Here is a 62,369-nt window from a genome sequence, read left to right on the forward strand (position 1 = left end):
TCTAGTGGGCCCCCACGTACTAAGTCAAAGGACTCAGAAAGTACGGTCGGTGAGGTGGCTGTGAGGGAGACGAGGCCCCCTAGTGATCACACTGCTTCGGATCTGCTAACTTCGGGGGTGACCGTGGCTGTGGTGGTGGATCCATCTGAGGAGGTAGCCGGGGCTTCCCAGGATACGGCCCTGGTTTTGCCTTCTTTGCCTGCGCCGACTTCTCCTTCTGCCTCTCTTGGTACCGGCGCTCCATGTTTGGATGATGATGTGTTGCATCAATTTGATGCTACTCATCGGTTGTTAGAGCTGACCGCTGCCTGGGGAAACTTGGCGACCTTTGCGACTTCTTTTGGGGAAAAGCTCTAAGTAAGTTTTTCTGAAGTTCTTTCTTTGGATGTTCATCTTTCTTCTATCCTTATGTCTTGTTTTTCTCTCTCTCTTTTTGCTCAGTCTTTTTCTTGTGATCATACCGGCTTCTTTTTCTCGTCTGAAACCGAGAAAAAGTTGTCTTCTGAGGTGAGTACCCTAAAGGCAGAGCTTGACCTCTGTCGGGCCAAGTTGGAGACCGAGCGTCAGATGCATCAGAAGGAGGAGAAGGCTCTCCATGCCTAGGTGGTTGAGGCAGAAAAGCAGAGGGATGTAGCTGCCCAGGAGGCCTTGAAAAATGTGGAGGCCATGAAGAAAGAGTGCACTGGTATTGCGAGTTCTTTTTCGTTTCCTTTTGTATTCAAATTTGCCTTTCTGCTGAATTGTTTTTTATTGCCTGGTCTAGCTCTCCGAGTTGAAAAGTAGAAGCTCTCGGAGGGTATCGAGGAGATGAAGACACTTGTTCGTGCTAACCACAATAGGGCTGAGGAGGTAATTACTCGAGCTGAAGAAGAACTCATGCTTGCTAAGTTGATTAGGCATGGAGCTGGCAGGGATCTTGTGTAGGCCCAAAAAACTATCGAAGTCTTGACTGGCAAGTTGGCGACGGCTACTGAGAACTGGAATGATTTGTGAAAATCCTTTCGGTCAGTAGCCGGTCTTCTTTGAACTTCAGCGGATGATGGTCCATCTTGGGCTCAGTTTATTCCCCAAGTGCCGACCCATTTCCAGGAGTTCGTGAAGAGGTGCGCCCAACTGTGTACCAAAAATGTTCTTGCCAAGGTCTGGGTTCTTTCTCCAGAGTTTGCTTTGTCCAAGGTTGCTGATGAAGCCGAGAGTCAAGAATATCTGGATGCTGTTGAGAAGGTGAAGCCTAAGGTCGAAGATTTAGCCAGGAGGATTGTTGATAATCTTAACATTGATATTTCTTCTCCTGATGATAATGCTTGATGTAATTGACCTTTGTACTCCAGCTTCTGTAATAGAACACTAAACTTCTTTTTGAATGAAGATTCTTTATTTTTTGTTGATGTCTTCTTTGTCTGTATTTCTTTGTCTTGTAAACAACCCAGTTTAGGTAGATCGTTGTCTTAACAAACTTTCTTGATCTGTCGAGTGCTTTTCTGGCTTTTATTTGTGCCGTGTAAACAACTCGGTATATGTAGATTGTTGTCTTGACAAACTTTCTTGATTTGACGAGTGCTTGTCTAGCTTTCGTCTGTGACTTGTAAGCAACTCGGTATAGATCATTGTCTTGACAAACTTTGTATTCTTGTTAGTACTAAAAAGACTTAGGACCAGCGATCTCAAGTATCTTCAGCTTCTTCTTTTCGGCTTAACTCGGGATGTGGTCAGCATCTTGTCCTTTCCCTGGTTGCAAAAACATCCTAGGATCGATAAGCCCCCGAGCACTTCATGGTTGAGTTCTGGAAGCCTCATCTTGTTCCTTCAGGTCCTGCCGAGTAGGTATAAGCGTCGTCTGAGTGCTTTCCTAAGCGAAACCATGTAGCGCTTCTTGGGATCTTCTGAGTGTAGCCCCCGAGCCTCTTGCTATTTGGAACAAGGAACTGGAGGGTCTTGTCTTGAAATTGCTCTGATTTATGCTCAGGGTTAGTTTCAGTCGTTTTGCTTTTTGGTTCGGGTGTTAGCTTATTAGCTACCCTCATCGGCGGGCTCAAGTATCTTTTCAGCTCTTTTGCTCTTGGCTGGTATGCTCAGGCATATTTTCAGCCATTTTGCTTTTTGGTTCGGGTGTTAGCTTATTAGCTACCCTCATCAGCGGGTTCAAGCATCTTTTTAGCTCTTTTGCTCTCTGCCGGTATGCTCAGGCGTATTTTCAGCCATTTTGCTTTTTGGTTCGGGTGTTAGCTTATTAGCTACCCTCATCGGCGGGCTCAATCATCTTTTTAGCTCTTTTGCTCTCGGCTGGTATGCTTAGGCGTATTTTTAGCCATTTTGCTTTTTGGTTCGGGTGTTAGCTTATTAGCTACCCTCATCGGTGGGCTCAAGCATCTTTTCAGCTCTTTTACTCTTGGCCGGTATGCTCAGGCATATTTTCAGCCATTTTGCTTTTTGGTTCGGGTGTTAGCTTATTAGCTACCCTCATCGGCGGGCTCAAGCATCTTTTTAGCTCTTTTGCTCTCGGCCATTATGCTCAGGCGTATTTTCAACCATTTTGCTTTTTGGTTCGAGTGTTAGCTTATTAGCTACCCTCATCGGCGGGCTCAAGCATCTTTTTAGGTCTTTTGCTCTCGGCCAGTATGCTCATTGGAAACAACTCGGGGAAAGCCATAATAAGACATATGTTGTCGAGAAAGAACCATCTTTATTGATCATGAACATTGATAAGTCATAACAGTACATATGTTGTCGAGGAGCACCATCTTTATTGATCATGAACATTGATCTCTTGTGGCTTGTATATATATTCTTCCTTGAGTTATTTTCATGCGTAGAATATTCTTAGCTGGCTGATGTGCCATGTATTGTTGACTTCTTTTCCGTCTTCAGTTATCAACTTGTATGTGCCTGGTCCAGTGACTTTTGTGATGATAAAAGGACCTTCCTATGGACTAAGTAGTTTATGGCGTCCGTCAGTTTTTGTATTCTTTTTAGTACTAGGTCTCTGACTTATAGTGATCGAGGCTGGGTATTCTTGTTGTAGTGGCGTCTTAATCCTTGGAGGTATCTTGCTGATTGAAGGGTAGCATTTACTCTGACTTCTTCTGCACTGTCGAGTTCTAATCTTTGGGTGTGTTCTGCTTCTCCTTCGTCATATTGTTCTATCCTTGGTGACGTCCAGATCAAGTCGGTAGGTAGTATGGCTTCTGATCCATAAACTAGGAAGAAAGGTGAGTATCCGGTGGCTCTGCTTATTTGAGTTCATAGCCCCCATACAACCTTGGGTAATTCTTCAATCCATTTTGATCCATAGTCCACTAGTTCTTTATACAATCTTGGTTTTCATCCAGCTAGTATGAGTCCATTAGCCCTTTCTATCTATCCATTGGCCTTTGGATGTGCGACTGATGCGTAATCTATGCTGAAACCGTAGTCCTATGCCCAACTTTGAAATTCTGTGGCTGTGAAGGGAGAACCCAAATCTGTGATGATTCGATTGGGCATGCCGAAGCGGTGCATAATATCTTAGATGAACTCGACTGCTTTAGTTGCGCTGTATTTTGCGAGTGGTTTGTATTCAATCCACTTGGTGAACTTGTCAATTGCTACGAAGATGTACTCGAAACCGCCTTTTGTTTTCTTGAGAGGTCCTACTTGATCCAGCCCCCAGCAGGAGAAGGGCCAAGCGGGTGGGATGTAGATGAGATTGTGTGCTGGCACATGAGCTTGTCTTGCAAACATTTGACAACCTTTGCATTTTCTGACAAGTTCTTCTATGTCTTTCAAAGCGGTTGGCCAGTAGAACCCGATGCAGAATGCCTTGCCAACCAGTGTTCTTGAGGCGGCATGATTTCCACAGCAACCTGAGTGTATTTCATCTAAGATCTCTTTGCCCTCTTCAAATGAGACACATTTTAGGAGTACTCCTGATGACGCGGCTCTTCTATAGAGCTTGTCCCCTACTAGGACGTAGTTCTTGCTTCTGCGAACAACTCAGGTAGCTTCCTCTTTATCTGCTCGCAACTTATTCTCTTTGATATAATCAATAAAAAACTTGGGTCCATCAGGTGGTGATTACCAAAATCTGGGTGCCTTTAGCTGAGATTATAGGGGTTATCTCACAGGGTTGTTTGATAGAGGGAGCTGATAACTTCTCTATGAATACACTGGGTGGGACCTTTGCCCTATCCGATCTGAGCTTGGCGAGGACGTCTGCCGCAATATTAGAATCATGTAGGACATGTTGAATTTCTAATCCTTGAAAATGTTTTTCAAGCTTTCGTATTTCTGCACAATAAGCGCCCATGTTTTCTTTGGTGCAGTCTCAATCTTTGTTAACTTGATTGATGACTACTATCGAATTGCCGTATACGAGTAAACACTTGATTCTGAGAGTAATTGCCACTCGTAGCCCATGGATGAGGGCTTCATATTCTGCTTTGTTGTTTGTAGCTTGCCATAATATTTGAAGGACGTACTTGAGTTGTTTTCTGTCTGGAGAAATGAGGAGAACGCCTGCACCAGCTCTGCCTAGCTTGAGTGATCCATCAAAGTACATCTTCCAATGATCAAGGATGGTATTTAACATAGATTGTTGAATTTCTGTCCACTCGGCAACAAAATCGGCCAGGGCTTGAGATTTAATTACCTTCTGTGGGGTGAAATCGATATTGAGAGCACCAAGTTTAACTGCCCACTTAGATATGTGCCCTGTTGCGTCTCTGTTGTGTAGGATGTCTCCAAGTGGGAAATCTATCACCACGGTAATCTTGTGGCTTTCAAAATAGTGGCGAAGCTTATGTGAAGTGATCAGGAGGGCGTAGAGTAGTTTTTGCACATGCGGGTACCGGATTTTTGTTTCTGACAGTACTTTGCTGATGTAGTATATGGGGCGTTGTACTTTATATACATGCCCTTCTTCTTCTCTTTCTATGACAATCATTGTGCTGATCACAGTAGAAGTTGCCACAATGTACAACATCATGTCTTCGTATTTCTTTGGAGGTGTGAGAACGGGCGAGGAGGTGAGGTATGCCTTGAGCTTCTTGAAAGCTTCATTGGCTTCTTCTATCCACTCGAACTTGTCTATCTTCTTTAGTAGTTTAAAGAAAGGTAACCCTTTTTCGCCCAGTCTTGATATGAAACGATTGAGGGCCGCCATGCATCCTGTTAGTTTTTGCACATCTTTGACACTTCGAGGAGGGCCCATCTCTGAGATGGCTTGAATTTGCTTGGCGCTGGCTTCGATTCCACGATGACTGACAAAGAATCCGAGTAGTTGCCCCAAAGAAACTCTGAATACACACTTGTTTGGGTTCAATTTCCACCTCCATCTTTTCAGGTTTTCGAAGGTTTGCTTTAAGTCTTCAATTAGTGTATCCGGGTTCTTTGTCTTTACTACTATGTCATCCACGTATGCCTCTACGTTTTTGTCGATCTAATCACCCAGGCACATTTGGATAGCTCTTTGGTATGTGGCACCTGCATTCTTGAGTCCAAATGACATGGTTTTGTAGCAGTAGGCACCGAATGGAGTGATGAAAGATGTGTTACTCTGGTCTTATTCCTTTAATGCGATCTAGTGATATCCTGAATAGCAATCAAGGAAGGATAATAGGGTAGATCCTGCTCTTGAATCAACTATCTGATCAATGCGTGGTAGCCCAAACGGATCTTTCGGGCAGTGTTTGTTGAGATCTGTGTAGTCAACACACATGCGCCACTCGTCCGTATTCTTTTTCTGTACTAGAACTGGGTTTGCTAGCCAATCTGGGTGGAGGATTTCTCTGATGAATCCAGCTGCCATTAGCTTTGTGATTTCTTTTTTAATTGTTGCCTTCTTGTCGGGTGAGAATCGTCGTAGTCGTTGCTTCACAGGCTTGGAGCCTTCATTGATATCAATTTTGTGCTCAGCCAACTCTCTTGGGACACCTGGCATGTTGGTCGGCTTCCAAGCGAAGATATCTTTGTTGTCCCGAAGAAAGTTGGTGAGCGTGAGTTCCTATTTTGCCGAGAGGTGGGCGCTGATGGTTGCCGCTTCGGAGGGATCACCGGTGCCCAAGTCGATTTGCTTGACATCAGCTTCTTTTGATGGTGCGAGGATGCTGGGTTTTTTAGCCGGTATCTCTAGCTCTTCTGGGCTCATTTCTGCTACGACAGTGGCTATTTCTTTTCTTCCATCGGCGGCTTGTGCTTTTGCTGCAATTTGGATTGCCTGAACATCACAGTCAAAAGCGCGCTTCAAATCACTTCGAAGAGAAAGGACACCATTAGGCCCTGGCATCTTAAGCAACAGGTACGGATAATGTGGTACTGCCATGAATTTTGCTAGTGCTGGGCGCCCGAGGATTGCGTAATATGATGAATCAAAGTCTGCAACTTCAAACTTAATGAACTCTATACGATAGTTTGAGGGAGTCCCAAAAGTAACTGGTACAGTGATTTGTCCAAGTGGCATTGCTGTCTTGCCGGGTACTATGCCATAAAAGATGTGCTTGTTGGTGTAATCATACCGGTGAGTTATAGTCCCATCTTCCTTAGAGTTTCTAAAAAATGATGTTAAGTCCGGCTCCCCCGTCGATTAGTACTTTTGTGATAGTCATACCGGCAATAGTTGGATCTAGAACCAGTGGGTAATGGCCTGCGTTTCCTATGCTAGTCCATTGGTCTTCTCTTGAAAATTGGATTAGATACTGTGACCAGTTGAGATATCTTCGAGTTGCCGGTTTTGCTGCCATGATGGTTCGTAGCGCTAGCTTTTCTTGATGTTTGCTTCTAGAATCTGGAACCCTGGCGAAGATCACTGCTACTATCCCCCTAGATTTTTGGAATCCCTTGTCTTCGAGGTTGTCTTCTTCTTTTTTCTAATTGTCTTCTTTGATGCTCCTATTACTATCTTTTCTTGTGTATCAATCTTTGAAGGTGTAGCAATCTCCGATGGTGTGATTTCCTTTAGGGTGCAAGATGCAACGCATATTTTCAATGTCGTCATACCTTCTGGGCTTGAAAAACTTCTTGATTTATCAGTCACCGCTATGGTGTTGTCTGGTTCACGTTTTCTTTCCTGATATCTGTTGTTTCGATGATTTTGCTTGTCCGGGTTTTCTCGGTTGTTTCTATTTAGGAACCTTTCTCGTGTCTTTTCCTCTACAGTAATCATATTTTCTACTATTCATCTGAATTCTTCATTGTTTCTTGGGTTTTCTTTGCAGAATTCTTGAAATTGCCACCTAGCCATGATTCCGTGAGAGAAAGCTTCGATTACTTCTCGTTCGGTGATGTCATGTACTTGAGCTCGTAGTTCACCAAATCATCGATAGTAATTTCTAAGACTTTCACCTCCTTTCTACTTGAGTCCTTTTAACTCTGCGTGGGTGATTGGGTGTGTAATGATACCCGTGAAATTTTCAGAGAAAGCTCTTTGCAAGTCCTCCCAATTTCTGATTGATCCTGGATTCAATTTATCAAACCATTGAAGGGGCATCGTTTCTAGGGCCATGGGAAAGAACAAGGTCTTGATATCATCGTCTCCTCCGGCCAATTCAATTGATTGTGAGTAAATCCTGAGCCACTGCCTTGGTTCTGTCTTGCCATCATACTTGGAGTGGTTGGATGGCTTGAACTTGTGAGGCAGTCGTATTGAAGCAAGTATGTTTGCAAAACAGGGGAATCTATCATGCGTTATGGCTTCTGTGTATTCTGATTTAGCACCCCCTTCTTGCCAACTGTTGTCTTGGTGAGAGTAATTTCATGTGGCTGTCCGAGTAGGTGCTTTGCTTCTGACCTTTCTTAGTTGTTCGACTCGGTCGTTTTGACTATGGTTTCTTCTACTTTCTCTGTTGTGACTTCCACTTGGTCCAAGTCTCTCAAAAGCGGATTTCCTTTGATTTTGATCTTCCTGCTCATGAGATGTTGACCTGGCAGGTAGTCTTGAGCGGGTCCTTCCGTTGTGCGTCCTTAGGACTGTTGATCGGAGAAAGTTCCGGAGCTATTCTTATTTTTCACTGGGATGTGAAGTCGCCCTGACTTCTTCTAGTGCTTCTCGGACCTTATCGTAGGGTGTATTCATCGCTCATCCTTCTTCAACCTCTCGCTCTAATTTTCTTCTATTGTACTCGGCTAGATCTGACTTAAATCTGATCCAAGCTTCCTTGTGCTGCCTAGCACGGCGTTGACATCCTTGTTTCAATTTGTTCTTTCTCTCTCTGGCTTGCCTCTGACTCTTGGTCTCACCATCGTGCCCCTGGGTAAAGGGTGATATGTTGGACTCAGATTCATCCGATGACCTAATGTCAGGCGTTTCTAGGGGGACCAATGGTGATCGAGGATGGCGAACCATGAATACTTCCCATGCGTAAATTGCTCCGCTATCGGCGTCGGTTTCCACACTGTCGGAGTAGTTGATAACTTTAGTAGAGGCTTCAAGGTCACAGATTGAGTCTCCTTCTTGGTAGGGTAGTATTGTTGTTGTCGTATTGTCGACTAGTTGGGTGCCGCTATCCTCAGGAACGAAACCTGGCCAGTGGACGATGCAGTCTTGAGATGTAATAGTTAACACGAGACCTTCCTGGGCTCCTTTCAGTGGCATTCTAAGCACCGGATCGAGGAATCCTTCGGGCCGTGTTTGATAAGACGTTGCCATGTTGTGGTGTCCGAACGAAAAAGGACCCGACTTCTTAAAAAGACTCTAAGTGTACTCCGAGTTGAATTCTTGATAGGCCAAGGCCGCGTTCTTAAGCCCCATCAGAAAAGAACTCGGTTTCTCGGAAGAACTCGGGTAAGACTCCATTTCAGATGCGGAACCTGAGTTTGAGTCAGATGCGTAAAGTCGCAAAATCTGAGTTGGATCGGACATCGCGAGCTGCGCGAATCTTCCAGCAAGTTGATCTGTCGTCGTCGCCGAAATAGAATGGTCTTCATGGTGATCCGAATTTTCGAGGAGACGGCTTTGGAGCTTGCCATTGTCACCTGCCTCGCAGATCCATGAACCGAAGATGAAGGTTGATCCCGTCGAGAAGATCATGTTGTCGAGGTCCGTCGAGCCCTCGGATGCAAAGTCGCTAAAATCCCCTACCTGGCGCGCCAGCTGTCGATGTTTCACCACCGATAGCCTGCCACAAGGGTACCCGGGGCAGTATGTTCGGGCTTCAGCGTATGCGGAACTCGACGGTTAACGCAAGAGACAATCGATTTATCCTAGTTCGGACCCTCGATCTTTGATCGAGTAATAGCCCTACGTCCAGTCGGCGTTAGCCTTTGCGTTGGATTGATTGTGAAGTGTTCTGTTGTAAAAGTCGTGTCTCTAGGAACCCTGCCCCCCCTTATATAGTCAGGGGGTCAGAATCCTAGTCGGTTTACAATGAGAGTTCCTAGTAGTATTATAGAATAATACTACTACTAAGATTACAAGGGAAGAATCCTAATTGGACTAGATCTTCTCTCTTCCTTACTGGGTATCCCATGGGTCCCGCACCGACAGATGGTAGTGTTTGCTTTACCATCAAACACTCACCTCAACTATACAAAATTTGTTCCTCACTGAGATATATAAGGACTGAACTGACTACAAGTTGTAAATTGAGATATAAAAGGATTGAAATGGCTACAAAGTTATATGTCCTAGCAGAATATATTTTTTTTACTAATTTGCTTCCCTACTTCTTCATTTTGCATACCTCTCACTATCTAACTACTCCCCGAAAGTGACCGTCCCATGGGTGACATGATATGTCTAGCTTGTTGATTCCAAAGAGATTAGGATAGAAGGTATAGAGACCCTCGGTTAGCTAGACAATCTAAGCCACAAAGAACATTTTACAGAATAAGAAAATGCATAATGTTTAAGTTGTAATTTTTTTCATGATACTTTCAAGGATGAATGCACTATTCAAATATACACACTAGCTTGGAGGGGGCGCGATAATCATGATCAATTGAGTTGAACTTTCAGATATCACCCTTGCATAAATGATAGTTATCCTTTAGCAACGCATGAGCATAGATTACCATGTTGATTTCCATCAAATAGTAGTAGAGAATCCGATTCTGTTAATGTTGTTTAGTCCGAAAATTTTCTTTAACAACAAGTTTCTTCTACAACAGACTTCTAATTACACGCAAACAAGAACTCAGCGTCTCGATTTTGGCTTAACAACAATATTCGTCCAAAACCAAATAATATCTAGTGAAAATTATATTTCGCTAACGTTACTATGCACAGGCACTCACCTAAGCTAGTAGATATAGAAGATAAACGGATATAGAGAAATCGACCATGGGCTCGCTCCTTCCTAAATAAAAAGCACAATGCAATCAGCCGGTACACCCTACCGGTAACGGCATAGTGTCCCAATCTGTCTCAGTTTAGCATGAAACGATGGTCCATGAATGACCACAGAATCGAGTACATACGTACGGTGCTTGACCGCTAGCAGCAGCAGCTAGCTACTAGTTTCGATTCTTGATGGTGGGGCGAACGTTGATCGTCACCTTGGCAGCTGTGCGCGGCACGATTACGACGTCGACGGTGCTATCGTCCTCAGCGTCGAGGTCGTACAGCACGTCGGTGATGCAGAGGGAGACCTTCCCCTTCCGCGTCCCGCCGGCGCCGGAGCCCGGCACGACGGCGAAGCTCCCGGCGTACTCCTTGTACTGCGGTCCCACCTGCAACGCCTTGTCCGCGGGGACGTTGATGGCCACGTCGAACTTGTTGTTCGCCTGCGGGTCGAACTCGACGCCGTCGATCACCAGCAGCTGCTCCTTCCCCGCCTCCCTGACCGGCACAGCCACGGCCGGCACCTCCACGACCTGGCCCTTGGTCAGGGCGAGCGGGAACACCGGCGCCGCCGCCGACGACCTCGCCGGCGCGCCGCTGTCCTTGCCGTGGGGCACCAGCGTCGTGATCTTGGGCCGCAGCCACGGCAGGTCCCTGTCGGCCTCGACGTCGTACGCGTAGCCGAGGTCGCGCGTGTCCAGGACGTCGCGGAACTTGATGCGCACCTTCCGCGGCCTCTTGACGCCGTCGTAGAAGACGAAGCTGGCGTCGAGCCAGTCCGTGTCCGTGATGCCCTGCCCGCCGCCGAGTCTGGTGGACCAGAGGTGCCACATGCGGTCCACGTTGGCGTGGTGCGAGTAGAAGAGCGGGTCCCGCCCCGCCGACCCCAGGAACCCCATGTCGTTGTTGCAGCTGTACGCGCCCGGCTTGCTGTGGTTCTGGACGCCGCCGGAAGCTTCGCTACAAGTCGCCGTCGCCGGCGTCGGGCCCGCCTTGCCGACCCAGACGTGCACGGCGGTGTGCGCCATCCGCTCCAGCGAGCCCATGCTGCTCGTGCTTGACCCGAGGTCGGTGCAGTACTTCTCGCCCAGGAACGACTCCGCGCCCTTACGTACTTGCTGCCAGCAGTTCCGTCAAAATGAAGCCAAAGGTGGTCAATTTGCTCACGTGCTGTACACGGCGGAGTATGTATATATGTATGTATATATGTATATATATATATACACACCTGGTTGTATACGGTGCTCAGGTTCTTGTTAACAAGTTTCTTGTATTTTTCGTCCTTTGGGCCCTTGAAAGGGATGGGCTCCGCATCCCGGTCGTTGAGGTAGTCTAGGTCGATCAGCGCGTCGAGGTTCGCCGGGTTCCGGTTGGCGTCGTACAGCGGGTTGCTGGCTGTGGAGCCCTCGCTGAAGAGAGGCGGCACCACCATGCCGGCGGGGGCGTCCCAGTTCCAGAACGGCAGCGCGAAGGTATCGTCGCCGATGAGCTGCCCGAGTGCGCGCTCGTAGAAGTAGATGTACATGCGGTGCCACGGCGCGAAGATCCACGAGAAGTGCACGTCGAACGTCGGGTCGTCCTTCGCCGCCGCCGCCGAGCGGGACGACGACCGGTGGTAGCTGTAGTAGCTGTCGCAGTAGGCCTGGTGGATGGCCGCCTGCGCCGCGAAGCTCAGCGGGTTCGACTCCGGCAGCGCCTTCATCTTCTCGACGGCCTCCTTGTACTTCTCCTGGTATTCCCGGCTCAGGAGATGCACCGGCTGCCGGACGCGCGTCACCTTCGCCTCCGGCGTGAAGTCCACCACGGGGGCCGTCGCCGACACCAGGGGGCACGGCAACACCCCTTCCGTGTCCGTGCACTGGACGGTGTTCTCGTTCACCTTGTCGGCCCTGGTGCACTCGGCATCCGCGAGGCCCGGGTACCAGGCGAGCCCGGCGGCGACACCGGACAGGCCGTTGAGCATCACGTCACGCCGGGGCAGCCAGAGGAGGCCATCATTGTCGCCCCGGCCGCCGCCGGTGGCCCTGCACGACACCGTGTGGCGTCGGAACCTGGCGGCGGCGGTCTTCTTCTTGGACGGGCATGCAGAGGGCGCCGAGACGAGGGTGCTGGAGGTGGTGCAGGCGCTCGCCATGGAGCCGTTCATGTCTACGCGAGACTACGAGATAGCAGTGGTCTGGATTTGGACGTTGCCGCACACATCCATCCATGCCCAAGGCCAGTATATATAGTGCAAGTCACTACCGGAGACGGCTTCTTTGCCGAGTGTCCCAGACTTTACCAAGTGCTTTTTATCGAGCGCTCGGCAAAGAGGCTATTTGTCGAGTGTCAGAGAGAAAGCACTCGGCAAACAACTGGCACTCGGCAAAGAGGTAGTTTGCCGAGTGCCGAGCACTCGGTAAACAATAACACTCGGTAAACAATAACACTCGGCAACGATCAGGTTTGCGAGTGTCGGGCACTCGGCAAATCAGAACACTCGGCAAAGGGCCGGGTAAACAATAACACTCGGCAACGATCAGGTTTGCGAGTGTCGGGCACTCGGCAAATCAGAACACTCGGCAAAGGGCCGCCACCGTTAATGGCTGGCAGCCGCCGTTAACCCTTTACCGAGTGTCTTCTCCTGACACTCGGCAAAGCGCTGATTTGCCGAGTGTCATTTTTTTGACACTCGGCAAACCATTTTTCTCACTTTTGACCTCCAAACTTTTTCTGCAGTCCTCATACAATACCTGGTACTCCATGTTCCAATGTGGCATATTTCTCGGACTTTTTCTATATTTTTTTAATTTATTTCATTTCATTGAATTTTCTTGAATAATTCAAATTATAATAGCTAGTCATTCGAATAATGAAAAAAATGAATAAAAAAATAATATTCATGTTATTTAGTATAATGTGAGGCCATATCTAGGAATAGACCACCAATTTCTAACATCTTGTTCACGAAATATGACCACGAACTTGCGGTCAAGTTGTTTTTAAATTCTATAAAAAGCAAACGAACACCGAAAATCTTGAAACTTGTCGAGATGTCATGATATCATATGTGGAGGTTGTGATAAAAATTGAGAAGGTTTCACGCAAGTTGTCACGTACGATGCTTGCAAACCGAAGAATCATAAAGTTGGGACCGCCAGTCCGGGTGGCACTCGACAAAGAATTTTAAAAAGACTTATGTGGGTTTGTGAGGGCAGTCTATGTCCTAGAAAAGCTAACAGATGTAAGCGGGTCCGGCCTCATAGAGGCGGGACGTTACAGAATGGTATCAGAGCCGACTCTCGCGGTTTCATAGACGCGTGTGTCGTAGTTGCGCAAGCATGGTGCGCATGACTAGAGTGGTCACACAGCATGGCACATGCGCTGGCACTGGACACACGGATGTGGCCAAGAGGGGACGTTCCTGGCTTGGGATTGACCGACGAGGACGTCGGTCTCTTAAGGGGGTGATGATGTAACATCCCGGCCCAAGGCTTAACAGGATTAATATGATACTCATACCAACAAGTTGCAACTTCTTTTCCGGAGGCCCATCTCTAAAGAACTCTGAGGTTAAGCATGCTTAGCCTAGAGCAATTTCAAGATGGGTGACCGATCGGGAAATCTTTCCCGGGTGCACACGAGTGAGGACAAAGTACGCAGAAAAGACTTGTGTGGGTCTATGAGGGCAGTCTATGTCCTAGAAAAGTTGTTAGATGTAAGCGGGCCCGATCTCATAGAGGCAGGGACGTTACAAGGAGCACTTCCCTGGCCTGGTTTAGTACACCGGAGTGACAGGGCCGGCCTACTCGTTTGACCACTACGCCGCCGCCCCTGATGCTGTAGATCAGGACCAGCAGGGTATTCAACAACAAGGTGGAGTGGGTGAAGCAAGAGCTGCTGTGGGTAAGTCTTCCTCGTACTACATTGCTCAATACATCGTATTCATTGGACATTCTTAAAATAATAAATGGATACATCGTGTTTGTATGCAGGAGTTCTTTAGATGCCAGAACAGACATGAGGCCAGGGCAGATGTGGTGGCTACCAAATGCTGCAAAAAACTGGCCGTGGACATGCATTATGAGGCGCGCATCTAGACCGTCATAACTTACCATAGGACCGTCCTTGGAACAAAGGTCATCAAAAGGGACGCAAGAACCTTGACGCTAACACGGGACCAGTACCTACAGGTAAACACAGAACATTAATACTGATTCCTTTTGAGATTAAGTAGGATTAATTTCATCTTCTGATATGTCATGTACTTGATGGCCTGTAGATGATTCCTTATTGGTGCGCCGCGCATCCCCAGTGCTGGGTACAGATGGTGGACAAGTGGTGCTCACGCGAGTGGGAGGAGACGCACAACTTGTGTCGGGAGCGGTGTTTGATGATGCCAGGTGTAGTACACCATCAAGGCAGCTGCAGCCTCAGTGGATACGCAGAAACATGCGTACGCGAATTCATTTATTTATTCTAACGCTCAATTCTACATGATTTCTAATCATCTTGCTGTTTTTCTTGCAGTCGGCGTCACATGGTGGCCAGCCTTGCTCCATCTTGAAGGCATTTGCTATGGCCCACAAGGGCAAGGTGACGTCCGACGTCGACTGCAACCCGGAGGATGGGCCCGAGGCGTACAGCAATGCGACCGTCCACAACCGCCTCAGTGAGTACACATCGATGGCAAGGGAGGTCCATGGGCCAGAGTATGATCCGAGCACTGAGGACCTTGATGGAGAAGCCGTCATGAGGGTGGGAGGAGGCAAGAAGCATGGGCGGTACTGGATTGGCGACGGTGCAATCGACTCGGCCGCTACTCCCAGTCTCTCCGAGATTCGAGCAAGAAGCACGAGCACGAGCCCGGCCATACGACCTCGGTAGGACACTTCACACCACCAGGTGGAGGCACTCGAGGTTATTCCTGGTTTATTCGTCGTTCATTAGGTTTTTTCATACCTTTCTTTTGTATTATTGTAACATTGAGGTGAATATATTGTAGTCCCAGCTGGAACAAGAGAGGAGGATACTGAGAGCAGATGCAGGCGAAGATGGAGAGGGTGGAGGCTGAGTGGGAGGCCGAGCAGTGGAGGATGGTGGACATTCTTCAGTACATGCAAAGTCTTAGCGCCGCTACGGGTGTAGTTCCACCACCTTCGCTATTCGCTCCACCTACACCTCCACCTCCTCACTATTCTACTCCTGTGAGTATAAATGTTTTAGTTTGTATGTTCATGCTTACGGTCAAACCTAGTGGAGTATGAAAGTTTTATTCATGTATGGTATATATTTATCTTGTCTCACACATGCAATCTCTTCACCTTTGTGCAGAATCAATCGGCGGCATCGAACGATCCTCATGCTTCAGCGAATCCTTCACCAAATCAGTCTCATTGGCCATCTTGGTGATGATACTTGTGGTTGTTAATGATACTTCTATTTGCAATTGTGGTTGTAGATGATGGAGCACTTGGATTACTTGTGAACTTATTTGTGATATATTGTGAGATATGTGACGTTTGTGATATATATGTGACGTTTGTGATATATATGTGGTGTTGATGATATATATGTGTTGTTGATGATATATATGTGATGTTGGTGATGTTTGTTAATATATCTTCTGTTTGTTTGGATGGGATATAAAAAACAAATAAAAAGGCTGTTTTCAGTCACTTTGCCGAGTGCAATGGCCATGACACTCGGCAAACATCACTACCTGAGAACATGCTTTGCCGAGTGCAAAGGCCATTGCACTCGGCAAACATCACAGATTAGCCGAGTGCCACGGGCAAGGCACTCGGCAAAGGTCGCCTGTTTGCCGAGTGTCTTGCCGATGGCACTCGGCACAGTGCCACCTTTGCCGAGTGTTTGATTCAACGACGCTCGAAAAAGCGGCGACCTTTGCCGAGTGCTTGACCTTGACACTCAGCAAAGCCGCCGTCACGGTGATGCTCGCCGTCACGGCGACTTTTCTTTGCCGAGTGTCAAATTAGCACTCGGCAAAGGCTTTACCGAGTGCCCGATAAAGTGCACTCGGCAAAGAGGTCTTTGCTGATAAACTGTTTACCGAGCGCCCTTTGCCGAGTGCCTGAGGCACTCGGCAAAGAAGCTAAATCCGGTAGTGAGTGTGGACTACGTGGGCATGCATACCCCTGCATCTCCACCATCTCGGTTCTTTACACTGGTTATCTAGCAATTTGCATCTGCGGGTGCAACCCTAATGATGTCATGGATTGATATAGATATGCACAAAATCATGCTTCACAAGCCAAACTAGTTGTGTGGATGCATTACATCCTCACCCACATATTACCCAATGGTAAAAGGTAAAACGCTTAGTATGTCCATGGTGAATGTCATGAAAAAACCCTGTTGGGCCTCCTCTCCTGCAAGCATATCCTCCAAGGTTCAGTGTAACAAAGTTTAGTTCTTGACAACCCCTTGGGCTAAATGGGTCATAGTAGCTTGGAAAATTGGCCTAACAAGATTTTGAGACCTGTTGAGGCTCTCTTCTATGTACAATCTATTTTGTGCTCTTACAACATCTCTAGCAACCCTCAAATCAGGGTCCCTACTTTTGTCTAAGGGCTCCCCTACTTTTGATGGCCCTAATTTTTTACATCTGCACATCAGTAGAAGCCTTCAAATCCATTCCAATAGACACTGACATTTAGGACCCAATCGCCATTACTTGTTCTTCTACTTTCATGTTCATCCCTTTGCTCTTATCGACTGAGCTAGACATGGACCGAGAGGAGGACGAGGATCCACTGAGGGAAGCTCGGGCGGGAGTTGTCCCGCAACGAGGACGAGGATCCACCGAGGGTAGCTTGGACGGGAGTTGTCTCGCGATAGAGGATAGCCTGATGTCCCCGCGCCGAGAAGGACGAGGATGAGTCCAGCTCATAAGGGCCCGAACAGGGGAGGAGGATGAGTATTTGCCATGCCTTGTCGGGGAAGGGGAGGGTAGCCCAAATGGTGAAGAGGAGGTCGTGGATCCACGTCGGGGAGGGGATATAGGAGGCTGCCGGACAGAGAACTCGCGCCGGTGAGCCGTGCAGAGCAGAGCAGCGACCCAACTATAGTAGAGGGAGGGGATGGCGGTGAGGGGCTTGATCCATGGGGAAAGAAGTCAAAGGCTATGCAAATCGACTGCGGAGGAGGCGGGGGAGGTCTGTTGGGGCGTCTTTGGGGGGGGGGAAGGGCGGCGCCAAACTTGGAGATGGACGAACAACAGCAGCGGCGCGCGGCATATTTCAGGCACCGGAACGGAGAAAAAGTGCGCACGTGGGGTGGAAACGTGTCAACTACCACATGGGGGCCGGGGGAGACGCCCACAGGATTGAGGGTCGTGGAGGCAGATTTGAGGGCCTGCTCATTTTGATGACTCAAATAGGAGCCCTGTTGGACATGTGTTTTTAACATGAACCCTTAAACTTTAGTCTAGGAGCATGTTTGATGGTCCTGCTGGAGTTGCTCTTAGCCATCAAGCAGACCTTACGAAAGATAACTATTTTGTGTCATATTTCTAATAATTAATTAATATACATAGAACACAAGACACATATATACTCGGCATCCTGGTTAATGTAAGATACTGAGTGGAGCATAAGGTGTGTGAATATGATCAATCTTGCCATTAAAACATATAGCAAATTCACATGCGCCTAACGAGTGGCAATATAGTTGAGCGTTGAAAATTTTGCCATGAGTCCAGATCTCCACGCACCTCCATGCATCAAGCTAGCTAGAGCCCCTTTGTGAAGCACCACACGTGGTGGCACCGATCTTAATTAAAATAAAACATTCATGCATCGTAAGCAGCAGTAGCAGGGGGTTGTACTTGTACGTGTGCAGCCAATCAGTACCCATCAACGTTGCGAATGCATGTGGATACTGCTTCCATTACTCCCTTCGAAAGAGGTTTGTTGCGGTGCAGGAGGTACCAGCTAATAACTACTCCTACGTACAGGAAAATTTGAGTTACTCTCCTTGGTTCAGTGGTAAAATTAGCATATATTGCCTCCACAGGTTGCCAGGAGGCAACTTTGTTTACGTGTATGTGGTATGGTAGAACTGTAAAATCTAGCTTTGCAACAGCCCAAGCAAAGGACGAAACATTATCCAATCCATGCTCACGCAGGCTGGACAAATCGTCGAGCGATCCGTCTTGTATGGGGAATCCTATCTTTTTTGTCGATGTCGGTTGCTCTTCCTTGCCTCACTTGCACTGTCATTTACCGTATTTCTCTTGCAGTCGAGTGTAAAAATTAACGAGTCCTTTTTTATGTAGCACAAATCGATATTGGAAATTGTGAGATTCCTAGCTGGTGATGTCAAAATGGAGGACGCGCTGAGGTGAACCGCGCGACTGTATGTATGTATTCCTGAATCCTGACTACTACTTCGTGACTCACGCGTTGCAGACTGAATCAACGATTGAACAGGTAGAAGCATGTGGCGAAACAACGACATGCCAGGAGAGGAAGAAATAGCAGACATCGCTGTTGTCTGTCTGAGACCGAAAAGTCCTTAACTTCTCGTAGCGAAAAGTAGCGAAATCAAAGGAGGAAATCAAACTGCTTCATTGTCAACCGCTCCTTCACATTTCAAGGAAGCTTTATTTCTAGACTAGAGTCAATTTATATTAATGCCAACTGTTTTTTTTCCTTACCTTCTCGGTCAAGATTCCTAGCATATTCTAGTAACCGTAGCGGCGTAACGGTCTTTACAACAACCAAAAGTTGAAAGCCAAATCGCATTCCTAATCAAACCATGCTTCCGTGCTATGCTATGCATCTTCGTTTTTGCTCCTCCCTTTCCCGAGCGAAAGCAGAAGTGTGGACTCGACCGACGCACGAGGGGGCGCAAGCACCACTGTAAAACAGCCTCAGCAAGACACAACTGCCGGGGCTTATTCGTCCGCTACTATTACTACTGCTTGCTTCCAGTTATGCATCTAGGGTCTGATTGGTTTGGCGGAGCTAGGATAGGTTTGTTGTGTGCAATATCAGTTTGTTTGATTGATCGGTAGTGCTAGCGCCCGGAGGTCTGCACGGATGCCCGCGTGCTGCACTCCGTTTTGCGTTCAACGTGGGGCCCGCGCCGTCCGAGTGACAAGAGGGGAAGTGCGCGCGGCGTCGTATGGATGCACTACCGGCGCCGGGAGAGACGATGCAGCAAAAGGTGGGGAAAAGAGATGCAACACCCGATTTACTTTTGAAACATCCAAATACAACAATTGCAACATACGTCTGAAGACAGTTGAAACACTTGAAACATGCTTCTGAAACACTTGAAAAAAACACCTGAAAACACTTAGAAAATCATTGAAACCATATGCATACAACATCTAAATAAAACTCATGCAATGTTTGTGTGAAATATATGCAACATCCAGATAAACACACTTGCAACGTACGTCTGGAAAACACAGATGAAAAATACCTCAGAAACATCTGAAACACTCGAAACATATGCTTGCAACATGTCTCTGAAACAATTGCAACATCCCCCGATCTACTTTTGCAACGTCTATATGAAACACTTGAAACATATATATGCAACATTGGGGAGCGGAAGGCTAGGCCGGTCGATTCCGGGCGCCTAGGTGGGAGGGAGCTCGGTCGCCAGGGTGAGAGAGGGCGCCTCCTGGGATGGGGAGGGCGCAGCGCAAGGGTGGAGCAGAGTCGCCCACTCCTTGCAACATCGCCGCACCACCGCCATGGATCTCACCAGGGTAGGGGAGAGGGCTACCGGATCCACGGCGCACGAGCATGGAAGGGAGGAGGAAATGAGGGACTAGCTGCGAGAGTGAGCAGAACGAGCTGTCCGTCCGTTCGGGATGTCTTAATCGGAGCATTATTACCTGTATAAGTACATGTACGGGAACATCTGTTATTTGCTTGTCTCTGCTTTCTGGCTTGTAGCTGCATCTGTTTAACTGTTCCTCGCGGCCTGGCTCGACAGGCCTTGCTGCATGCGAGTATGCAATAGGCCCGGCTCTGGCGCGTGTGCAGCGAACCAATCTCACAGGCCTGTGATGGTTGGAATAGGCCAACCAATTACGCCTGCAGGCTTGTTTGCTTTGCTGAAATTTAACTTATGTTGTTGTTTATCCTGAAATATTATGAGAAACAAATATTGTTCATTTGTTGAAAATACTATTGAAGTCTCTTGCAACTAAAAAACAAAGTGTTACACTTTTTGTGCGACAAAATTTCGCCTCACCTTCGTCTTGCCGGCCTGTGCGATCCCACGCCACCCCCGCTCCCCGACCCTTTCCTTGGAAATCCGCCTCCAATCACGCTCGACATACCGTGGCCTCCAATCACGCTCTCGGTCCCTCTCTCGCCCACGTTGTCGTCTCCTCTCCGTGCGCCATCGACCTCGCCGTTCCCCTCTTGTCGTTTGTCGGATTGAGGTTGCCGCGACAAACTCTGCCTCCTCTTCCTCCCTGTCGTGCCGTCACCGCCGCCGACGGAGCTCGACCTCGCTATTCGCGCTCTCCATCGCCGCCGCCTCCCATTCACCACCACTGCCCGCTTCTTCCCCAACGGCGACTCATCACGCTCGTCGTCTCACTGTCGCGTCACGCTTCGCCGTCGTCTCGCTACTCCTTAGCACAGCAGCAGCCGGAGTGTCGGATCCGGTGCCGCGTCGCGCGAGCCGACCGGAAGCCTGTTCCCCGTCGCACCGGAGCTTGGATCCGGCGAATCGAGCGGCGTGGCCAGGCGCGCGCATTCGGTCGCTGGGGCCTCGCTGCGCCGTCGCCTCGCCGTCGTCACCGGCCGCTCGAGCTTCCCGCGCTTCCGCCCCCTAGCGGTTCCCCAAGTCACTACCTGCTCGCGTTTCCCCAAGCCAGCGGTCAAAGGTCGCAGCAGTCGATTCACCGCCCTCACCGGATCTCGTCCATGACGCCAGTGAAGCCCTCCGACAGCCTGCCTGCCCCTTCACCGCGCCACCCCTGCTGCCGCACGAAGGGGACGGAGCCACGCCGCCACGTTGGGTGCCGCCGTGCGCCCTCCGTCTTCACCGTCGCTGCCCTTGTCGACCTGGGAGACGACGCTGGTGGAGGTTCCTATGCTGTTAACTTCCGACCAGAATCAGATCGGCGGCACCATGTCCATGGATCCACCCTCATCTCCGTCTCTCGGACAGCTGGAGGCCGCGGTCGGTGCGGGGGATGACCGGATGAGGAGGACGACATGGTGACAGTGTTCTCCGTGTCCGGGATGACCTGCGCAGCGTGTGCGCAGTTGGTGGACAAGACCGTGAAGCGGCTCCCGGCCATCCACGCGGCCGCCGTCGACGTCCTCTAGGGCCGCGCGCAGGAATGGTTTAAAGTTCCATGTTTTTTTGTTTCTAATTTAGTTCCAATCAACTACTTTGTAGCGTTGCAGCACTTAAATACCTTTTTCTTTGTACAGGAAATTCTTCCTGGCTCTCCATGGTTCACTCAAGATTGGGATTGCAGGGGTTTATCGCGAGCTGCATCCAGTCCACGGAATCAGATATTGGGCTCGCAGGGATTTGTTGGGCTTACCTCTGTTTAAATGATTCAGCTGTGGATGGTTCAGGTATAGTCTGCAGTTCTCATATTCTAGATTCTTCAAAACTTTCTTCATCCAATTTAGTTAATTGACTTCATTGAATTAGTTCCTGCCATTTTCTAACGAGGTCGATCAAAGGAATATGATTCATGTGTACAAGCTGCTGCCACAAGGACCAAAAAAAAGATCTTTGGTAGTATAAAGTGAGACTTTTTTGCCATTGTTTTCTTCATCTGCTCCATAATATTGGTTTTCACTTTGATGCAGGCAAAACATGTTTCAGTGAATATGTTGCTTTAAAGTTAAAGATGCACATGTATCTCAGTTACATTGCTCATCTTCATTAACTATTGGCAAGATCATTGGTACCATGTAACCTGAATTTTATCCATTCTTAAACAAAGTAAATTTATCATAGTGCTAAGGCTTTTCCTTTCTTTTCATAGGTATCCTTATTGAGGTTTTGATTTGGACCTACGGCAAAATGTCATCAACCAGCTACGTCGCAACATGCCAAGCTGTTGTTCAGTTCACGTTATTACTGTTGGGGTTCTTCAGTGTATCCTAGATAATTCTGTTGGTGCTCCTCATGGTCTTGTGTTTACCAAAAAAAGGACGCGTACTGATATCATCTAGCATGCCTTTTTAGCTTGTGCCAACCAAATACTGGCAGTAGCAGTAAAAATATAAGCCAGTGTCCATATGGCTAAGAAATGCAGTACCAAAAGTACTTATACGGGTTGTCTTAGATTGTGTTGACAATTATGAGAAGCTCTTCCTTTTTTATGATACTGACACTTTTCTTTTGGTTTTCAGCTTATAGTTGGTAACAATCATATATACTTTTCTGCGTGTTATAATCTTTTTCTTTATGTGCTCCTAGGCCTAGCTGGTTTACATTAGAAGCTAGGTCCTGTAAGCTATTTGTGAAATTGTAAGTAGCATTATGTGCAAAATGTGCGTGCCTCACCATCTGTCTTTGTTGATTTTGCAGGAATTATTCGGAAGACAAGGACAGTCATGGAGTGTTTGCACTGGTTTGTAGGGACTGCATAGATAAATCAATGCGTCTTGTGCCAGTGCTATGAAAACAACTTTGACAAAACACAATTAGCTAAGTACTTCAAATTTGATAGAATTAACTTTGGACTTAATGTGGCTCGTAGCGTTAGCACGGGCAAATATACTAGGGAATTATTTAGCTGCAAGCCTTTTGGTAACTTCCTAGCTTCTACAGGATCTTATGTCTCTTTTAGTAAATTATTTTCGTAGTAAGGTTTCTTTTGATATATTTAATTATTTCTAAGCCATGTACCAGAGTGACAATCTTTGTTTTAATCCACATGTTAGAATATTTACTTGATTCCTGGACGCAATATCATATTTGCCTTACACCAATAAATTTTGCTTAAGCTTACTTACAAGCTGATTTAACTATTCTAGTAGGAATTGTTTTTATTAACTTACAAGCGTGATTTTCTGAAACTGTCGCAAGCGTTGCTCGGAAGAATTTCCCCATGCTTTAATTTCACTGCCTGCACAAATTTTCTTGACAGTGAAACTTTTTCAGCTCACAATTATTCTCCCAGTTACATTACCATCTTAGGTGGCCAGCTAATTCCTGCTCGTCTTGCTTCAAGAGTACGTGTACAACAGGCTTCAGTTCATGTGACCTTGTTACTGCACTACAATGCATGCATGCCCCCATCCGTACCACCTGCAAGAAGTGCAAGTGATCACTTGCTGCTACGCGTTTCTGAATTGTTTCACCGTGTGCCTGCAGCTCAGCTGGTACTTCACGTTTGTGCAGGGGGCTCGTGAAGCAGATGGTGAACCCGGCTCTCAGCCATGCTCATGGGCTCCAATGGCCACCAAGGCCTCACTCACCTTCCTCAATTGCCCTGCGCAAATTATGTTCAAGTCAACTAAGGTAAATTTGGCCCCCATCTTTTTTCACTGTTCCCCATACGCTGGAAAATATAATACTCTAAAAAATGTTGGAAGAACAATACCCAATGATTTCTTTTTCATCTGTACCTTCTATGCAGGGTCTTTTTGTTTTTGTTTTAGCAGAAATACAGTTCCTTTTTGCGAGGAAAAAGAAAAAGAAATATAGTTCTTGTGATATTACAATGAAGTCTGAAAGATTGAAACATTGAACACAGTTAGCCTAAGTAGTAGGAAAAGAATCAAATACGCCTTGCTCTTTTATTATTATATATCCTTCAAGGAATCCCTCTTTGCAATTCTTTATAGAGAAACAATCTCAAGTTCTGAACACTGCATTCCTCATCCTGATGACCAAGGATCAGATCCACTCAAAAAGTGTTGCTACTTGGTAGCTACGTAGCTTGAGTTACTGAAAAAGGAGCTGGGATACATAAAGTTGATTTGAATACAAATATTTTGGTTTATATGCATTTTGACTTGCCTTGGTGCCTCCCCTTAAACTTCGATATAAATACTTTGTCGAGTCACTATCTGTGGTGTTACTTTTTATCTGCTTGCAATTTGATAATATGCCAAATATGAAATGATTTACTACCTCTGGAATTATATCTTGAGATAATACACTCCTTTTTCATCCTCGATGTGATGTTGATTTTGGGTCCAACTCCTTGTCATCATTAGTCTGACCATTGTCAAAATTGTGGTAAATTTCCTTTTTGTTCATCTACTGCAGCCCAAAACCGACTCCTTTTAAACATGCAAAGCTAGATACTGCCAAAATTGCATATAAAAGCCTGTAGGATAACTCGTATTGGGCTAAGGTGCTTTACTCTTTGTTGACCATGTAAGCACATGCCGGGTGATTTTAGCACATGCCGGCAGTGGAGGGAATCAGAACTATTTTATTACAAAATAGTGGTATGTAAATTATTGTAATATCCATCAATGTTCAAGACATGGTCCTTTTGTATCGGTCACTGGTTGATGCTTACAAAATTTACAGGTTGATCAATTTTCTTTTGATGTATTTTGGATAGTTTGGTTGAAATAACCATATTTATTCTTCAAATTAGAGATAAAATTATCTTTCGCTCAATGTTATGCTATAACGGTATAATTGTAGAATCTTATATATTTTACTGTGAAAAATATTTGGTTATACAATATATAAGACGTGAATCTTAATGAATTTTAGCAATGCGATTGCAGTGCTGATTAGAACTTAGGCATTTCACTTTTGTTGTTTTTAATTTGATGGAGTTTTAAACCTACCTATAGTACCTGCATATTGTTGTAGTTGCTTCTTTGCACATTATAGTTTTGAAAGTAAAGCCAGAACATATACTCTGGATTTGATTCGATGCCTGTGGTTCGCTAGCCGTTGGGATCTAGGTTGATGACTTTATGTTATCTCCATTTACTCTGCGCAAAAAACCATGGAAGAACATGTCCCCACGGGACAAAGTAACGATAGGGATGGGCCACCTGGTGAGGAGGCCAACTATGACATGGAGATGTTGTTAGGACTAGAGGGTTCCGCAGATGGTGATATAGGTACAACCAATATGGAGCACAAAGAGTGCGGTGACCGGGACAATCAGGCACACTATGAGAAGAAGCTCGTGCTGGACAGGTAAAACAGGGATTTTTTTAGCTCCTTGCATTTGGAGGTTACGGTCATAAAGAATTGTATTACACAATATTGTTATCTTATTGTGCGATCCATGTGTTTTTAGTACAAAAGCTTAGCTGTTCCATAGCAACGCACGGGCACGCTACCTAGCAGTTAGTTAATTAAGAACGGGGCTGAACTCCTAATTGTGTGGCTGCGTCGGTGGGGCAAGAAGCAGTGGAGACTGCGGTGGGCCGGGCCTGAGGGTCCTGTCGAAGGCGGCAGGAGGCGGGCGGCAGCCGTGTTTGGCGAGGTCACGCGTGGCGCCAGGCTGGACCAAGGCGCTGTCGGCATCTCCCTCGTCGCCGCCGCCACTGTCGCGAGGAACGGCCGGCGGCGAGGTCCCATCGCCCACGGCAGGGCGAATGAAGCGACGCAGGAGCAGGCAAGCAGCGCCTGCCGCCTGGAAGCCCAGCGCCTATAAGCCTAGTGCTAAAGGCCTATTATAAGCCCAGCGCCTAGAAGCCCATTGCTAAAAGCCGAGAAGCCCAGCACCTAGAAGCCCGGAGGGAGGAGAATCCCTGTAATGCTCCTTTTGGTGTGTACCAAGCTAGCCCTCTTTAGTCAGTTATTAGTGGCATTATTTATTAAGAATAAAAAAGGGCTTAGAAAGAAGTGATTGCCATCTATCCAGATTGCAATATACAGTATAAGTTTTGAAAAAAAAAAGAGAGAGGAAGGCTGTATGCATTACCATTCTGAAACTAAATTTACTTTAGCTATTAAATAATGGAGAAAACAATTGTTGCTTAACCATGTCTCCTGCATGTTGTTCTTGACTTCAATTTTTTTAAAATATTTTTCAAAAAATGGGCAGCTTCACATATTGTTAATGAGCGTCTCAGACAATGTCATATATAAAAAGAGCCAAACCTACAATATGTACAACCAACGATACTTTATATGTCAGTCAATTGGTGATCGATGTTCCTCATATGTACCTACATACTGCCTAGAGATTTGCAACTGCTGAGCGCAGGAATATATGGCACAGGCATGACTCGTTGGTGACTTTGTGCAGTTCGTCGCGAGGCGTTGGCAAGTGTGCAGGGACGCGTTGGATGAGCTTGTGCATTGCATGGTGTAGGATCTTGCCTATGGCTGCAGCCTGGTGGACAAGATGTAATTATGTATATTAGGAAGTAAAACCTACTATTTTTTCCCTACATATGTAATGGCAGATTTAATGTTTTAGTGGAGATGACATTCTCTGGATCTCAGGTTGAGGATTAATTGGGACAAGGTACAGTCTGAGCTGGGAAAGCACATACAGTATTTTTCTCACCGCGCGCATGTCTATGGTACATGCATGAAAGAACCTTTGCGAACTTCTTGTCAATGGTAGAGCTTCGACTTAACAACTTAGCACTTTATTTTGGAAGCATTTTAGGTTGGCCTGCAAATATACTGTTGTGATATTTACGAGTTAAATAAGATTTTAGCTGTGTGATAGAAGTTAAAAGGTTACTGAATGAAGTGGAAAATATAAATTACAGTGGTGGTACCTGCATATCCTAAATGGTCACTCCATGGAGTGGGAAATATGTTTTCCCCTAACACAGTACTCTAATTTTGGCATGCTAGGAGCAAACCACAGATTTGACAGTTTTTTCGTGTAATCATACTCTTTTATGGAAGTTTTATTAACCAGAATATGCTTACAATGCATGATTGTCTTCTTTGCACTACATATCATGCAGGATATGTACAATGATCATCATGGTGACATACATCTCAAGGGATCTAGTTTTCTGTTTTGGAGGCCCCTTTGTACTGGGACCAAAATGGACTTAAGAGACCCTTTTGGTTTGTATTATATCATTGTCCAACATAGTAATAGTAATGGCAATGAGTAATTTTGTCAGTTTAGCTTGTAATAGTAGTCGAACGGATAATTGTTCAGATTGTATCATGGTCACTTACAAGAACTTTTGGTAAAAATGGACATGATAACCGGTTTGTCTTTGTAAAAACAGGATCAAGGGCGAAGCTACACTGTTGAAAGGGGGTGCATATGCCCCCCCCCCCCCCCCCCCCCCCCCCCACCCCAATGTAAAAATAGTTAGTTTGGTTAAAATTTTCACCATATATGCACAACACATTCTATGCACCCACAAGACACTTGCACCCCTGTTTAATTGCTCTAGCTTCACCATCGAACAGGATGGTAGTGTTTGCTTTACCATCAACACTCACCTCAACTCTGTCGAGCAATGAATAATTGCGCTCACTGAGATATACATGCCCGAACTGACTACAGAATTTATTCCTCACTGAGATATATAAGGACTGAACTGACTACAAGTTGTAAATTGAGATATAAAAGGATTGAAATGGCTACAGAGTTATATGTCCTAGCAGAATATATTTTTTTACTAATTTGCTTCCCTACTTCTTCATTTTGCATACCTCTCACTATCTAACTACTCCCCGAAAGTGACCGTCCCATGGGTGACATGATATGTCTAGCTTGTTGATTCCAATGAGATTAGGATAGAAGGTATAGAGACCCTCGGTTAGCTAGACAATCTAAGCCACATAACATTTTACAGAATAAGAAAATGCATAATGTTTAAGTTGTAATTTTTTTCATGATACTTTCAAGGATGAATGCACTATTCAAATATACACACTAGCTTGGAGGGGGCGCGATAATCTTGAACAATTGAGTTGAACTTTCAGATATCACCCTTGCATAAATGACCATTATCCTGTAGGAACGCATGAGCATAGATTACCATGTTGATTTCCATCAAATAGTAGTAGAGAATCTGATTCTGTTAATGTTGTTTAGTCCGAAAAATTTCTTTAACAACTTTCTTCTACAACAGACTTCTAATTACACGCAAACAAGAACTCAGCGTCTCGATTTTGGCTTAACAACAATATTCGTCCAAAACCAAATAATATCTAGTGAAAATTATATTTCGCTAACGTTACTATGCACAGGCACTCACCTAAGCTAGTAGATATAGAAGATAAACGGATATAGATCGAGAAATCGACCATGGGCTCGCTCCTTCCTAAATAAAAAGCACAATGCAATCAGCCGGTACACCCTACCGGCAACGGCATAGTGTCCCAATCTGTCTCAGTTTAGCATGAAACGATGGTCCATGAATGACCACAGAATCGAGTACATACGTACGGTGCTTGACCGCTAGCAGCAGCAGCTAGCTACTAGTTTCGATTCTTGATGGTGGGGCGAACGTTGATCGTCACCTTGGCAGCTGTGCGCGGCACGATTACGACGTCGACGGTGCTATCGTCCTCAGCGTCGAGGTCGTACAGCACGTCGGTGATGCAGAGGGAGACCTTCCCCTTCCGCGTCCCGCCGGCGCCGGAGCCCGGCACGACGGCGAAGCTCCCGGCGTACTCCTTGTACTGCGGTCCCACCTGCAACGCCTTGTCCGCGGGGACGTTGATGGCCACGTCGAACTTGTTGTTCGCCTGCGGGTCGAACTCGACGCCGTCGATCACCAGCAGCTGCTCCTTCCCCGCCTCCCTGGCCGGCACAGCCACGGCCGGCACCTCCACGACCTGGCCCTTGGTCAGGGCGAGCGGGAACACCGGCGCCGCCGCCGACGACCTCGCCGGCGCGCCGCTGTCCTTGCCGTGGGGCACCAGCGTCGTGATCTTGGGCCGCAGCCACGGCAGGTCCCTGTCGACCTCGACGTCGTACGTGTAGCCGAGGTCGCGCGTGTCCAGGACGTCGCGGAACTTGATGCGCACCTTCCGCGGGCTCTTGACGTCGTCGTAGAAGACGAAGCTGGCGTCGAGCCAGTCCGTGTCCGTGATGCCCTGCCCGCCGCCGAGCCTGGTGGACCAGAGGTGCCACATGCGGTCCACGTTGGCGTGGTGCGAGTAGAAGAGCGGGTCCCGCCCCGCCGACCCCAGGAACCCCATGTCGTTGTTGCAGCTGTACGCGCCCGGCTTGCTGTGGTTCGGGACGCCGCCGGAAGCTTCGCTACAAGTCGCCGTCGCCGGCGTCGGGCCCGCCTTGCCGACCCAGACGTGCACGGCGGTGTGCGCCATCCGCTCCAGCGAGCCCATGCTGCTCGTGCTTGACCCGAGGTCGGTGCAGTACTTCTCGCCCAGGAACGACTCCGCGCCCTTACGTACTTGCTGCCAGCAGTTCCGTCAAAATGAAACCAAAGGTGGTCAATTAGCTCACATGCTGTACACGGCGGAGTATGTATGTATGTATATATGTATATATATATACACACACCTGGTTGTATACGGTGCTCAGGTTCTTGTTAACAAGTTTCTTGTATTTTTCGTCGTTTGGGCCCTTGAAAGGGATGGGCTCCGCATCCTGGTCGTTGAGGTAGTCTAGGTCGATCAGCGCGTCGAGGTTCGCCGGGTTCCGGTTGGCGTCGTACAGCGGGTTGCTGGCCGTGGAGCCCTCGCTGAAGAGAGGCGGCACCACCATGCCGGCGGGGGCGTCCCAGTTCCAGAACGGCAGCGCGAAGGTATCGTCGCCGATGAGCTGCCCGAGGGCGCGCTCGTAGAAGTAGATGTACATGCGGTGCCACGGCGCGAAGATCCACGAGAAGTGCACGTCGAACGTCGGGTCGTCCTTCGCCGCCGCCGCCGAGCGGGACGACGACCGGTGGTAGCTGTAGTAGCTGTCGCAGTAGGCCTGGTGGATGGCCGCCTGCGCCGCGAAGCTCAGCGGGTTCGACTCCGGCAGCGCCTTCATCTTCTCGACGGCCTCCTTGTACTTCTCCTGGTATTCCCGGCTCAGGAGATGCACCGGCTGCCGGACGCGCGTCACCTTCGCCTCCGGCATGAAGTCCACCACGGGGGCCGTCGCCGACACCAGAGGGCACGGCAACACCCCTTCCGTGTCCGTGCACTGGACGGTGTTCTCGTTCACCTTGTCGGCCCTGGTGCACTCGGCATCCGCGAGGCCCGGGTACCAGGCGAGCCCGGCGGCGACACCGGACAGGCCGTTGAGCATCACGTCACGCCGGGGCAGCCAGAGGAGGCCGTCAATGGCGCCCCGGCCGCCGCCGCCGGTGGCCCTGCACGACACCGTGTGGCATCGGAACCTGGCGGCGGCGGTCTTCTTCTTGGACGGGCATGCAGAGGGCGCCGAGACGAGGGTGCTGGAGGTGGCGGAGGCGCTCGCCATGGAGCCGTTCATGTCTACGCGAGACTACGAGATAGCAGTGGTCTGGATTTGGACGTTGCCACACACATCCATCCATGCCCAAGGCCAGTATATATAGTGCAAGTCACTACCGGAGACGACTTCTTTATCGAGTGTCCTAAACTTTGCCGAGTGTTTTTATCGAACGTTTGGTAAAGAGGCTATTTGTCGAGTGCCAGAGAGAAAGCACTCGGTAAACAACTGGCATTCGGCAAATAGGTAGTTTGCCGAGTGCCGAGCACTCGGTAAACAATAACACACGGCAAAGACCAGGATTGCCGAGTGTCGGGCACTCGGTAAACCAGAACACTTGACAAAGGGCCGCCACCGTTAACGGCTGGCAGCCGCCGTTAACCCTTTGCCCAGTGTCTTCTCCTGACACTTGGCAAAGCGCTGATTTGCCGAGTGTCATTTTTTGACACTCGGCAAACCATTTTTTTCTCACTTTTGACCTCCAAACTTTTTCTACAGTCCTCATACAATACCTGGTACTCCATGTTCCAATGTGGCACATTTCTCGGACTTTTTCTATATTTCTTTAATTTATTTTATTTAATTGAATTTTCTTGAATAATTCAAATTACAACTGCTAGTCATTCGAATAATGAAAAAAAATGAATGGAAAAATAATATTCATGTTATTTAGTATAATGTGAGGCCATATCCAGGAACAGGCCACCAATTTCGAACATCTTGTTCACGAAATATGACCACGAACTTGCGGTCAAGATATTTTTAAATTCTATAAAAAGCAAACGAACACCGAAAATCTTGAAACTTGTCGAGATGTCATGATATCATATGTGGAGGTTGTGATAAAAAGTTGAGAAGGTTTCGCGCAAGTTGTCACGTACGATGCTTGCAAACCGAAGAATCATGAAGTTGGGACCGCCAGTCCGGGTGGCACTCGGCAAAGAATTTTAAAAAGACTTATGTGGGTCTGTGAGGGCAGTCTATGTCCTAGAAAAGCTAACAGATGTAAGCGGGTCTGGCCTCATAGAGGCGGGACGTTACAGAATGGTATCAGAGCCGGCTCTCGCGGTTTCATAGGCGCGTGTGTCGTAGTTGCGCAAGTATGGTGCGCATGGCTGGAGTGGTCCTAGAGTGGTCACACAGCATGGCACATGCGCTGGCACTGGACACATGGATGTGGCTAAGAGGGGATGTTCCTGGCTTAGGATTGACCGACGAGGACGTCGGTCTCTTAAGGGGGTGAGGATGTAACATCCCGGCCCAAGGCTTAACAGGATTAATATGATACTCATACCAACAAGTTGTAACTTCTTTTCCGGAGGCCCATCTCTAAAGAACTCTGAGGTTAAGCATACTTAGCCTAGAGCAATTTCAAGATGGGTGACCGATCGGGAAATCTTTCCCGGGTGCACACGAGTGAGGATAAAGTACGCAGAAAAGACTTGTGTGGGTCTATGAGGGCAGTCTATGTCCTAGAAAAGTTGTTAGATGTAAGCGGGCCCGATCTCATAGAGGCAGGACGTTACAAGGAGCACTTCCCTGGCCTGGTTTAGTACACCGGAGTGACAGGGCCGGCCTACTCGTTTGACCACTACGCCGCCGCCCCTGATGCTGTAGATCAGGACCGCAGGGTATTCAACAACAAGGTGGAGTGGGTGAAGCAAGAGCTGCTGTGGGTAAGTCTTCCTCGTACTACATTGCTCAATACATCGTATTCATTGGACATTCTTAAAATAATAAATGGATACATCGTGTTTGTATGCAGGAGTTCTTTAGATGCCAGAACAGACATGAGGCCAGGGCAGATGTGGTGGCTACCAAATGCTGCAAAAAACTGGTCGTGGACATGCATTATGAGGCACGCATCTAGACCGTCATAACTTACCACAGGACCGTCCTTGGAACGAAGGTCACCAAAAGGGACGCAAGCACCATGACGCTGACACGGGACCAGTACCTACAGGTAAACACAGAACATTAATACTGATTCCTTTTGAGATTAAGTAGGATTAATTTTATCTTCTGATATGTCATGTACTTGATGGCCTGTAGATGATTCTTTATTGGTGCACCGCGCATCCCCAGTGCTGGGTACAGATGGTGGACAAGTGGTGCTCACGCAAGTGGGAGGAGACGCACAACTTGTGTCGGGAGCGGCGTTTGATGATGCCAGGTGTAGCACACCATCAAGGCAGCCGCAGCCTCAGTGGATACGCAGAAATATGGGTACGCGAATTCATTTATTTATTCTAACGCTCAATTCTACATGATTTCTAATCATCTTGCTGTTTTTCTTGCAGTTGGCGTCACATGGTGGCCAGCCTTGCTCCATCTTCAAGGCATTTGCTATGGCCCACAAGGGCAAGGTGACATCCGACGTCGACTGCAACCCAGAGGATGGGCCCGAGGCGTACAGCAGTGCGACCGTCCACAACCGCCTCAGTGAGTACACATCGATGGCAAGGGAGGTCCATGGGCCAGAGTATGATCCGAGCACTGAGGACCTTGATGGAGAAGTCGTCATGAGGGTGGGAGGAGGCAAGAAGCATGGGCGGTACTGGATTGGCGACGGTGCAATTGACTCGGCCGCTACTCCCAGTCTCTCCGAGATTTGAGCAAGAAGCACGAGCATGAGCCCGGCCATACGACCTCGGCAGGACACTTCATACCACCAGGTGGAGGCACTCGAGGTTATTCCTGGTTTATTCGTTTTATTAGTTTTTTCATACCTTTCTTTTGTATTATTGTAACATTGAGGTGAATATATTGTAGTCCCAGCTGGAACAAGAGAGGAGGATATGAGAGCAGATGCAGGCGAAGATAGAGAGGGTGGAGGCTGAGTGGGAGGCCGAGCAGTGGAGGATGGCGGACATTCTTCAGTACATGCAAAGTCTTAGCGCCGCTACGGGTGTAGTTCCACCACCTTCGCTATTCGCTCCACCTACACCTCCACCTCCTCACTATTCTACTCCTGTGAGTATAAATGTTTTAGTTTATATGTTCATGCTTTCGGTCAAACCTAGTGAAGTATGAAAGTTTTATTCATGTATGGTATATATTTATCTTGTCTCACACATGCAATCTCTTCACCTTTGTGCAGAATCAATCGGCGGCATCGAACGATCCTCATGCTTCAGCGAATCCTTCACCAAATCAGTCTCATTGGCCATCTTGGTGATGATACTTGTGGTTGTTAATGATACTTCTATTTGCAATTGTGGTTGTAGATGATGGAGCACTTGGATTACTTGTGAACTTATTTGTGATATATTGTGAGATATGTGACGTTTGTGATATATATGTGACGTTTGTGATATATATGTGGTGTTGATGATATATATGTGTTGTTGATGATATATATGTGATGTTGGTGATGTTTGTTATATATATCTTCTGTTTGTTTGGATGGGATATAGAAAACAAATAAAAAGGCAGTTTTCAGTCACTTTGCCGAGTGCAATGGCCATGACACTCGGCAAACATCACTACCTGAGAACATGCTTTGCCAAGTGCAAAGGCCATTGCACTCGGCAAACATCACAGATTAGCCGAGTGCCACGGGCAAGGCACTTGGCAAAGGTCGCCTGTTTGCCGAGTGTCTTGCCGGTGGCACTCGACACAGTGCCACCTTTGCCGAGTGTCTGAGTCAACGACGCTCGAAAAAGCGGCGACCTTTGCCGAGTGCTTGACCTTGACACTCGACAAAGCCGCCGTCATGGTGACGCTCGCCGTCACGGCGACTTTTCTTTGCCGAGTGTCAAATTAGCACTCGGCAAAGGCTTTGCCAAGTGCCCGATAAAGTGCACTCGGCAAAGAGGTCTTTGCTGATAAACTGTTTACCGAGCGCCCTTTGCCGAGTGTATATCGGCCTTTGCCAAGTGCCTGAGGCACTCGGCAAAGAAGCTAAATCCGGTAGTGAGTGTGGACTACGTGGGCATGCATACCCCTGCATCTCCACCATCTCGGTTCTTTACACTGGTTATCTAGCAATTTGCATCTGCGGGTGCAACCCTAATGATGTCATGGATTGATATAGATATGCACAAAATCATGCTTCACAAGCCAAACTAGTTGTGTGGATGCATTACATCCTCACCCACATATTACCCACTGGTAAAAGGTAAAACGCTTAGTATGTCCATGGTGAATGTCATGAAAAAAACCCTGTTGGGCCTCCTCTCCTGCAAGCATATCCTCCAAGGTTCAATGTAACAAAGTTTAGTTCTTGACAACCCCTTGGGCTAAATGGGTCATAGTAGCTTGGAAAATTGGCCTAACAAGATTTTGAGACCTGTTGAGGCTCTCTTCTATGTACAATCTATTTTGTGCTCTTACGACATCTCTAGCAACCCTCAAATCAGGGTCCCTACTTTTGTCTAAGGGCTCCCCTACTTTTGATGGCCCTAATTTTTTACATCTGCACATCAGTAGAAGCCTTCAAATCCATTCCAATAGACACTAACATTTAGGACCCAATCGCCATTACTTGTTCTTCTACTCTCATGTTCATCCCTTTGCTCTTATCGACTGAGCTAGACATGGACCGAGAGGAGGACGAGGATCCACTGAGGGAAGCTCGGGCGGGAGTTGTCCCGCAACGAGGACGAGGATCCACCGAGGGTAGCTTGGACGGGAGTTGTCTCGCGATAGAGGATAGCCTGATGTCCCCGCGCCGAGAAGGACGAGGATGAGTCCAGCTCATAAGGGCCCGAACAGGGGAGGAGGATGAGTATTTGCCATGCCTTGTCGGGGAAGGGGAGGGTAGCCCAAATGGTGAAGAGGAGGTCGTGGATCCACGTCGGGGAGGGGATATAGGAGGCTGCCGGACAGAGAACTCGCGCCAGTGAGCCGTGCAGAGCAGAGCAACGACCCAACTATAGTAGAGGGAGGGGATGGCGGTGAGGGGCTTGATCCATGGGGAAAGAAGTCAAAGGCTATGCAAATCGACTGCGGATGAGGCGGGGGAGGTCTGTTGGGGCGTCTTTGGGGGTGGGGAAGGGCGGCGCCAAACTTGGAGATGGACGAACAACAGCAGCGGCGCGCGGCATAGTTCTGGCACCGGAACGGAGAAAAAGTGCGCACGTGGGGTGGAAACATGTCAACTACCACATGGGGGCCAGGGGAGACGCCCACAGGAATGAGGGTCGTGGAGGCAGATTTGAGGGCCTGCTCATTTTGAGGACTCAAATAGGAGCCCTGCTGGACATGTGTTTTTAACATGAACCCTTAAACTTTAGTCTAGGAGCATGTTTGATGGTCCTGCTGGAGTTGCTCTTAGCCATCAAGCAGACCTTACGAAAGATAACTATTTTATGTCATATTTCTAATAATTAATTAATATACATAGAACACAAGACACATATATACTCGGCATCGTGGTTAATGTAAGATACTGAGTGGAGCATAAGGTGTGTGAATATGATCAATCTTGCCATTAAAACATATAGCAAATTCACATGCGCCTAACGAGTGGCAATATAGTTGAGCGTTGAAAATTTTGCCATGAGTCCAGATCTCCACGCACCTCCATGCATCAAGCTAGCTAGAGCCCCTTTGTGAAGCACCACACGTGGTGGCACCGATCTTAATTAAAATAAAGCATTCATGCATCGTAAGCAGCAGTAGCAGGGGGTTGTACTTGTACGTGTGCGGCCAATCAGTACCCATCAACGTTGCGAATGCATGTGGATACTGCTTCCATTACTCCCTTCGAAAGAGGTTTGTTGCGGTGCAGGAGGTACCAGCTAATAACTACTCCTACGTACAGGAAAATTTGAGTTACTCTCCTTGGTTCAGTGGTAAAATTAGCATATATTGCCTCCACAGGTTGCCAGGAGGCAACTTTGTTGACGTGTATGGTATGGTAGAACTGTAAAATCTAGCTATGCAACAGCCCAAGCAAAGGACGAAACATTATCCAATCCATGCTCACGCAGGCTGGACAAATCGTCGAGCGATCTGTCTTGTATGGGGAATCCTATCTTTTTTGTCAATGTCGGTTGCTCTTCCTTGCCTCACTTGCACTGCCATTTACCGTATTTCTCTTGCAGTCGAGTGTAAAAATTAACGAGTCCTTTTTTATGTAGCACAAATCGATATTGGAAATTGTGAGATTCCTAGCTGGTGATGTCAAAATGGAGGACGCGATGAGGTGAACCGCGCGACTGTATGTATGTATTCCTGAATCCTGACTACTTCGTGACTCACGCGTTGCAGACTGAATCAACGATTGAACAGGTAGAAGCATGTGGCGAAACAACGACATGCCAGGAGAGGAAGAAATAGCAGACATCGCTGTTGTCTGTCTGAGACCGAAAAGTCCTTAACTTCTCGTAGCGAAAAGTAGCGAAATCAAAGGAGGAAATCAAACTGCTTCATTGTCAACCGCTCCTTCATATTTCAAGGAAGCTTTATTTCTAGACTAGAGTCAATTTATATTAATGCTAACTGTTTTTTTTCCTTACCTTCTCGGTCAAGATTCCTAGCATATTCTAGTAACCGTAGCGGCGTAACGGTCTTTACAACAACCAAAAGTTGAAAGCCAAATCGCATTCCTAATCAAACCATGCTTCCGTGCTATGCTATGCATCTTCGTTTTTGCTCCTCCCTTTCCCGAGCGAAAGCTGAAGTGTGGACTCGACCGACGCACGAGGGAGCGCAAGCACAACTGTAAAACAGCCTCAGCAAGACACAACTGCCGGGGCTTATTCGTCCGCTACTATTACTACTGCTTGCTTCCAGTTATGCATCTAGGGTCTGATTGGTTTGGCTGAGCTAGGATAGGTTTGTTGTGTGCAATATCAGTTTGTTTGATTGATCAGTAGTGCTAGCGCCCGGAGGTCTGCACGGACGCCCGCGCGCTGCACTCCGTTTCGCGTTCAACATGGGGCCCGCGCCGTCCGAGCGACAAGAGAGGAAGTGCGCGCGACGTCGTATGGACGCACTACCGGCGCCGGGAGAGACGATGCAGCAGAAGGTGGGGAAGAGAGATGCAATACCCGATTTACTTTTGAAACATCCAAATACAATAATTGCAACATACGTCTGAAGGCAGTTGAAACACTTGAAACATGCTTCTGAAACACTTGAAAAAACACCTGAAAACACTTAGAAAACGATTGAAACCATACGCATACAACATCTAAATAAAACGCATGCAACGTTTGTGTGAAACATATGCAACATCCGGATAAACACACTTGCAACGTACGTCTGGAAAACACAGATGAAAAATACCTCAGAAACATCTGAAACACTCGAAACATATGCTTGCAACATGCCTCTGAAACAATTGCAACATCCCCCATCTACTTTTGCAACATCTATATGAAACAGATGCAACATACATATTAAACACTTGAAACATACATATGCAACATTGGAGAGCGGAAGGCCTGGCTCGACGGGCCTGGCTGCATGCGAGTATGCAATAGGCCTGGCTCTGGCGCGTGTGCAGCGAACCAATCTCACAGGCCTGTGACGGTTGGAATAGGCCAACCAATTACGCCTGCAGGCCTATTTGCTTTGCTGAAATTTGACTTATACTGCTACTTATGCTGAAATATTGTAAGAAAAAATACTGTTCATTTACTGAAAGTACTGCTGAAGTAGTTAGTTAACATTTGACTTATACTCCTAGTTGTGCAATCTGGATTCTCTGACTTTCTTTAGAAAAGTCACAAGTGACTTTCTCTATGCCTGATGTCGTCCATTTGCGATCCAACGGTGGCTGCGCATCTCAGCCTCCCACTCCCAGCCTTCCCAGCCCAAACGTTCACACCAGCCCATATAAGGCCCATTTCGTGGCCGAGGAAGGTCATGCAGTTTACAGACCAGTGTAAACGTAGGCAGTTTAGTGCATAACGAAAATATTTTTAATGGTTCCATTCTAATAAATAAATTCCATCAATGGTGACCACTACAGCATATAAATGTTTGCCTTCAGCCAGAGAACTATCGAGGCTAAATACCAAAATAATATCCATTAAAGCAATCCATTAGCACACAGGTGCTCAACTGTCATCCCAAAAGAACAAAATGTCTGATATACGAGAGCAGCAACTAAATTAAACACCTAAAAGAAGTTCTTGATCGGCATGTCATCAATTTCACTAGGACCCTGCAAAGGCAAATGATAAATTAGAAAAGCAAAGAGAAATAATAACACTAGCTCTACAAAATTTAAGAGGAGCAATAGAAGTACCGTCATCAAATCTGTGAAGCTAGTGAATGCAAAGGAATTCTGGGCTTCATGACTACTGTCCAATAACACTTGAGTTTGTGCATCACCATCATTCTGGGCTTCATGAGTATTGTCCAACAACACTTGAGTTTGTACATCGCCACCATTCGCTTCATGCTGCATAAAACGTACGTCTTGTTTTTTTAGCAAGAAGTAATAAACTACGACACTATATTGCAAGTTTTCAGCAACATACATTAGAATTATCTGGCACTTTCTTTTTGTACTTTCGTGTCTTGTCAAGCTAACTTCTATGCCGCTTTGAACTTCTTGGTTGAACCTCCTTTTTCTTAAAGCGGGCAGCACTAAGCAATTCTTCAGCTTGTTCAACGTTAGGCTAGACATTATATGTATCACACGAGATACCTGTAGATGCACTGAATTTGTCCTGTAGTTGTTTACCAAGGCAATCAAGTGCATTGTCAACCAAAATGCAACATTCTGGATCGCTTGCAGCTGGATATGCCAAATTCAGGAACTTTTTAGAAAGAAATTTGTAGCGAAGCATAGCATCTAATTTCAGATCTTCAATTATGCTCCTTCCTATGTTGTCTTGGATAGGTCCATACTTTGCTTCCCTTGTCCAACGCTTCAGCACATAATGGTCAGGCAAGAACTTGATGTTCATCAAGTCAAGAACTTTCAAAGCATGGCTGCACAATACACCGGTCCTTGCAAACTGCCCACAATTACAAGAAGCCGTTTGCTCTGAGGGATCACCAACAACTACACGTTCTATTTCAGAACTTAAATCACCATCAGACCTCACAATTGCTACAGCATATGTGTTATTTTCTTTCAATTTTCTAGCACACGCAGCCATGGATCTTTCATATTCAGCCTGGAATGCTTCAAATATTGGGGGAGTGTAAAGTTTGCTAGCTTGCACTAACATAGGTGTCCTCATTCTTAATCTAGGTAGTTTTTTTCTGGCTTCAAAATCTTCTTCTAATTCCTTATTTCTTTTTCCTTGCACTGCCCTCTCAAAATGCTTTAGGAATCGAATGATGTCAAAATCTGATTTCAGATGGTCTTTTAAATCACTGTTGAAACTCTCACTTAATTGTGTGCTTCTCATTCCCAATGTGAAAACCTCCCTCATGTGACATTCGGCCCATTTTTCCTTTAACTTGTAGATGTTATCGAGCCAAGATGCCTTCTTCTTCTCCACCTTATTTCTCATAATGTTAAATGCTTCTTCGAAGGCCGACTTGTCCTCAATGTTATACATGCAAAAACTAAAATCTGAAAGAATATGAGATTCTTCGTCCTCTTCCTTTTTTTATTACACAAGTGCTTGACAGCATTTTGCATTATGTGATAGGTGCACAATCCATGCCATGCTTCTGTGAATACGACTTGGATAGCATTTCCCGTTGCTGTATCTTGGTCAGTAAATGTAGTTCTAGGTTGTTTTCATTGTGTGCGGTTAGAAATGCCTTAAATAGCCATGTAAAAGAGGCACATGTTTCATCAAATAGAAGGGCAGCTCCAAAAATGACAGTCTCCCTAAATTGATTGAAGCCAACAAATACACCAAAAGGCCTGTATTCTTTGTTTGTGCCAAAAGTAGTGTCGAATGTCACCACATCACCAAAATGAGCATAATCAACTAACATCTTAGCATCTGCCCAAAATATATTGGTTATGTGTTCTTCCACGTCCAATTGCATAGCATAGTGGAAAGAAGGGTTCTCAGGCATCTTGTCTTGGAAATACTTTAACATGCTTCCTGCCTGACCATATGCCAACTCCCTTTGGCGCCTACCCTACAAGTAATTTTTGTGATCACGACAAGTATAGCTAAGATTCATTCGTCCTCCAACTTGGCGACTAGCCAACTCATGTGCAGCTTTTGGCCAAATTCTAGAATCATCAGCTGTCTCAATTTCAAAAGCTTGCACTTCTGAAATTTTTCTCTGCGATGTCATCAAATGGAAGGTTTGAGGCAAGTGGAGCACATGATTGTGTTCAAGAATCAGATCAAACACTTCATAATTCCCTGTCACTCGATCCAATGTAATACCCATACGAACTGGACAACATGTTCTTGTTTCAGCTCGAGGATTTTTTGTGACATGATCTCTCCTATCTCGTGCTCGACAACCTTCCTTGGCACACACATATCTACACGAAGTTACCCTTTTATCACATTTGCTTTCATTTGCGTACCGTTTTCTGACCTCAAAACCTGCATGACCCCCATAATCTACCCAAAATGACCAAGCATCATCCAAGTTTCTGAAAATTTGACCAATACGAGGTACCCAAATTGGAGTTGCATTCTCTCTGTGTGAAACAAATACATGGTCATTGCTACAATCTAGAAGTAAACAGAGGGGGGAAAATCGAATGTAAGCATAACTTACTCGATGGGTCGCGCCATTAGTATCACAGGAAGGATGAGCAAAATGAGACGCCGATCATCACCCAGTTCACAACTTGCCGGCAAGCGCGTCAACCACCACTCCGCCAATCACGACTACACGTTCAGTCACAGCATGAGTCTTGCTTGCCGCCCTCACATCGTAGCTCCAGACGAGGATGTCTCGCTCCACGGCGCGACGACTGCGGTGGGCGTGACGAGTGGAGCAAATGCAAGGGCGAGCGCGACCTGGCGGCGGCGGCAACGCAGACGCGGCAAAAACCTTTGCTCGGTGATTTTTTGTAACAGAACCGACCAATTTATAAGAGCACAAGTACAAAAACAATCACCGGAGTGATCAAACCATCATACTTGAACCCATATAAACCCTGTAGTCAACTGAAACCACGAAGGATTTCAAACCAACTTGTATACAACCAAGATCACAGTAATTCAACATAACAAGCCACATGTTACATCCATTTCACAAGTAGTTCATAAGTACCACATACATCAGAGTACACATAGTTATTACAAAACGAGTTCACAAATAGCGAAAGCAAAGTAGTTTAACACCATCACACACACTTAGTTCAAATACAAGCCAGTACCATAGTTATATCCAGCAAAAGCAGTAAGATAAGATAACATAGATGATCATGCCCATGATCTAGACTTCATCCCCCGCAGGGTGGAGACAATACTTGCAGAAGCCATTATAGAGCACGTCATCTGCAACAAGGGGGAAATAAACCCTGAGTACGAGAAGGTACTCAGCTAGACTTACCTGTCGAAAACCAGAAATAAATGACACCAAGGATTATGCAAGGCTTTATCGGTGGATCTAGCTTAATAAAGATTATGCATAAAAGCTTTAGTGATACGAGAACATAAATTGATTTATGAGTAAGCAGCAATTTAACAATATTAACCTATCAACTAGATTAGCACCTGTACTAGAGCAAGCAATTGATTAACTCCAAACATTAGTAACCATATCCGGTATAATGTTGTATCATCATCATCATTGATTTAACCATCAAGTTCAATTAAGTGCATCTACGTTGCCGCTGCTCAGTCAAGTTCTCACTATCTGGGAGAGACAGCGATTCGAATCGATTCCTATCCAGCTGGAGGGGTATTACTAACACAAACCCAGGCATACCTCGCGAAGGCAGCCTTAGGTCACCTTTGGTACATCTCAGGAATCGCGGCTCCGAGCAGCGCCGCACCCTCAGGGAGTCCACTCTGCCAGGTGGTCAATCTCACCTCGGACTTACGCCAATAGCTCCCCGCACATCCTTACTACCGCCAGTGTGCGCACTTTCACTTCTCGGTCTTCCGGCCTGAGTTGAGCTACTCGGCTTCGTGGTCGGAATGAGTTATCCGACCAACTAAGTGATAGGCATGTGTTCAACATGACATGAGGACGTACAGTGAATCAGTCTTTAACCGACACAGACGGGGATAGATCCACAACCAAGACCTCCTTGCCTTGTTGCTTCTCTATCGACCTCCTGCCCGGTCACAATTCATTATTAACACATGGTTATTCTCCACGATAGCAATTATAGCCAACCGTGACCAGACATTTTTCTAATATGCAGGTGATAGGAAATCACCTGACTTTTACCGGTCTAAGCATGGCTAAGCTTTGATTCGCTCCTGGACCTAAATAGGATTCAGGGTACGTATACTGGCCAAGGAATAGATATATATGCAACAAGTGTTCGCATCCAATTCTTATCACTTAATGCATCAATAAATAAAGATACTCAAAGTAACCATTTTGAAAACATAGGAGTCTTACAATGCTCCGGGGCTTGCTGCTGCTCCTTCGGAAGTACTGGCTCGAATTCCAGAAGCGTAACTCCCTCCGGAACACCTATTGCATGCCGATGCACAAGATAAATATCATGGATGCATAAGGAATGACATGATACTCATGATGAATGAATCACAGTAAGTGTTTAACAAAACATCACTGGACACTCGTTTACCGATTAAGAATAGCTCTATTCAAATCACTTTAAAACATGTATCTAATCTTAACTTGAAGAACAAGATCAACTTACCTAACTTGCATAACCTAAGGTAAAGTTGCTCATCTTCAGTTAAAGGCCTAACACCTAAGAATATTACCATAAACTTAGAAATAGTAACGGTATACATAATTTAACATTTAAAGCTTCGTATGCATACAAGTAGTCCCTTAATTCAATCACAACCAGAGTTCTACAATTTCAAATGACTTGTATGAGGACATTCTGGAAAGTTATGAAATTCTCTACAAAACAATTGTAAACATCACAGCATGATACTTACGTTAACTAACTCAAAATTCCGTAAACCTAGAATTTGTCCAGAATGGCAGGGTTACTAACTTATTTATTTAACGATGATGCAAAAGCCTAATTTGACCAAACCAAGCTTACCAACTTGTTGCGCATACCAGAGGAACACTAGAAGTATAGTGCTAATTCTAAATAAATTATTTAATATCCTTTTCCAATTTATTTAGTTAATTAGGTGATTAAAGCAATATATAGGAAAACTGTTCATAAAAATCTACAAAAATTACAGTAGCTATCTCATGCTTCACATAGACTACCATAAAAATTTCAAAGCCATTGAGCAAGCAGAACTTGCTGTATCCAAAATAACAAGTGGTATGTCCATTTTTAGCATAATTAGGAAACCCTAATGAAAAGTGTTAAGCAATAGATTTCTCATTTTTCCTAGCATCATTCTAGCATAAGAACCTTACTCACCAAATTTTACCTACACTGGATCTATAGAAAAATTATAAAAATTCACACAAGATCCATCCATTGATAAAAAGAATTTCTATAACTCAAAAACTATACATGCACTAGCTCTAAAATTTTAACCAGTGATTCTACTAAGTAATAATAGATCACCCACAAAATTTCATAATTTTTGGACCATAGAAACTCAAGATAAAATTCAAACAAGTTTGCATGTATCCAAAAACACATTTCAAAGTCCTATTTAATTTATCCAGAATTTCTAAAACATGTGCTCATATAATATTTTTATTAAATACTAGACATTACTAGGAACTCAACAAAATTGGAACCATAGCAATTGGATCTACCAACTAGGAGATACACATTTTTGAATCTATATACCAATCTGTGAAATAATAAAAACAAAACAAATAAGAAAACAATCTACAGCTGTTGGGCCGGCCCGAAGGACACGACGGCCCATGAAGCGCGCGCTGGTGCGGCCCAGCCAACGACGCGGCCCACGCTGGGCTCCCGCCTCAGCCACGGCGGCTGACAAGGAGGCCCGCGCGTCAGAGAGAGAAGCAGGGGAAGGAGGAAGACGACGGCGGGACTCGCCGTCGGTGGCTTCTCCGGCGAGACCAATGGTGCCTACGCGTTCGCCTCACCCTAGCGGACCTAGAGGAACCAACCATTGCAGCAATGACGCAGCAAAGGGGGGGTGGTGACTAGCACGGTGGCGCGCGGCCATGACAGGACTGGCTCTGGCGAGCTTACGGCGTCATGGCCCTAGTGGCTCACTCAGCGAGCTTCGGTAGTGTTCCTATGGCCTAGCGCAAGACAGAGGAAAGAATGGGAGGACACGAGGAGAGCTGGCCATGTGGAGTGCTAACTCCAGCGAAGTCCGACAAGGCGGTGGTGGGGAAAAATCGGCGATTGGCCCTTACTGATGCACGATTGACTCGCTAGCACGGTGAAAAAGGAAGAGGGGATCACGGCGGGGCTCTGGGTGAGCTGGGCAACGTGTTTTTGCCAAGACGCGGAAGCCAGGGCGCCCATGGCATGTGGCCTGCGCGCTTAGGCGAGCGGCGACGAGTGGCGCCACGCGGCATCGGCTTTCTGAACCGGTCGGCCATGACAGTCACTGAACATTTTCAGAAAACGGCAATTCAGGGTTCATCGACGATGACTGACAGCGCAGGTTTAACGGTGATTATCTCCTAATCCGTGACGATCTAGACTATGCCATAGTTAACAAAGTTGATCATCCATATGTGAACTACAACTCTTGTTATAGGAGCTCGAGCTGGTTTGGCTCTGTTAGGGAGATACAAGGTGAAACAGTTGGGTACACGAAACTGCAAAACACAAAAAGACTTAGGAAAAATTCTAAGTACGAAATCAGCAAGAAATTCAGACTTGTGGGCCATGTTTGACCATGTTCCACACATTTTCATGAGTTGGCCATAAAACAACTTTTGTTTCTTAATAAATTAGCTACAACTTTTGTAAAGAGTGTAAAGCCATGCAAGGTTTCTAAGTTGGTCTTTTGAATCAGTCAAACAGTGACACCCCAAGGGTCAATTCTGGTCAAACCTTCACTTGAGGGCATTTTGGTCATTTTGCTCTACATGAACAATGTTCCAACAAGTAACCTAAGTGTAGTTAAGGTGTAATAGACCATGATCAACCACTTTACCAAATTGGTATACCACTTCTAACGATCACATGTGATAAAGCAACTAAAACAAGCAATTCACTCATATGTTGCAATGCAATGTTTCATATGTTGCATGACTTTTGTTGCAAGCTTAACTTGCCACATTCCTACCATGGTGCCATGTTTCCAGGTATGAGAAATTAATGTTGCATTCACATGTTGCACTACTACCATTCATAAGCAAGAAAGTATGAACAAACAGAATATGCGAATGTTGCATATGCATGTTTCAGTGACAAATGGCATGATGACATAGATGATGCATATGTTTATGAAATGACATGCAATTATGTGGAAGCCAAACACCTAGGGTGTTACAGCCCTCCCCCCTTATAAAAATCTCGCCCCGAGATTTGAAAAGCGTACCATTTTGAATAAAAGGTAGGGTATACATCCTTCAAATAATCTTTCCGCTCCCACGTTGCATCGCTCTCACTACCCTGGTTACTCCACATAACCTTGTAGAACTTAACCACACGATTCCGGGTTACTCTTTCTCTCATGTCGATAACCCGCATTGGTCTTTCTTCATAGGATAGATCTGATTTCAACTTGACATCTCGAAGTGAAACTCTTTCTTCGGGAACATGGAGACATTTCTTCAATTGAGATACATGAAAAACATTGAAGATAGCTCTCATCTCGTAAGGTAACTCTATCTTGTAAGCTACATTCCCACTCTTCTCTATGATCGGATATGGACCTACATACCTAGGTGCAAGCTTTCTCTTTACTCCAAATCGCTGCACACCTTTCATCGGTGATACCTTCAGATAAACGTGATCACCCACTTCAAACTCAATGGGCTTCCTTCTTTTATCCGCATAGCTTTTCTGCCTAGCTTGAGCGGCTTTCATATGTTTTTGGATAGTACGGACTTGTTGTTCAGCCTCTTTAACAAAATCAATGTCGTAGTATCTCCTTTCTCCAGATTCAACCCAGTTCAAAGGAGTTCTACACTTGTGACCATACAACGCTTCGAACGGGGCCATCTTGATGCTTTCTTGATAACTATTATTATAGGAAAATTCAGCCAAGGGTAACCACTTATCCCATGAACCTTTGGATGATATGACGCAAGCTCTTAACATGTCTTCCAATATTTGATTCACCCGCTCCGTCTGTCTGGAGGTTTGCGGATGATAAGTAGAACTTCTAACTAAGTTGGTCCCTATCATCTTATGTAATTGTTCCCAAAAACGAGCGGTGAACTGAGGTCCTCTGTCAGATACAATGGTTCTAGGAACACCATGGAGACGTACGATCTGGTTAAAATACAGCTCAGCATAGTCACTTGGCCGATAGTCAACTCTAACTGGTATGAAATGAGCAGACTTCGTTAAACGATCCACTATCACCCATATGGAATTAAAATTCTTTTAGGTAGGGGGAAGTCCAATAATAAAATCCATACTAATCTCTTCCCACTTCCATCCTGGTATAGACAATGGTTGGAGAAGTCCAGCAGGCTTCATGTGAATTGCTTTGACTCTACAACAATTGTCGCACCTTGCAACATAAGCTACGATTTCTTTCTTCATTTTGGTCCACCAAAAGCGAGATCTCAAATCTTGATACATTTTACTACTTCCCGGGTGGATAGATAACTTGGATGAGTGAGCTTCTCCTAAGATTAGGTTTCTAAGCTCTTTGTCCTTCGATACTACCAGTCTATCCTTAAACCATAGAACACCCTTCTCATCAATGCGAAAGTGTTTTGTCTCATGTTCCTTCATCTTTCTTTTGATGTGGAACACACCCACATCGGTTTTCTGAAGCTCGATGATTTTACTTTCTAGAGAGCAACTAAGGGTAATACTATGCAACACAGTAGGATGTAACAGATGCGCCAAATGATAATCCGCCTCCAAGAGAGAATTACAGTGAGATTTCCTACTCAAAGCATCAGCAACAACATTTGCTTTACCCAGATGATAATGAACTTCTAAGTTATAATCTTTAATCAACTCTAGCCATCTTCTCTGTCTCATGTTCAATTCTAGTTGAGTGAAGATATACTTGAGACTTTTATGATCGGTATAAATATGGCACACGTTACCGAGCAAGTAATGCCTCCAAATCTTCAAAGCATGCACAACCGCAGCTAACTCAAGATCATGAGTTGGATAATTAGCTTCATGCTTCCTTAGCTGACGTGAGGCATAGGCGATAACTTGACCTTCCTGCATAAGGACACATCCCAAACCGGTACCTGATACATCACAAAACACATCAAAAGGTCTCTCGATATCAGGTTGTGCCAACATAGGAGCTGAAGTCAACAAGGTCCTCAAAGTGCAAAAAGCAGTCTCACACTCTGGAGTCCAAACAAACTTTACATCTTTTTGAAGCAACCTGGTCATGGGCTTGGCTACCTTAGAGAAATCTAGGATGAATCGACGATAATATCTAGCCAAACCAAGGAAACTTCTGATCTCATATACTGAAGTTGGTGCTTTCCAATTCATGACTTCTTGCACCTTAGACGGATCAACCGAAATCCCTTCATCGGACAACACATGACCCAAGAAAGGTACTTTCTTAAGCCAAAACTCACATTTACTGAACTTGGCATAAAGCTTATGCTCTCATAGCCTGGATAAAATAACTCTCAGATGCTCGGCATGTTCTTCAGCATTTACAGAAAAGATCAAGATGTCATCAATGAAGACAACTACAAATTTGTCCAGTTCTTCCATGAACACTGAATTCATCAGATATACGAAGTATGTAGGAGCATTGGTCAGGCCAAAAGACATAACCAGATACTCATACAACCCGTATCTGGTGGAGAAAGCGGTCTTAGGCACATCCTCCGGTCTAATCTTTATCTGATGATAACTAGATCTTAAATCAATTTTTGAGAATACCTTTGCCTTGGACAACTGATCAAACAAAATATCAATGTGGGGCAATGGGTACTTGTTCTTGATTGTCACCGCATTGAGTGGACGATAATCCACACACATGCGCAATGACTTGTCCTTCTTCTTCACAAATATAGCAGGACAACTCCAAGGAGAAGCACTAGGTCGGATAAGACCTTTTTCTAACAGATCTTGTAACTGAACTTTAAGCTCTGCTAACTCATTGGGCAGCATCCTATAAGGCCTTCTAGAAATAGGTGCAGTGCCTGACACTAACTCGATCTTGAATTCAATATCTCGATCCGGCGGTAAACCAGGTAGATCATCAGGAAATACATCTGGAAATTCACACACTACTGGGACTTCCTCAATTCTCGAGGTCTAGATAGCATTAGCAGTGTTGTGGAGTTCTAGCTCTCTGGGAAGTGGCACAAGGAAGGCTTCATTGCTGATAGGATCCCTCAACATAACGACCCTAGTGGAAGTATCAATGAGCACTCCATGACCGCTCATCCACTTCATTCCCAAGATTACATCTATCCCTAATCCCGGTAGAACTACCACATCAGCCATAAACACTCGTCCCTCTATTTCAATACTCACCCCTAGCACTATTTGATTGGTTGAAATATTACTTCCAGCTGCACTAATGCAATAACTACCCGTGGATACTGTAATTACCTTCTGATTGTATTTTGATGCAAAAGCTGAACTCATAAATGAATGCGAAGCACCAGAATCAAATAGTACAACTACCGGATGGTGATTCACAAGAAACTTACCCGCGGTGACTACCTCTCCTGAGGGTATCTTGGTCACGTTGGTGTAGTTAACATGTCCTTGACGAGCACCAGAATTCCCTTGCTTCTGATTATTCTTCTGAGGATACGGATAATTCTTGGACCAATGACCTGTCCTGCCACAATTCCAGCAGGGCCTATTAGCTGGCGGAACAAAAGAATTTTCTGGTCCTGTGGTACCCTTTGGAAGAGGTACAGTGAATGCCTTCTTGAACCCAGTCTTTGCCTGATTCTTCTTTTGTGGAGGCCGGTACCGAACGGCTGTAGTCGGTGGGCGAAACTGAGTCTTCGCTACTGGAGTTCTAGCCTAAGAGACACCTGCCTCAAAGACCCTCTTGCGATTTTTGGAAGTGGCATAGACATTATCGTTATTCTCTTGAGTAAGAGCATCGCTTACGAACTCATTGAAAGTGATACTCTTGTTGTTTCCCATGGACTTCATCAGTTTGGGACTAAGCCCTCTCTTAAAGCTAGCGATTTTCTTTGCTTCTGAATCAACGAATTCTAGAGCATACCTTGCCAGATGGTTGAAGGCATGAAGATATTCAGTGAGTGTCTTGGTGCCCTGCACCAACTTCATAAACTCATTGTGCTTTATGGCCATCAACCCTGGAGGAATATAATGACTCTTGAAAGCCTCTTGGAATCGATTCCAAGTGATCTAGGCATTTTCTGGTAGGGTGGATCGATAATGTTGCCACCATATACTGCTGGTCCTTGTAGCTGATGCGAAGCATACTCCGCCTTCATCTGCTCTATCACCCTGAGCAAACGGAACTTGTGCTCAAGCGTGTTTAGCCACTCTTCTGCTTGGAGCGGCTCTTCAGCTTCCTTGAAGACGGGTGGCTTGGTATATTGGAATTCCTTGAAATCACTAAACTGGTTGGGCTCTGGTCCCTGTCGTTGATTACGGCCTTGGGCTTGATGCTGGGCCATGGTACGCATAGCATCACCCAACGCACGCTGACCTTCCACGAGCATGGCCAATAGATCAGACGGCGTGGGCGAAGGTGGCGGTGGAAGATCATCATCGCCACTACCCCCACCACGGCCTGAACGTAGATTGCGCGACATCTGCAGAAGCGCATTTGTGAGTAATGATGGACGATGTCAGATACAATGCAGACGAATTGTAGAATTATGCCAAACTGAACTTATTGGAGAGATTAATTTCATACAATAAACAGAGGCACAATAATTCATCCTCATAACATCGCCATAACTTTACTCCGCACATTCATGCGATGAATACGCTCACATGCCAAATTTTTGGTCAACTTCAAGTTTTAGAGATCACCTCTAAGTATAACGAGACTGCTCCGTGTATCCTACTGAATGTAGCACCATCCGCAACAGGGTTGGGGTGCCAAACACATGAAGGAATGTGCTGCTCCAGGGCGGTAGTGCTAGTGCGGTCATCAGTAGTAGCATTGCAACTTGGGTGTGAGAGGATTACCTTACAGGATGAGAAATCTATAACGAAATAATTAAAGATAAGGGAGGGAGTGATGCACAAATGTAATGGCATGAGTAAACATGATGCATGCACGTTCCGTATGTCCTCACGAATCTTAAGAAAATTTAACATTCTAGCGACATAGACGGTGGCATACATATGTTCTCTCATATACGTATCTAGTCGAGCTACACGTTGCGTTGTTAGTGTACCTACAGAAAATTTCATTGCAGCCCATCCCAACAAAAGAAATAAGTACGCAATGAAAGCAGTAAACTAAGATACTCTCCATATATACATCCCTGGATATATATACTTCGGTATCCAAAACTACCCGATTGATACACCCACAATTAAGTACCTTCGTATGTACATGTGTGCAACATGTAAACATTTCGGTAACCAAAACTAACTCTCCCTTAGACCGACAGTTGGACGGTCATGCTCTCACAACTCACTTTACCTAGGCATAGAGGCAATTGATCCATACATTACCACCCAAGCGGATGGCATCCATACAATAGCACGCCGTATGGACGACGAAATAAAATGAAGCAATTACCCCCCCAAAAGTTATTACTTAAATAAACCACCTGAAAGTCCTTATTTGGGCATAGAGGATATGACAACTGGCATACTTAGATAAAATTTCAGATTTGATCACCTATATAAAGATAACTATAAGTTGTCAAAACTGATTTTCGCAAACAAAAGCTTTTGTTTTAAATACACATATGACACGTTTAATGTTGAATCTAGCTCTGATACCAGCTGTAATAGAACCGACCAATTTATAAGAGCACAAGTACAAAAGCAATCACCGGAGTGATCAAACCATCATACTTGAACCCATATAAACCCGGTAGTCAACTGAAACAACGAAGGATTTCAAACCAACTTGTATACAACCAAGATCACAGTAATTCAACATAACAAGCCACATGTTACATCCATTTCACAAGTAGTTCATAAGTACCACATACATCAGAGTACACATAGTTATTACAAAACGAGTTCACAAATAGCGGAAGCAAAGTAGTTTAACACCATCACACACACTTAGTTCAAATACAAGCCAGTACCATAGTTATATCTAGCAAAAGCAGTAAGATAAGATAACATAGATGATCATGCCCATGATCTAGTCTTCATCCCCCGCAGGGTGGAGACAATACTTGCAGAAGCCGTTATAGAGCATGTCATCTGCAACAAGGGGGAAATAAACCCTGAGTACGAGAAGGTACTCAGCTAGACTTACCCGTCGAAAACCAGAAATAAATGACACCAAGGATTATGCAAGGCTTTATCGGTGGATCTAGCTTAACAACCATTTTGCATAAAAGCTTTAGTGATACGAGAACATAAATTGATTTATGAGTAAGCAGCAATTTAACAATATTAACCTATCAACTAGATTAGCACCTATACTAGAGCAAGCAATTGATTAACTCTAAACATTAGTAACCATATCCGGTATAATGTTGTATCATAATCATCATTGATTTAACCATCAAGTTCAATTAAGTGCATCTACGTTGCCGCTGCTCAGTCAAGTTCTCACTATCCGGGAGAGACGGCGATTCGAATCGATTCCTATCCAGCAGGAGGGGTATTCCTAACACAAACCCAGGCATACCTCGTGAAGGCAGCCTTAGGTCACCTTTGGTACATCTCAGGAATCACGGCTCCGAGCAGCGCTGCACCCTCAGGGAGTCCACTCTGCCAGGTGGTCAATCTCACCTCGGACTTACGCCAATAGCTCTCCGCACATCCTTACTACCGCCAGGGTGCGCACTTTCACCTCTCGGTCTTCTGGCCTGAGTTGAGCTACTCGGCTTCATGGTCGGAACGAGTTATCCGGCCAACTAAGTGATAGGCATGCGTTCAACATGACATGAGGACGTACAGCGAATCGGTCCTTAACCGACACAGACGGGGATAGATCCACAACCAAGACCTCCTTGCCTTGTTGCTTCTCTATCGACCTCCCGCTCGGTCACAATTTATTATTAACACATGGTTATTCTCCATGATAGCAATTATAGCCAACCGTGACCAGACATTTTTCTAATATGCAGGTGACAAGAAATCACCTGACTTTTACTGGTCTAAGCATGGCTAAGCTTTGATTCGCTCCTGGACCTAAATAGGATTTAGGGTACGTATACTGGCCAAGGAATAGATATATATGCAACAAGTGTTCGCATCCAATTCCTATCACTTAATGCATCAATAAATAAAGATACTCAAAGTAACCATTTTGAAAACATAGGAGTCTTAGAATGCTCCGGGGCTTGCTGCTGCTCCTCCGGAAGTACTAGCTCGAATTCCAGAAGCGTAACTCCCTCCGTAACACCTATTGCATGCCGATGCATAAGATAAATATCATGGATGCATAAGGAATGACATGATGCTCATGATGAATGAATCACAGTAAGTGTTTAACGAAACATCACTGGACACTCGTTTACCGATTAAGAATAGCTCTATTCAAATCACTTTAAAACATGTATCTAATCTTAACTTGAAGAACAAGATCAACTTACCTAACTTGCATAACCTAAGGTAAAGCTGCTCATCTTCAGTTAAAGGCCTAACACCTAAGAACATTACCATAAACTTAGAAATAGTAACGGTATACATAATTTAACATTTAAAGCTTCGTATGCATACAAGTAGTCCCTTAATTCAATCACAACCAGAGTTCTACAATTTCAAATGACTTGTATGAGGACATTCTGGAAAGTTATAAAATTCTCTACAAAACAATTGTAAACATCACAGCATGATACTTACGTTAACTAACTCGAAATATCGTAAACCTAGAATTTGTCGAGAATGGTAGGGTTACTAACTTATTTATTTAACGATGATGCAAAAGCCTAATTTGACCAAACCAAGCTTACCAACTTGTTGCGCATACCAGAGGAACACTAGAAAGTATAGTGCTAACTTCTAAATAAATTATTTCATATCCTTTTCCGATTTATTTAGTTAATTAGGTGATTAAAGCAATATATAGCAAAACTATTCATAAAAATCTACAAAAATTATAGTAGCTATCTCAGGCTTCACATAGACTACCATAAAAATTTCAAAGCCATTGAGCAAGCAGAACTTGCTGTATCCAAAATAACAAGTGGTATATCCATTTTTAGCATAATTAGGAAACCCTAATGAAAAGTGTCAAGCAACAGATTTCTCATTTTTCCTAGCATCATTCTAGCATAAGAACCTTACTCACCAAATTTTACCTACACTGGATCTATAGAAAAATTATGAAAATTCACACAAGATCCATCCATTGATAAAAAGAATTTATATAACTCAAAAACTATACATGCACTAGCTCTGAAATTTTAACCAGTGATTCTACTGAGCAATAATAGATCACCCACAAAATTTCATAATTTTTGGACCACAGAAACTCAAGATAAAATTCAAACAAGTTTGCATGTATCCAAAAACACATTTCAAAGTCCTATTTAATTTATCCAGAATTTCTAAAACATGTGCTCATATAATATTTTTATTAAATACTAGACATTACTAGGAACTCAACAAAATTGGAACCATAGCAATTGGATCTACCAACTAGGAGATACACATTTTTGAATCTATATACCAATCTATGAAATAATAAAAACAAAACAAATAAGAAAACAATCTACAGCTGTTGGGCCGGCCCGAAGGACACAGCGACCCATGAAGCACGCGCTGGCACGGCCCAGCCAACGACGCGGCCCACGCTGGGCTCCCGCCTCAGCCACGGCGGCTGATAAGGAGGCCCACGCGTCAGAGAGAGAAGCAGGGGAAGGAGGAAGACGATGGCGAGACTCGCCGTCGGTGGCTTCTCCGGCGAGACCAACGGTGCCTACACGTTTGCCTCACCCTAGCGGACCTAGAGGAACCAACCATTGCAGCAATGACGCAGCAAAGGGGGGGTGGTGACTAGCACGGTGGCGCGCGGCCATGACAGGACTGGCTCTGGCGAGCTTACGGCGTCATGGCCCTAGTGGCTCACTCAGCGAGCTTCGGTAGTGTTCCTATGGCCTAGCGCAAGACAGAGGAAAGAATGGGAGGACACGAGGAGAGCTGGCCATGTGGAGTGCTAACTCCAGCGAAGTCCGACAAGGCGGTGGTGGGGAAAAATCGGCGATTGGCCCTTACTGATGCACGATTGACTCGCTAGCACGGTGAAAAAGGAAGAGGGGATCACGGCGGGGCTCTGGGTGAGCTGGGCAACGTGTTTTTGCCAAGACGCGGAAGCCAGGGCGCCCATGGCATGTGGCCTGCGCGCTTAGGCGAGCGGCGACGAGTGGCGCCACGCGGCATCGGCTTTCTGAACCGGTCGGCCATGACAGTCACTGAACATTTTCAGAAAACGGCAATTCAGGGTTCATCGACGATGACTGACAGCGCAGGTTTAACGGTGATTATCTCCTAATCCGTGACGATCTAGACTATGCCATAGTTAACAAAGTTGATCATCCATATGTGAACTACAACTCTTGTTATAGGAGCTCGAGCTGGTTTGGCTCTGTTAGGGAGATACAAGGTGAAACAGTTGGGTACACGAAACTGCAAAACACAAAAAGACTTAGGAAAAATTCTAAGTACGAAATCAGCAAGAAATTCAGACTTGTGGGCCATGTTTGACCATGTTCCACACATTTTCATGAGTTGGCCATAAAACAACTTTTGTTTCTTAATAAATTAGCTACAACTTTTGTAAAGAGTGTAAAGCCATGCAAGGTTTCTAAGTTGGTCTTTTGAATCAGTCAAACAGTGACACCCCAAGGGTCAATTCTGGTCAAACCTTCACTTGAGGGCATTTTGGTCATTTTGCTCTACATGAACAATGTTCCAACAAGTAACCTAAGTGTAGTTAAGGTGTAATAGACCATGATCAACCACTTTACCAAATTGGTATACCACTTCTAACGATCACATGTGATAAAGCAACTAAAACAAGCAATTCACTCATATGTTGCAATGCAATGTTTCATATGTTGCATGACTTTTGTTGCAAGCTTAACTTGCCACATTCCTACCATGGTGCCATGTTTCCAGGTATGAGAAATTAATGTTGCATTCACATGTTGCACTACTACCATTCATAAGCAAGAAAGTATGAACAAACAGAATATGCGAATGTTGCATATGCATGTTTCAGTGACAAATGGCATGATGACATAGATGATGCATATGTTTATGAAATGACATGCAATTATGTGGAAGCCAAACACCTAGGGTGTTACATTTTTCGCGCGTAAAGCAGTCTCCGAGCGGCAAAATATTGGTCGAGCATCCCTGAGCCACGATGTGGGCCTTACTTGGGCTGGTCTCAACGTTTGGGCTGGGCAGGCTGGGAGTGGGAGAGCTGAGATGCGCAACCACCGTTGGATCGCAAATGGACGGCATCAGGCATAGAGAAAGTCACTTGTGACTTTCCTGAAGAAAGTCAGAGAATCCAGATTGCTAATTGTGTGGCTGCGTCGGTGGGGGCAAGAAGCAGTGGAGACTGCGGTGGGCCGGGCCTGAGGTTCCTGTCGAAGGCGGCAGGAGGCGGGCGGCGGGCGGCAGCCGTGTTTGACGAGGTCATGCGCGTCACCAGGCTGGACCGAGGCGCTGTCGGCATCTCCCTCGTCGCCGCCGCCACTGTCGCGAGGAACGGCCGGCGGCGAGGTTCCCATCACCCACGGTAGGGCAAATGAAGCGAACGCAGGAGCAGGCAAGCAGCGCCTGCCGCCTGGAAGCCCAGTGCAAAAGGCCTATTATAAGCCCAGCGCCTAGAAGCCCATTGCTAAAAGCCGAGAAGCCCAGCACCTAGAAGCCCGGAGGGAGGAGAATCCCTGTAATGCTCCTTTTGGTGTGAACCAAGTCAGTTATTAGTGGCATTATTTATTATAAGAATTAAAAAGGGCTTAGAAAGAAGTGATTGCCATCTATCCAGATTGCAATATACAGTATAAGTTTTGAAAAAAGAGAGAGAGGAAGGCTGTATGCATTACCATTCTGAAACTAAATTTACTTGAGCTATTAAATAATGGAGAAAACAATTGTTACTTAACCATGTCTCCTGCATGTTGTTCTTGACTTCAATTTTTTTTTAATATTTTTCAAAAAATGGGCAGCTTCACATATTGTTAATGAGCGTCTCAGACAATGTCATATATAAAAAGCCAAACCTACAATATGTACAACCAACGATACTTTATATGTCAGTCAATTGGTGATCGATGTTCCTCATATGTGCCTACGTACTGCCTAGAGATTTGCAACTGCTGAGCGCAGGAATATATGGCACAGGCATGACTCGTTGGTGACTTTGTGCAGTTCGTCGCGAGGCGTTGGCAAGTGTGCAGGGACGCGTTGGATGAGCTTGTGCTTTGCATGGTGTAGGATCTTGCCTATGGCTGCAGCCTGGCGGACAAGATGTAATTATGTATATTAGGAAGTAAAACCTACTATATGTTTTCCCTACATATGTAATGGCAGATTTAATGTTTTAGTGGAGATGAACTACACACATAGGAGCAGTTCTTATTAGAAGGCCACAAGGAAGCATAGATGGATCATAGATGAAGCCGAAGCTCCCCTCTTTACACCCTTATTATCATCTCCTTACCTGAAAAGAAGATCTGTATCCTTTCTTTTTTTTGATAATGCAGAACTACTGCTGTTCCATAAACATTCAGGTTTTTGTGGGATTTAGACACATCTTGACATTCTCTGGATCTCAGGTTGAGGATTAATTGGCACAAGGTACAGTCTGAGCTGGCAAAGCACATACAGTATTTTTCTCACCGCATGTGTATGGTACATGCATGAAAGAACCTTTGCCAACTTCTTGTCAATGGTAGAGCTTCGACTTAACAACTTAGCACTTTATTTTGGAAGCATTTTAGGTTGGCCTGCAAATATACTGTTGTGATATTTACGAGTTAAATAAGATTTTAGCTGTGTGATAGAAGTTAAAAGGTTACTGAATGAAGTGGAAAATATAAATTACAGTGGTGGTACCTGCAAATCCTAAATGGTCACTCCATGGAGTGGGAAATATGTTTTCCCCTAACACAGTACTCTAATTTTGGCATGCTAGGAGCAAACCACAGATTTGACAGTTTTTTCGTGTAATCATATTCTTTTATGGAAGTTTTATTAACCAGAATATGCTTGCAATGCATGATTGTCTTCTTTGCACTACATATCATGCAGGATATGTACAATGATCATCATGGTGACATACATCTCAAGGGATCTAGTTTTCTTTTATGGAGGCCCCTTTGTACTGGGACCAAAATGGACTTAAGAGATCCTTTTGGTTTGTATTATATCATTGTCCAACATAGTAATAGTAATGGCAATGAGTAATTTTGTCAGTTTAGCTTGTAATAGTAGTCGAACGGATAATTGTTCAGATTGTATCTTGGTCACTTACAAGAACTTTTGGTAAAAATGGACATGATAACCGGTCTGTCTTTGTAAAAAACAGGATCAAGGGCGAAGCTACACTGTTGAAAGGGGGTGCATAAAAACAGTTAGTTTGGTTAAAATTATCACCATATATGCACGACACATTCTATGCACCCACAAGGCACTTGCACCCTGTTTAATTGCTCTAGCTTCGCCATTGAATAGGATGGTGTCGATGTTTCACCACCGATAGCCTGCCACGGGGGTACCTAGGGCAGTATGTTCGGGCTTCAGCGTATGCGGAACTCGACGGTTAACGCAAGAGACAGTCGATTTATTCTGGTTCGGACCCTCGATCTTTGATCGAGTAATAGCCCTACGTCTAGTCGGCGTTAGCATTTGCGTTGGATTGATTGTGAAGAGTTCTGTTGTAAAAGTCATGTTCTAGGAACCCTGCCCCCCCCCCCTTATATAGTTAGGGGGTCAGAATCCTAGTCGGTTTACAATGAGAGTTCCTAGTAGGATTACAAAATAATACTACTACTAAGATTAAAAGGGAAGAATCCTAGTTGGACTAGATCTTCTCCCTTCCTTGCGGGGTATCCCGTGGGTCCCGCACCGATAAGCCCCCGAGCACTTCATGGTTGAGCTCTGGAAGCCTCGTCTTGTTCCTTCAGGTCTTGTCGAGCAGGAACAAGCATCGTCCGAGTGCTTTCTTGAGCAAAATCGTGTAGCGCTTTGTGAGATCTTCGCGTGGTGTGTACCTTTTTGAAGAAAAAAGTACTCCCATTTGGGTGTAGCCCCCGAGCCTCTTGCTGTTTGGTACAAGGAGCTGGAGGGTCTTCTCTTGAAATTGCTCTAATTCTTCGTCGAAGGGCTCTTGAGCATATACCCGGGTTCTTTGTCAAAAAGAGCTCGGATATAGCTATGTCCGAGTTCTTTTTGTCTTGTGGCCTTGAAGTGGTCTGTCTTGAAGAAGTCTTCTGAGTGATGTGCGTTTATTTTTTTTGAAGGAAAAAGTGCACTCACTGAGTGTAGCCCCCGAGCCTCTTGCTATTTGGAACAAAAGGTTGGAGGGTCTTGAATCTTATGTTGTTTGAAAAATTGCTGTCTTGAGGAAGTCTTCTGAGTGATGTGCACTTTTTTAAAGGAAAAAGTGCACTCACTGAGTGTAGCCCCCGAGCCTCTTGCTGGGTTCTTTTATCCGAAAAGAATTTGGATACAGGTTCTTGGCATGTTCTCTGGTAGTCTGATGTTGTCAGATGTAGTTGTATGGTGGTGGTTGGTAGTAAATGTTGTTTGTTTATGAGTTGCACAGTGTTGGTATATTCTTCCGAATATGCTCGTTCTTGAGTACTGCTCCTTCACGCCTGAGTCCTCTTTTATTGAATTCTATCTTTTTACTATGTCCTTTGTTAGGTTTGTTCCGTTGGTGCTCCCGGTCCATGTGCACCGCTTCTTTGGTCTATAAATATCCTCCTTGTGTGCTGTTTTGATTCATCGAGCATTTTGTTGTGTGGTCTGAAATCTCCGTAGTCATGAATATGGTAGTTTGTGAAGTAGAGCAGCCTCCGGGCGTATTTTGCAGTTCTTGTGTATCTTGCCGTAGCTGAAGGGAGTCTTGTGATAGGGATTAGAGGTAGACTAATCCCGCAGCAGCATTGTACTTGGAAGTACATGGCGGTAGTCGGAGGGAGTCTTGTGATGTGGGATATGTTCCTTCATCTGGTAGTTCTGGGTTGATCCTCGTTGCCTGCCCTAAGACTGTCTGGTGCAGATCAACACCATATCCAGCATCACATCTGACTTGGGTAGACAGATGCCTGCCGGCCTTCTCTACTCCATGTTGTCCCGCCGTGCTGCTGATTTCCACCTTGGATGCACTGCGTCCGTCCTTTGAAGAAAACAGTGTAGCCGAGTGCGGTTTGTTCTACCAAGTAGCAATTTGGAACACATAATCGTTCCAGAGCCTAGCTGTGTCTGGGTTCCGCTTTGCTACCTTGCTTGTCATAGTACCAAGTTCATTGGGTCTTGTAAGATGTGTAATCTTCTATTTTTTGAAACCATTTATGTTGGAAAGAATCTTGTCTTCTGAGTTGTCATTCTTTATTCTCCTGATGTCACAGTTGTTTTTGAGATTCCCGAGTTCTTTCTATAAGGACCGGGTTGTTGCGTTCCTTGTGAGGTAACCCTTCTTTGCTTCATGGTTGTTGAGTTCTTTTTGTAGTAATATGATAGCTCCGCCGTGGTGCTGGATGGATAAGTCTGAAATCTGTTCGTTGAACTGTACCGTTGTGTGGATTTGTGTCGTCCGTCATTTTAGTTGTGTCAGTAAATGGACCATTGCGTCCTCGTGCCGTGTTAAAACGGGCCTGGTGGGCCACGTTTTTACTGGTGTAAAATCTATTTAAGGGCCTTTCCTCTTCTTTTTCTTTACTACCCTGATTTTCCCTTGAAACCCTAGTCTTCAAACTTCCGTCGCCGCCATCTAGGAGCAAACCACAGATTTGACAGTTTTTTCATGTAATCATACTCTTTTATGGAAGTTTTATTAACCAGAATATGCTTACAATGCATGATTGTCTTCTTTGCACTACATATCATGCAGGATATGTAAAATGATCATCATGGTGACATACATCTCAAGGGATCTAGTTTTCTTTTATGGAGGCCCCTTTGTGCTGGGACCAAAATGGACTTAAGAGATCCTTTTGGTTTGTATTATATCATTGTCCAACATAGTAATAGTAATGGCAATGAGTAATTTGGTCAGTTTAGCTTGTAATAGTAGTCGAACGGATAATTGTTCAGATTGTGTCATGGTCACTTACAAGAACTTTTGGTAAAAATGGACATGATAACCGGTTTGTCTTTGTAAAAACAGGATCAAGGGGGTGCACAAAAACAGTTAGTTTGGTTAAAAATTTCACCATATATGCACAACACATTCTATGCACCCACAAGGCACTTGCACCCTGTTTAATTGCTCTAGCTTTGCCATTGAACAGGATGGTAGTGTTTGCTTTACCATCAACACTCACCTCAACTCTGTCGTGCAATGAATAATTGCGCTCACTAAGATATACATGCCCGAACTGACTATACAGAATTTGTTCCTCACTGAGATATATAAGGACTGAACTGACTACAAGTTGTAAATTGAGATATAAAAGGATTGAAATGGCTACAAAGTTATATGTCCTAGCAGAATATATTTTTTTACTAATTTGCTTCCCTACTTCTTCATTTTGCATACCTCTCACTATCTAACTACTCCCCGAAAGTGACCGTCCCATGGGTGACATGATATGTCTAGCTTGTTGATTCCAATGAGATTAGAATAGAAGGTATAGAGACCCTCGGTTAGCTAGACAATCTAAGCCACAAAGAACATTTTACAGAATAAGAAAATGCATAATGTTTAAGTTGTAATTTTTTTCATGATACTTTCAAGGATGAATGCACTATTCAAATATACACACTAGCTTGGAGGGGGCGCGATAATCATGAACAATTGAGTTGAACTTTCAGATATCACCCTTGCATAAATGACCGTTATCATGTAGCAACGCATGAACATAGATTACCATGTTGATTTCCATCAAATAATAGTAGAGAATCTGATTCTGTTAATGTTGTTTAGTCCGAAAATTTTCTTTAACAACAAGTTTCTTCTACAACAGACTTCTAATTACACGCAAACAAGAACTCAGCGTCTCGATTTTGGCTTAACAACAATATTCGTCCAAAACCAAATAATATCTAGTGAAAATTATATTTCGCTAACGTTACTATGCACAGGCACTCACCTAAGCTAGTAGATATAGAAGATAAACGGATATAGAGAAATCGACCATGGGCTCACTCCTTCCTAAATAAAAAAGCACAATGCAATCAGCCGGTACACCCTACCGGCAACGGCATAGTGTCCCAATCTGTCTCAGTTACGTCTGCTTGGCTTATAAGTCGTACTTTTTCAGCCAACGAACAACATTATTGTCTCACAACAAATCAGCCAATGGTACTTTCAGCCATGGCTTATCAGCCAAGAGAACAGGGCACGACATACGTACGGTGCTTGAGTTTTAGCAGCAGCAGCTAGCTACTAGTTTCGATTCTTGATGGTGGGGCGAACGTTGATCGTCACCTTGGCAGCTGTGCGCGGCACGATTACGACGTCGACGGTGCTATCGTCCTCTGTGTCAAGG

General features: G+C 45.4%; 2 protein-coding genes, 1 long non-coding RNA gene and 2 pseudogenes across 20 annotated transcripts; 1 reads left to right on the top strand and 4 right to left on the bottom strand.

Annotated features, from left to right (window-relative positions):
- Window positions 1-10,021: 10,021 nt before the first annotated feature.
- On the bottom strand, window positions 10,022-12,446 carry LOC136471991 (polyphenol oxidase I, chloroplastic-like). Its single transcript, XM_066469735.1, has 2 exons — window positions 11,481-12,446; window positions 10,022-11,370 (listed from the first exon to the last, which is right to left on the bottom strand). The coding sequence occupies exons 1-2, from the start codon at window positions 12,396-12,398 to the stop codon at window positions 10,426-10,428; spliced, it is 1,863 nt and encodes a 620-aa protein (XP_066325832.1). The 5' UTR covers window positions 12,399-12,446; the 3' UTR covers window positions 10,022-10,425.
- An 8,041-nt stretch (window positions 12,447-20,487) lies between these two features.
- LOC136476366 (uncharacterized) lies at window positions 20,488-27,374 on the top strand. 18 transcript variants are annotated; one of them, XR_010763544.1, is made up of 5 exons: window positions 20,488-22,154; window positions 22,236-25,372; window positions 26,433-26,533; window positions 26,633-26,752; window positions 27,112-27,374. It is a non-coding gene; the product is annotated as an uncharacterized lncRNA (long non-coding RNA). The 18 variants fall into 18 exon arrangements; XR_010763548.1 differs by having other exon boundaries at window positions 20,489-21,816; window positions 21,896-21,982; window positions 22,057-22,154; window positions 26,433-27,374; XR_010763551.1 differs by having other exon boundaries at window positions 20,492-22,154; window positions 22,236-23,719.
- A 1,114-nt stretch (window positions 27,375-28,488) lies between these two features.
- Window positions 28,489-30,598, bottom strand: LOC136471993 (polyphenol oxidase I, chloroplastic-like). The gene is made up of 2 exons (XM_066469736.1): window positions 29,643-30,598; window positions 28,489-29,536 (listed from the first exon to the last, which is right to left on the bottom strand). Exons 1-2 carry the CDS (start codon window positions 30,561-30,563, stop codon window positions 28,592-28,594), a joined length of 1,866 nt encoding a protein of 621 aa, XP_066325833.1. The 5' UTR covers window positions 30,564-30,598; the 3' UTR covers window positions 28,489-28,591.
- Window positions 30,599-39,028: 8,430 nt separating this feature from the next.
- LOC136469050 (protein FAR1-RELATED SEQUENCE 5-like) lies at window positions 39,029-50,222 on the bottom strand (annotated as a pseudogene).
- A 12,044-nt stretch (window positions 50,223-62,266) lies between these two features.
- Window positions 62,267-62,369, bottom strand: part of LOC136469051 (polyphenol oxidase II, chloroplastic-like) — a 3,979-nt pseudogene continuing 3,876 nt past the window's right edge.

Source organism: Miscanthus floridulus, chromosome 8, assembly GCF_019320115.1.
Source record: "Miscanthus floridulus cultivar M001 chromosome 8, ASM1932011v1, whole genome shotgun sequence".
Taxonomy (NCBI): Eukaryota; Viridiplantae; Streptophyta; class Magnoliopsida; order Poales; family Poaceae; genus Miscanthus; species Miscanthus floridulus.

Excerpts from the sequence above, each read along its gene's own strand:
- LOC136471991 (XM_066469735.1), bottom strand. The coding sequence starts at position 12,398 with ATGAACGGCTCCATGGCGAGCGCCTGCACCACCTCCAGCACCCTCGTC. Across the intron at positions 11,371-11,480 it reads TGAGCACCGTATACAACCAG|CAAGTACGTAAGGGCGCGGA; the intron begins GTGTGTATATAT and ends AACTGCTGGCAG.
- LOC136471993 (XM_066469736.1), bottom strand. The coding sequence starts at position 30,563 with ATGAACGGCTCCATGGCGAGCGCCTCCGCCACCTCCAGCACCCTCGTC. Across the intron at positions 29,537-29,642 it reads TGAGCACCGTATACAACCAG|CAAGTACGTAAGGGCGCGGA; the intron begins GTGTGTGTATAT and ends AACTGCTGGCAG.